This window comes from Narcine bancroftii, unplaced genomic scaffold (assembly GCF_036971445.1).
Source record: "Narcine bancroftii isolate sNarBan1 unplaced genomic scaffold, sNarBan1.hap1 Scaffold_163, whole genome shotgun sequence".
NCBI lineage: Eukaryota > Metazoa > Chordata > Chondrichthyes > Torpediniformes > Narcinidae > Narcine > Narcine bancroftii.
The window spans coordinates 37,378-109,466 of record NW_027211898.1 but is presented as its reverse complement, the minus strand read 5'-3'; the positions used below and the strand labels follow the sequence as shown (position 1 = coordinate 109,466).

The 72,089-nt window shown below is 42.5% G+C and overlaps 2 protein-coding genes across 5 annotated transcripts; both read right to left on the bottom strand.

Moving 5' to 3' along the window:
- Positions 1-23,108: 23,108 nt before the first annotated feature.
- On the bottom strand, positions 23,109-29,563 carry LOC138750524 (uncharacterized). 2 transcript variants are annotated; one of them, XM_069912604.1, is made up of 2 exons: positions 23,813-29,563; positions 23,109-23,707 (listed from the first exon to the last, which is right to left on the bottom strand). In XM_069912604.1, exon 1 carries the CDS (start codon positions 29,557-29,559, stop codon positions 28,633-28,635), a length of 927 nt encoding a protein of 308 aa, XP_069768705.1. In that variant the 5' UTR covers positions 29,560-29,563; the 3' UTR covers positions 23,109-23,707; positions 23,813-28,632. Both variants share the same exon structure in this region, with proteins under 2 accessions (XP_069768705.1, XP_069768706.1).
- Positions 29,564-37,052: 7,489 nt separating this feature from the next.
- LOC138750526 (microtubule-actin cross-linking factor 1-like) lies at positions 37,053-69,164 on the bottom strand. 3 transcript variants are annotated; one of them, XM_069912610.1, is made up of 8 exons: positions 68,956-69,164; positions 53,623-53,832; positions 49,215-49,443; positions 48,684-49,000; positions 47,656-47,823; positions 44,907-45,030; positions 43,306-43,401; positions 37,053-38,294 (listed from the first exon to the last, which is right to left on the bottom strand). In XM_069912610.1, the coding sequence occupies exons 1-8, from the start codon at positions 69,094-69,096 to the stop codon at positions 38,287-38,289; spliced, it is 1,293 nt and encodes a 430-aa protein (XP_069768711.1). In that variant the 5' UTR covers positions 69,097-69,164; the 3' UTR covers positions 37,053-38,286. The 3 variants fall into 3 exon arrangements, with proteins under 3 accessions (XP_069768711.1, XP_069768713.1, XP_069768712.1); XM_069912612.1 differs by lacking the exon at positions 68,956-69,164 and adding an exon at positions 59,287-59,772; XM_069912611.1 differs by lacking the exon at positions 43,306-43,401.
- Between the last annotated feature and the right edge of the window lie 2,925 nt (positions 69,165-72,089).

Genomic DNA, 72,089 nt, shown 5'->3' with positions numbered 1-72,089 from the left:
AATTCTAAGCGCAGGTGTATTTAAAGTGTATAAAGATCTTTGACACTCCTACAAGTTCACTGGTGTCTATCACCAAGCTCTGGTGCTTAAAAGTAAATGGTTGCCCCTCAGGAAGTCTCTTGTTGGTTTCAGAGAGGGTTCTTGCTCATTGGACACACAAAAACTGATTCCCTCTGATCAGCCACTTTGGTATCTTGCCAAAGAAACTTGCCCCATCAGGGTTTTCCAAATGATAACTACTTCTGCAGATCACCATTGAGTTCCTTTTATTTCCCTTATATCAGGTGAAACATAATTTCTAGCCAGCCATTTCCTCTTGAATGGACAACAAGGTTTTTCAACAGGCTGAACTGAGAACTCACAACCCGTTTTCAAAATGGGGTTTCAACAAGATGCCAGCTTGCCATCTCTCTGTCTCTCTGTCTGTCTGTCTCTCTCTCTCTCTCTCAAGCCTATTTGGTCTCTCCCCTCTGATTGCAAGACCACATGGCCTTCTTAGAACAGCAAACTGGAACCAGCCAGATTACTGCACCGCACCCAAACTTCTGAGTCCATTCATCTGTTGCTTTAAAAACAATAATTTCAAAAAACATCTGCTTTTGAAATTATTTTGCAAAACAGTCTCCTTGTTTTGCCTTTGCCAAGGGTCTTGGCGTCTGCATGACTCACTCTCAGCAATGCTCTTGCATTTTAATTAAAAGCTGTGTTGTGAAGTGTTTGTGTTTGTTTGTGACCGACACGACTCCTACAATCCATCTCTTTCAAAAACATATCAAAATACAATGTAAAATATATAGTCTGTCACAGGACAGATCGAGCAGAGGAGTTGTGATAAAATCAGTGGCGTCCTTGCAAAAATAAAGTGGGAAGAGATATAATCCAGGTAGGTCTGGTGAGTGGAGTTTGTAATAGTTTGAAACTTGAACCTCTCTCTCTATTTCAGGAGACAATTTACTGTCATGTAATGAAAAAGTGTCATTTCACACAAAATTGCTTTTTTCCTGCTGTGAGGCAGACAGATTCGCCATTGTAAGAAATTGCTTGAAATGCCTCTTGCACTCAGAGAAAGAAGCAAAAGAGAGTCGTGCTCTCCCCCCACCCACCCCCACCACCCTGAACCCTGGGCCAAGTCACTGAGGGTCTGTGGATTCTCTTTCAATGCTCACAGAACAATCCAAGTTATTGGCAATGCGAGCTCCAGTTTTGAACTTCTGACACAATTAGGAACTCTTTCGCACCCACTCGTATCCCAGGGCTGAAACCTGACACTCTTTTAGCCAGTTCAACCAATCTCTTGCAATCAACGGCCTGGTGTGAGTTCCTTGACTGCTTTCCCCAGAACCCCACAGCCTGCGTGTGTTACTCTCCTCAAGTCACGAACAGCTTGCCACCTATGTGGGTCCTTCAGCTGCAGAACGTCTCGCTGGTCTGCTTCCATGGTCACCGACCTGTGGATTGAATCCTCTGCTTCTCAGATGTTGGTGGGGTGTGGTCTTGTTTTCTGGTGCCCTGTGCCAGTCCTCCGCTTTCCCAGAGTTTGCGGTGGCGAGGAAATCTAACACATCTAAATAAAAATTTTACAACTTAAAGGAGAATCTCACATGACTAGAGGGATGGAAAAGACCTTATTACAAATTGAAGCCTTATATTTGAATATTCAGGTGACAAATTTGCAAAAGCATAGAGTATACATTTCTGAAGCTATATGTAATTTTTTTCTAAAGGAACAGAACTTTGAATTTTTGAATGTCATCTTGGCATCCCTAAAAATATATCTGATCTCCAAGTAAGTGCAATACGTCTCCTCATCACTACTAATATTAATTTAACAAATTTCAATTGATATATGAATAGTTTTAATTTGGGCCTTGTTCCTTCAATATTTCCTAATGAATAGAAAGTTGGATTTTTGCGGAAAAACAACTCCTGTAATTTGTTCTGTAATCTGTAATTCTCCTCAAAAAGATCTTGCATTAGGACAAAGCTAAGTTGAATGCAAGAAAGTTGCTACACCTTTACCACACCTAAAACATTGGTCTGATAATTCTGATTTTATTCTATTCATTTTCTCTTGTGTAAGAAGTAGCTGTAGAAGAAAAACTAGTTGTGAATTCCTTCCTCACTGCTGCAGTGTGGAACTCTGGTCAATAGTTCCAGACTTCTGAGTTGAAGTGAATGAATAAACTCCCCTGGATCACATGATCTCTATTGCCAAATCAGCTTCCTGTAGAGCTTTTCAAATCCAACTGCCTGAGTCACCTGACTCCAGGTGCTGCTTTCAGATAAAATCCTTGCTGACATCTGATATATGACTGATGTATAAAGAATTATACTGAACTAATTTATATCTTACATTGAGATCCTTATATGGATCTGCCCATATTAGCCTATCATATACAATATTCAGATCCATTTCCCACCTTTGTCTTGACTCATGAACTCCTCATTTAAAAGTTCCTAATTGTAATAAACAGGACATCATAGAAGTAATTTTTTTAACAATTCCTCAAGAAGGAATTTCTATTTCAGTACAACATGGTTGGTCCTAACTTATCCTTCAAATATGCTCTTTGTTGGAAATAGAAAAAAAGATTGCTAAGAGTTATACAATATTTATTTCTCAGTTGCTCAAATGACATTAATTGACCCCTTTCATAACAATCTTCCACATTTCTAATCCCCTTACGAAACCATCTATCCAGAAATTGATGATCCTTTGAAAAAGATACGATGATTTTGAATCAAAGCTATTCTGAGTGATGTACATCCACTTACACCAATTTCATCATTTATTTTATTCCATATATTAATTAAATGTTTCAACAATGGTGTATCTTTATCACCAACCATTAATTTCGATTCCCACTTGTATATAAATTCTTCTGCTTTTCACTCTCCTATTTTATTTGATTCTATTTTAACCCTTTCAAAAAAGAACCAAGAAATATCATTTGAGCTGCTCGATACTAATTTTTAAAATGAGGTAGCTGTAGTCCTGTCAATGTAGAATTTGCATTGAGAGAAACGCAGCGGTCTTTAGCGATCTTATTGAATTGGCTAAAATGGCATAACATGAGAGCAAACATTCCGGAGGAGTGTGGGCCACTTGTAACATGGGATTCAATTGGAAATGGGTTCACATAACATAAAACCATGATGCAGAAGAGGTTGTCTTGGTCTTCCGCAGGTTATAGATCACAAGATATAGGAGCAGAAGTAGGCCCATTTAGTCTGTTCCACCATTCTTCCACTCAGCCCCACTGCCCAGCTTTCTCCCCTTAACCCTTGATTACTTGATTAATCAAATACCTGTCAATTTCTGCCTTAAATAAACCCAATGACCTCAGTTCCACAGATTCACAACCCACTGACAAAATTTGTTTTAAATCAACACCCTTTTATCCTGAAATTATGCTCTCTTGTTCTAGAATCCCCTACCATGGGAAACATCGTTGCCATATGTACTCTGCCCAGGCCATCCAGCATTTGAAATGCCTCTGAGGTCCCCCTTATCCTTCTGTACTCCAACCAGTACAGTCAAAGAGTCGACAAATGTTCCTCATACACTAACCCTTTCATTCCTGATATCACACATCTATCACCAATGTACATAGTGTATATAGTTACTGTATCTAGACTGTGCTTACAGCGATTGGCTGAGAGCTAAGCCACACCTATTGTTTGGGCCTTAAAGGGTTGTGTCCCTAGCCAGGTCGGATCATTCCGGACTGGTCGGCCACCTGTGAAGAGCTCCGGTCTTTTGCTAATAAAAGCCTTGGTTTGGATCAACAAGTCTTTGGTTCTTTCGACGAGCTCTACAATTTTATTAGCAAAAGGAATTTTTTTTGAAAGGGATGGAGCGTTTAACTCGGCCAGAAAAACTTGATATCGACCCACAGTCAGCTACAGCCTTCAAAGCCTTTAACTTCTGGCTGCTGAACTTTGAAAACTTCCTGAGATTCATTCAGGTGGAGGAGGATAACCAGCGTCTAACAGCATTGCTGTCTATGGTGTCCTTGAGAGTCTACGAGAACATCCAGGATGAGACCACTTACACCGCAGCCATAAAGGTACTGAAAGGACTGTATGATCAACCGGTGAACAGAGTTCATGCCCGGCTCATGCTTGCGTCGAGGAAACAACAGCCCGGTGAGTCCAGCAGGGCATATTTACAAGTACTAAAGGCATTGGGCAAGGACTGTAACTGTGTGGACAAAACTGCTGCCGAGATCACTAGCGACCTCGTCCGGGATGCCTATGTGGCCGGGCTCCGATCGAACGAAGTGAGGCTGCGTTTGCTCGAACAAGGGGTAGAAAAACTAGAGGACGTGGCCCGGATTGCAATCACAATGGAGGATGCAGCCTTAAAGTCCACCGAGCTCTCTAGGGACTGGACCCCTCGTTCTGATGTGAGTAAAGTGCCCTTCTACCCTACCCCTGACGGCCTGTCGGCTGCTGCTACCCTGCCCCGTGCGAACCCGAAATGTTATTTCTGCGGGAGGGACAAGCACAGCAGGTCCCAGTGCCCAGCAAGAAAAGCCAGGTGCCAGAAGTGCCTTAAAAAGGGCCACTTTGCTGCAGTCTGTAGGTCTAAAATGGCCGCCAGCACACACAGTGCCTCGTGTGAAGCCCAATCGCCGCTATCCCATTCAAACTCTTCTTCCCCAGAGCTCTCGTCCAATGAGAGCGAGGGCTCCCCTGCACGGCAACGCCTGACGTCACGGAGACGCCGAACCCGGAAGGGGCAACCCACCGTCGCAACCATGGTGATGGCCTGCCTCTCGCCCGCCGCTGCTGCCGCTGCCACAGTCACCCCCGGGGCCGACGCTACCGCCGCTGCTGCCGCCGCCACGGACACCCCCGGGGCCGACGCTACCGCCGCTGCTGCCGCCGCCACGGACACCCCCGGGGCCGACGCTACCGCTGCTGCCGCCGCCGCCACAGACACCCCCGGGGCCGACGCTACCGCCGCTGCTGCCGCCGCCACGGACACCTCCGGGGCCGACGCTACAGCCGCTGCTGCCGCCGCCACGGACACCCCCGGGGCCGACGCTACCGCCGCTGCTGCTGCCGCCACAGACACCCCCGGGGCCGACGCTACCGCCGCCGCAGCCACCCCCGCGGCCAACCAGGTGCTCACCCTAGCGTCCATCGCTGACGACCGCCAGGGCCCGACCACCGATCACGAGCAACTACAAACCCCACTACTTACCATTCACCCGCCACAACAGCACTTCCGGGAGGTTCTCCAACCTGCTCCTCGAGCGTTGACTACGTCATCCCGTTGCGTGACGTCATCCCGTTGCGTGACGTCATCCCGTTGCGTGATGTCATCGCGCAAAACTCGCCTGTCAACTGCTTCAATAACATTAAACCAGCAATGCTCTCATCCCCTCACCAGAGCAATGGAACTGATTAAAGTGCATGGACACTACACCAATTGCTTATTTGACTCTGGGTCAACTGACAGTTTTATCCAGCCAGATCTGGCCCTCCGTTGGGGACTTGACATTATCCCCACTACCCAGAGGATCTCATTAGCGACGAGGTCGCACTCGACTGGGATAAAGGGGTATTGCATCGCTACGCTGGAAGTACAGGGCGTGACGGTCACCCACTTTAAATTATTCGTCCTTCCCCAATTGTGCGTCCCAGTGTTGCTGGGATTAGACTTCCAGTGTCAGTTCCAAACGGTGTCCCTACACTTTGGGGGACCCCACGCCCCCCTCTCGGTCTGCCATCGCCATCGCCCCACTCCCGAAGCACCCGAGCAACCTGCCCCCGTGCCCCGGGGCCAATCCTGCGGCCTTTCCACACTCCGGATTGCCCCGCCAGCACTCTTCGCAAACCTCACCCCTGGCTGGAAGCCTGTGGCCACCAAAAGTCGGCAATATAGTTACGAAAACAGGCAATTCATTAGGAGTGAGGTGCGTAGATTGCTGGATGAGGGCATCATCGAACCCAGTTCAAGCCCCTGGAGAGCCCAGGTGGTGGTTGTCAAGAATGGGGAAAAACTACGGATGGTGGTCGACTACAGCCAGACCATTAACCGCTTCACACTCCTAGATGCGTACCCCCTGCCACGCATCACGGATGTGGTGAACCAGATCGCCCAGTACCGCATTTTCTCCACTATTGACCTACGTTCGGCCTACCACCAGCTCCCGATCCGCTGCGAGGACCGACCATTCACGGCCTTTGAAGCGAATGGGCGGCTATATCAATTTCTCAGGGTACCATTCGGGGTCACAAATGGTGTCGCGGTCTTCCAGCGGGAAATGGACAGGATGGTGGACCAGAACGGGCTAACCGCTACCTTCCCGTATCTGGACAATATCACCATCTGCGGCCACGACATGCAGGACCATGACGCCAACCTAGACAAATTTCTTCAAACTGCCCGTCAGCTAAACCTGACTTACAATTTGGACAAGTGTGTTTTCCGGACCACACGACTCGCTATTCTAGGTTGTGTGGTGGAAAACGGGATAGTCATGCCAGATCCTGACCGCATGCGTCCCTTAATGGACTTACCCCCCCCCACATACCCAGAAAGCTCTCAAACGCTGCCTGGGCCTTTTCTCTTATTACGCACAATGGGTTCCAAACTACGCCGACAAGGCACGTCCTCTTATCAAGACCACCTCTTTTCCCCTCTCGACCGAAGCCACAGCGGCTTTCGATCGAATCAAATCTGACATCGCTGCTGCGACGCTGCACGCGATCGATGAGTCTGTCCCGTTTCAAGTCGAGAGCGATGCATCCGACTTCGCCCTGGCAGCCACCTTGAACCAGGCCGGTCGGCCTGTAGCCTTCTTCTCCAGAACCCTCCAGGGTCCGGAGAGTAGACACTCCTCGATCGAGAAGGAGGCCCAGGCCATAGTTGAAGCGGTACGTCGTTGGAGACATTACCTCGCTGGGAGGCGCTTTACACTGTTGACTGATCAACGCGCGGTCTCCTTCATGTTCAGCAACACCCAGCGTGGTAAGATAAAAAACGACAAAATCGCCAGATGGAGAATCGAACTCTCCACCTTTAACTATGACATCCTGTACCGGCCTGGTAAGCTCAACGACCCGCCTGACGCGCTCTCCAGGGGGACGTGCGCCAGCATACAGATGGACAGACTACGGAAACTCCATGAGGCGCTCTGTCATCCAGGGGTCACTAGGTTTGCTCACTTTGTCAAGGCGCGCAACTTACCCTACACAATTGAGGAGATCCGCTCCATGACCCGAGCCTGTTCGGTGTGCGCCGAATGCAAGCCCCACTTCTTCCGTCCGGATAACTCCCACGTCATCAAAGCCACCCGCCCCTTCGAGCGTCTTAGCGTAGACTTTAAGGGACCCCTACCGTCGACCAACCGTAATACCTACATCCTTACGGCCATCGACGAATACTCCCGCTTCCCATTCGCTGTGGCCTGCCCAGACACCACTGCCACCTCAGTGATACAGGCCCTTCACAGTATTTTCACCATCTTCGGGTACCCCAATTCCATCCACAGTGATAGGGGGTCCTCATTCATGAGTTCAGAGCTGCAACAGTACCTTCTGGAGTGTGGCATTGCTTCAAGCAGGACCACGAGCTATAACCCACGCGGTAATGGCCAGGTCGAGAGGGAGAATGCCACCATATGGAGAGCGGTTACACTGGCTCTCCGGTCTAAAGGTCTCCCCACCTCTCACTGGCAGGAGGTTCTCACTAGTGCCTTACACTCCATCCGCTCCCTCCTATGTACTGCAACAAATGCCACCCCCCACGAAAGGATGTTCCTTTTCCCGAGGAAATCCGAATCGGGAACCACTGTACCGGCATGGCTCACCGTCCCTGGCCCCGTCCTTTTGCGACGCCACGTCCGGCACTCAAAGAATGACCCCTTGGTCGACCGAGTGACTCTACTCCACGCGAACCCACATTACGCATACGTGGAGTTCCCAGACGGGCGGGAGGACACTGTTTCGGTGCGGGACCTAGCTCAGGACGCGGTAGACCCAGCAAACCCCCCAACTCCTTATGCTCCAGGCCCCGTGCCGCAACAGAAGGACCAACAGCACCCCAATGACTCGGGCCACCCTGCCGACAAAACGACTGGGGAATTGAGCGACGGAGCAGTCGCACCCGATGAGCCCGCTGGTGACACCACTCCAGCGACCCCAATCCCGGCACCACGGCGGTCACGCCGGATGGTCAGACCCCCTGACCGCTACAATCCTTGACCTACCCCTTTTCATTCTCTCCCTCGTTTTTGTTTTTTTTTCCCCGGGTCAATTCTCCAAGAAGGGGTGAATGTGATAGTACAGATCTATCACCAATGTACATAGTGTATATAGTTACTGTATCTAGACTGTGCTTACAGCGATTGGCTGAGAGCTAAGCCACACCTATTGTTTGGGCCTTAAAGGGTTGTGTCCCTAGCCAGGTCGGATCATTCCGGACTGGTCGGCCACCTGTGAAGAGCTCCGGTCTTTTGCTAATAAAAGCCTTGGTTTGGATCAACAAGTCTTTGGTTCTTTCGACGAGCTCTACAATACACTAACCCTTTCATTCCTGATATCATTCCAGTAAATCATCTCTGAACCGTCCCCAACAGGAGCACATCTTTTCTCAAATACGGCACTCAAAACTCTAAATCTGATTGAATGGAAAGGTAATTTTCCAACGACACATAAACAACAGTTAAATGATATTATGTCTGTTGAAATTTACAAAAAATTATTAAAGAGTCAAATAATAACTTTGCTTGAAGCAAGCAGTTCTATTGCAATTTTCCAGCTGTAGGATGAGGTGCAGTTGCTTGCAAGTTTAGCAAGTGGGGTTATGATGTGAAACTGCAAGTCACAGCGCCATTTTTGTTTTTGAAAATGCAAATATGAACATTTTAACTTTGGTCTCCTTGGTTTGCTTAAGTTTACAGAGGAGACGTTGGGTCAAGCTGAGAAGAGAGAGTTGGATGCCCATTTGGTGAAGCTGAACAGGCAAAAAAGAAAACACAAAACGAGGGACTGAAAAAATAATGAAGCAAACTGAAGAGCTGTTGCAACCAAACCCAAGTAAAGAATTTAATTTTGTGAGGCGTACTTTAGAGACCAAATGATTTGGGCTTTTAATGGTGACCTATTTAAATGAACAAAATCTGATTGGAATTGAAGTTTATGGAATGTTTAGAAGTTGCCACAAAAAGAAATGAGCATATAAATTAGATATTGTAATTAAGATAAATGAACAATACAATGAGCATGGTGTCACAGTATCTTCCTCACTCTACCATACATTACCGTTAAAAGTACTCCCCAATATGAACCGATGTCAAAGTATATACCAGAATTTATCGTACATCACTGTTAAACCTTCTCCCCATTGTGAATCTGGTGTCACAGTATCTGCCTCAGTCTTCCGTACATCACCATTAAACCTCTCCCCAATGTGAACCTGATGTCACTTTATCTCCCACAGTTTATTTTACATCACCATTAAAACTTCTTCTTACTGTGAACCATGTGTCACAGTATCTCCCACAGCTTATCGTACATCACTGATAAACCTTCTCCCCATTGTGAACCCGGTGTCACAATATCTTCCTCAGTCTTCCATACATCAGCATTAAACCTCTACCCACTGTGAATCTAGTGTCACTTTATCTGCCAAAGTTCATTTTTTTAATCACCATTAAACCATATTCCCACAGTAAACCTGGTTTCACAGTGTCTGCCGCAGTTTATTGTATATCATTTTTAAACCATCTCATTACTGAAAATGCGGAGTAACAGAATCTGACTCAGTCTACCGTACATCAATGTTAAACCTTATACCCACTGTGCACCTAGTGTCACAGTATCTGACACAGTTTATAGTATATCACTGTTAAACCTTCTCACTACTGTAAACTCGGTGTCACAGTATCTGCCAAAGTCTAATGTACATGACCAATAAATTTTCTCCCCACTGTGAACCTGGTGTCACAGTTTCTGACACAGTTTATCGGACATTACTGTTCAACGTTCTCACTGCTGTGAACCCAGTGTCACAATAAGTGTCTCACTCTCCCGTACATCATCTTTGCACCTTCTCCAACTGTGAACATGGTGTCACTGTATCTGCCTCAGTCTTCCGTACATGACCATTAAATTTTCTCCCAACTGTGAACCTGGTGTCACTGTATCTGCCTCAGCCCTACCTTACATCACTGTTAAACCTTCTACCTACTGTACACCTGGTGTCACATTATCTACCTCAACATACCATACATCACCGGTAAACCTTCTCCCCACTGTACACCTGGTGTCACATTATCTACCTCAACATACCATACATCACCGTTAAACCTTCTCCCCACTGTACTCCTGGTGTCACATTATCTACCTCAACATACCATACATCACCGTTAAACCTTATTCCCATGTGAACCTGGTGTTACAGTATCTGACACATTTCATAGTATATCACTGTTAAACCTTCCCACGAATGTGAATCCTATTATAAAATAATGCTCCCCTTCTAAATCTCACAGTATTCTAATCCCCACCTATTTAAAAGATTCCAAAAAAAAGAGAAAAATCAATCCCCAAACGAGCTACTCAAAAGTAGTAGCTCCTTAAAAATCTGGGTGTGGTAAAGTCCACAAGTGGCAGGTGACTAAAGGACTCAGTGTCAGCCACTCCCCCAGTCAGACTTTCACAAAGTATTGAAACAAAAACATTCAACCCAGTGATTCCAGTCCCAATGATTGTTCCGGATCTTCAATATGGAGAAGACTTTGCGTCAATTCAACTTTTTTCCCATTCTTTCCATATTTTCCAATAGATCATTTTTAAACCTTCTCACTACTGTAAACCCGGAGTCACAGAATCTGCCTTATTCTACCGTACATCTCTGTTAAACCTTCTCAGTACTGTGAACACGGTGTCACACTATCTACCAAAGTCTACCGTATATCACTGTTAAATATTCTCCCCATTGTGAACCTGGTGTCACAGAATCTGATACAGTTTATTGTACATTACTGTTAAACCCGCCGGATAAGCTCCAGATAGCGAAAGAGTAGTTCTCGCATCTGCAGGAACTGGGGATCATTCGACGCTCCGACAGTCCTTGGGCTTCACTGCTCCACCTGGTCACGAAAGCCTCCTGTGGCTGGCATCTCTGCAGAGATTATCAATGGCTTAATGACATGACAGTACCTGACCGTTACCCCATCCCTCACATTCAGGACTTTACAGCCAATCTGCATGACGCGAGGGTATTCATCAAGGTCGACCTGGTGCGCGTGTATCATCAAATCCCATTGCACCCAAGGACATCCCCAAAACGACCATCATCACCCCCTTCAGCTTGTTCAAATTCTATGCATCCCATTTGGGCTCAAGAAAACCGCCCAGAGCTTCCAGCACCTCATGGATATGGTGCGCAGGGATTTTAATTTTGTGTTCATTTATCTGGATGACATTCTTGACGCCAGCAGAGACTGGGCACAACACAAGTCTCACCTGCACACCCTCTTCTCCCAACTGCCAAATTCGGCCTAATGATCAACCCAGCCAAATGCTAGTTCGGAAAAGAGTCCATGCAGTTCCCGGGCCATACCATCACGACCGAAAGAGCTACACCAGCTGCTATGGTCACTGTAATCAGAGAGTTTCCACGCCCAAACAACCTCAAGGAGCTACAAGAGTTTGCAGGTATGGTCAACTTCTATAACCGATTCATTCCAGCCGCTGCACACATCATGCAGCCACTCTTCGCTCTTATCGCGGCCAAGAACAAGATACGCCTGGACTCCAGAGGCCACGAAAGTTGCCCTCGTGAAGGCTACCCTACTCGTGTCCCCACACACCGACCTTCCTATGTTGCTCTCCGTCGATGCCTCTGCCACCTCCGTTGGTGCCATCCTGCAGCAGCAGGTTAATGGACAGTGAAAACCACTGGAATTCTTTAGCCAACTTCATCGTCCGCCAGAACACGTATAGTGCTTTCAACCATGAGTTGCTGGGCATGTACCTTGCTGTGCCTCATTTGCACTATTTCTTGGAGAGGAGGCCTTTCACCATTTATACCCACCCCAAACCCCTCACTCAGGCTCTCGCTATGGCTAGAGATCCCTGGTCGGCCTGCCAACAGCATCACCTGTCCTTTGTGTTGGAGTTCACCATCAACATTTGGCACAAGGCGGAGAAAGACAATGTGGTCGCTGACACGCTGCCTAGACTATGACCAGCTTGCCCCGGATCAGTAGTCCGATGATGAGATGCAAGCCTTCAGGACGGCCATCACGGGCCAGCAGTTCCAGGTCCTCCCGATTCTTCTCGGTGATTATACCATCCTGTGCGATGTCTTCATGAGCACCCCATGACCAGTGGTTCCCCAGCAGTGGTGCAGGCATGTCTTCCACCATATCCACGACCTTTCCCACCGTTCCATCAGGTCCAAGGTTCATATGGTGGCAGAATGCTTCATTTGGCACGGGCTTCAAAAGCAGATTGCAGACTGGGCCAGAACCTGCATCCATTGCCAGCTTTCCAAGGTACACAGGAACACCAGAGTGCCCGTGCAGGATTTTGAACACGTCCGAGAATGGTTCAGCCACATACATGTGGACATTGTCAGCCCTTTACCCGTTTCCCGAAGTAACCGTTAACTTTTCACGGTGGTAGACTGCACCACTCATTGGCCTGAGGTTATCGAGAAGCCTCCACAGACTCCTGCTCCCGAGCACTTTTGACCGATTGTATTGCCTGGTTCGGCATGCTGACCCACCTCACCAGCAAACGTGGCACGCAGTTCACCTCTTCACTCTGGGCACAGCTCACCAACAGACTGGGACTGGTCGAGCGATTGCATTGCCACCTGAAGTCGGCACTTATGGCCCGCCTCACCGGCCCCAACTGGGTGCATGACCTGCCTTGGGTACTCCTGGGCATCTACTCGACACCCAAAAAGGTCTGCAGGCGTTATTGGCTGAGCTGGTCTATGGTGCACCACTAGCCCTGCCTGGTGAGTTTATCAATGCACCTCACAACTTGCAACAGGCACCGCATGGTTTACTTCCCATCTCCGGGCCCAGTTGGAGTCATTCACACCCCCACCACCGCCCAGACATGGCACACGCGCCTCTTACCAGCCCAGTGAGCTGTATTCCGCAGAGTATGTTTTTATCAGATGAGACCCTTCACAGCACCCCTTCAAAGACTGTATGAAGGGCTGTACAGAGTCATCCAGCATTCAGGATCCACCTTCACACCAGACATTAATGTAAGAGGGAACTGTTTACTGTGGACAGATTAAAGCCAGCACACCTCAACCCCAATGAGCCAGTGGTCGCGTCTCAACCCAAGAAGCGAGGCTGCCCGACAAAAAAGGCCATTGGCACCGGTTCTGGGGGGGCTGTGTGGCGGCATGCCATTAGGCATGTGATCCAGCCCCTCATGTCATGCATGCGGTGGGGCAGCCGTCCAAAATGGCACCGTCGCGGGTTTCTCCCCTACCTCGGCACCAGGCTCAGAAGCCCGTGAACTGCGGCCCACGTGACCCCCCGGTACGCTTCTCAGCCAAGTCTGGGCTGGGAGCATAAGACCAGCCATGCAAACCTGAATAAAGGAATTTTTGCTCACTGAACTCAACCTGTCTGGTTGTAGCTGCCGCTACAGTAGTATCTTAGTTTCTTTTCCTTTCTTTTCTTTTTTATATATTATCAACATATATTTGTAAGCTCTGTAACATTGTGATTTGATTTTAATTGTTATAACTTTCATATATATGTTGATTTAAATAAAATATTCAATGAAAGAAAATTCTTCAAGAATTTTGCAGAAGAAAATTTGGATGGGATGAAACTATCCCAGAATCCATCGCACAAGATTGGAGAAATTGGATTGAGTGTCTTCAAATACTTGGACGTTTGAAGTCAACAGACTTTGGATTGGCCACGTTTGCTGTTACACCATTTTGCTGATGTAGTGAAGGTGATTTTGATCCTGTCAGTTACTGAGTCCTGTGAAAACCAAGTGTGAGTACATGGTGGATTTGTAATGGGAAAAGCCAGAGTTACTCCATTAAAGTCAGTCACCAGACCTTGAATGGAATTGACTGCTGCTACTACGGTGAGCAAAATGGACACTATGTTAAGAAGAGAATTACAGATGGAGTTAGCAGATTCTGAGTTTTGGCCTGATAGTACATCAGTGCTTAAATATATTAATAATGAAATCATGAGGGTTCATATCTTTGTGACTTACAGAGAGAATGAAAACCTGGACAACAACAAATGTCAGATTTACCACAGGCCAGAGTTTCACCTGATTAATTCCCTTTTACATACGTGGAAGTTGATTATTTTGGTCCTTTTATATCACAAGATCTTCCCATGATCTTCCAGTTTAGAGTGTAGTGTTACCAATGAAATTGCTGGGTCTGTCAAACATATCAGGACATCATCTGCAAATAGATTAATCTCATCTTCTTCCTGGTTTATTTACCCACGATCCTTTAATGTCTGGATCTCAGTGAATATCTTCCACCAACGGTTCTCGAATCAAAACGAAGGGAGCTGGAGATAATGGGCATCCCTGCCCACTACACCTGGTTCATGGGAATGCTGAGGACATTTGTCCATTAGGTACAACCCTAACTTTGGGCTTATAATATAATACCCTGATCTAATTTATAAAATTGGACTATTGTCTGATTATTTTAAACCCTTTTCTGTTTATTTAATGAATACATAAAAGCCCTTCAGGTCTGTAATATTTCAATATTATCTATCTATTATAAAAGCCCTCTCTGCTCAGCAAGTTTCTGCCATTAAATACTGGGCCAAAATAACAAATTAAATCTTGCTTTGGATCCTGTTTTTATCGGTTCATTTGATCCAAGATAGACCTTTGCTCCAACTATGAACTTTACGGCCTGTGTGAAGAGGGGATAACAGAGCCAGTTCCTTGTTACTAGTTGTAATTCCCCAACTTCTGCTGGGAATGTAATAAATGGAAAGAGTATAGCATTTGGATCAGGCTTGCTTTAGATAATTTTGGAAAAATCAGTGAATCGCCCTTCATGGGCCATGACGGAATTACAGTTTTCCAAAAAAGTTCTACAATATTACCATTTTCCAAATTTGACACATAATCCATGATTGAAAAACTGATTGAGAATTTTGGCCAATTTAGGAACTGTTTTGGGCTAAATGGTTTTTAATTGGGCAACCCTATGATAGATAACCATCTTTTACCACCATCCTTGTTGGATGTAGATTTCAAGGATGTTATAGAATAGGTATTCAAAGTTTCAATTACCCCTTTATTTCAGTTAATTTTGCCACGTTCAAACAATTATCAACTAAATTTTGAACTTAGTAATCACTCTTTTTTGACATTGAAAAATTAGACATTTTCTTCAATCTAAGATTTTGGATTTTCCGTGAATTTCTAAGACTAATATTCTTCATCTATTTTTTTAAATTTACGGCTTTATGTTCATGGTGGATTAATAGCATGTATTTATAATAATGTATTGGGTTTAAAATCCAAGATTAAGAGCAGTTGTGAATGAGATTTAAATATAAAATTTCCAGAAGTAGCTGGGTATTCTATTCTCAATTGTATTAATGACTCTTCACTTTATGCTAGGCATTGATTTTTACAATTTAAGGTGGTACAGGAATACATATGTCCAAACTGAAACTATCTCGCTTGTATGCAGATGTTGATTCACTATGTGAGAAATTTAAAATTTTCCAAGTCTCTTTAATTCCTCTGTTTTGGGAATGCCCAAACTTAGAGAATTTCAGGAAAGGCATTTTTCAAACTTTATCAATGGTTCTTAAGATCAATTTTGAACTTGTCCGTTAAATTGCTCTGTTTGGTTTTTCTCGTGATCCAGATAAACCATCGTCGGCAGCTCAGAAAAAATTTTGAGCTTTTGCTACGTTAATAGCCAGATGAGCAATGTTATTGAAATGGAAAGATGATTCTTCCCCGACTCATACACTGTGATTACATGATGTAATGTCCTTTTAAGTTTAGAGACAATCATATCTTATATTAAAGATAGAAAGTTCCAATTGATGAAATAATGGGGCACATTCCTAGAATTTTTCTACAATTGGAGGAACTAAATGTGTGGTTTGGCCATTCATCGCCTGTTCTCTGGGGGCTACCAGTGGTTCTACACTATTCTTCTTTTCTTCATTACATAAGGTAACTTTGATTAGAGGGAGAGGTTGGATTAGACCTAATTTTTAGGTTTTTTTCATTTTAGCAGTTAATTTTTTTTCTTTTTTCCTTCTATTTAATTTATTTCAGTTAATGGGTTTGACGGTGTTCTATAGATTATTTCTGATCAATTGTTTTTGAGGTTAATGAAACAGTTTGCCATTGTGTTCAAGATGGTTAAAGGAGAGAAAGAGTAAACACTCTTTATTCTGAATAAGATGGCATCTAAAGGATGACATGGTTGGTGTGGAAATTAGCACAACACCTTTACAGCACCAATGGTTGGGACCGGACCTGGGTTCGGGTCCTGCACTGTCTATAAAGAGTTTGAAAGTCTTCCCTGTATCTGCGTGGGTTTTCCTCAGGGGCTCTGGTTTCCTCCATCCATTCAAAATGTGCAGGGGATATAGGTCAATGGGGTGTAAATTGGGCAGCATGGCTTCAGGGCATGAGATGTTCTGCTACCGTGCTGTATGTCTAAGTTAAAAATTAACCGAATATGCAATATAAACGTAACTCATTTTATGGCATCGCGCGCTCATGTGCCTTCTCATAACATTTACTGGGTGATCTCTAAAATTTCTTGATTGATCAAGAACAGTCTCTACTCCTTTCTGAAACCTCTCATGCCTGGGTTCATCCCGATATCCATGTGTGTGTCCTCTCACCAAATTGTTTAAGAATCAGTGACCATAACTAAATCTTTCAGGTTCACATCCTTCCTCCCAGTTTTGTAGTGGAGTCTAATTCTTTGAATGATATTGCCATTACATGTACAATATAGATGTTGTATTTAAAATATAAAACAATCCACATCAATCATCAAGCTGCCATTTACACCTACCTGAGGGATGTGAGAGGACATCAGTACCCAGAGGAAACCCATGGAGTCAAAATTGTAAGGTTTGGAGTAGAGTGGATGAAAAACCAGAAGGCAATTGATGTGTTATGTTGTCTTCTGTTCAATGGATGAGCCTGGCTCGACATTTATCTCGATGCAGTTTTTTTGGAAGTTTATTTAAGAATTTTACAGAACCAAGAAAAAATACAAAGTTTAATCTAAAACTACCCTCTACTACCTCCCACCTCCCTCCTCCCCCTTCTAATCTATCCCAGCCCCTATAACCCTCACCCCTACGAAGCTTATATTAAAAAACTCAATAGCATCGTCTCATAACAGACTGTTACGGTGTGACATCCATTTACATCTTGCAACACGTATAAGGCTTTTACTTAACATCTCAACCCATACATTCCAAATACCAACTTCACATCTTTATAAAAAAAGAATAATTATTTTGCAAATTATACGTTATTTTCTCTAAGTAAATACATGATTGAATTTCATTGTGTCATCTATAAATACTCAATTCGACATCATTTTTCCAAGTTGCAGCTATACATTTTCTAGCCACTGCTAATTCTAAACGAATATATGCAATTTGAGGTTTCTCCAAGCGTAAATTTGCCATAATTGTATTCATGTATCCCAGTAATCATACCCATGGATCCACATATAAATCTATTTGAAAAGAACTCGCAAAAATTTAATCACTTTTTACCAAAAGGGCTTCAACTTTAAACATTCCTTCGCTGAGTATAAAAAAAGTACCTGTCTGATCACCAAATCAAAAACACAAATCTGACCCACTAAATCCATATTTTGTCAGTTTTTCAGGAGTTCAATATAACTGATGCAGAAAGTTATAACTAACTAAACTATATCGTACATTAATTAATTTCATAACACTAACCAAACACATGTAAGACCACTCATCCACAGAAATAGGAACACATAAATCCTTCTCCCATTTATCCTTTATTTTAAATATATCTACCTTTTTCATCTTTTCTTGTAATAACATATCATTTCGGAAACAAATCCCTTCTTTCCCCTTATCAACAATTAATCTCTCAAATTTCATTTGACCAGATTATACTAAAATTTCTACCAAAGCATTCTAATAATAAATCTTGTACTTGATAGTAAGCAAATAAAGTATTTTGTGATATTCCAAATTTCTCTCTGTCTATTAAACCAAAGAAGTGAATCTACTTCAAAACAGTCCTCCAATAATATCACTTCTTTTGATTCCCAATCTTTCAAATAAGAATTATTCATAGAAAATGAAATTGTCTGATTCTGATATAATGGTGTCTTAGCTGAAATCTTACCTTTCGATCCTATAAACTGATTCCATTTATACCATTCTCCTATCAAATGTTTCAATACTGTCAGTTGATACTACTGCAAAAGCAGAGGATTCCATTTATATATAAAATAATGTATTGTTCTTTCTTGTATTTGATCCATCTCCACATTCACCCACATCGGAGGTTGGTCAATATCAAACAATCTATTCATAAACTTTAATTGTGCTACTTGATAATAATTTTGAAAATGTGGAATTGATGACCTCCCAAAACATACCTCCATGTCAACTTTTGCATAGAGACTCTAGACAACTTACCTTTCCATAGAAAGAAACAATCTGCTTTATTTAATTCCTGAAAGAACTTTCCCGGTATAACACTCAGAATAGATTGAAACAAATACTGAATGCGTGGATATATACTCATTTTAATACAATTTACCCGTGTTAACAGTGACTCCTTCCATCTATTTAAATCAAAGTTAATCTTATTTAATAATGGTACATAATTTAAGCTGTATAAATTTTGATACTCTTTATCCATTATTATGCCCAAATAATTTTATTTGACCATTTAAACTTCATAAGTTGTTTACAATCTGAATAATCTCCATCTGATATTAGTAATATCTCACTTTACTTTATAGCCTGACATTACCCCGTATCTTTTCAACAAATTTTGTAATGGTTCGAAAGAATTCTTAGGTTGAGACAAATATATCAACACATCATCTGCAAAGAGATTAATTTTATACTCTTGCCCACCAATTGTAATTCCCTTAATATTCATTTCTTGCCTAATTGCTTGGTTCTATAACTAATGCAAATAAGGCTAGTGACAGCGGACGACCCTGTCTAGTGGATCTAAACAAATTGAATGCCTGCAAAATCTGTCCATTTGTCACCACCCGAGCAGGAGTATTAGTATATAATGCCTTAACCCAACTGGTAAAGAGTGGTCCAAATTTATATTTTTCTAACACCTTAAATAAAAATTCCACTCCACACTGTGGAAAGCCGTTTCCACGTCTAGCGCTAATATCATTGTCTGGTTGAGTTGTCTTGAAGCATTAATTATTGTAATTAATTTAGTAATATTATCAGCTGAATACCTGTCCTTGATAAATCCTGCTTGATCCACATGTACTAATTGCGGTAAAAGGTTAGCCAATCTGTTTGCTAAAACCTTTGCTACAATTTTGTAATCTACATTCAATATTATTATTTATTAATATTAGTCTGTATGACACAACTTTTAATGGATCTCTGTCTTTCTTTGGGATGAGTGTTATTAATGCCCTTGAAAACGATTCTGGAAATAAACCTGTATCAGTGGCGAGCTTCAGTACATCAGAATATTCCGGAAATAACAAATCATAAAAATTTCTCTAAAATTCCAATGTAAATCCATCTTCTCCAGGTGATTTTCCACTTGGCATAGATTGTAACGCCTCCTTAAGTTCCAAATCAGTAAATGAACCATCCAAAGTCTTAATATCCTCTTCCTCTAATAAAGGTAAATTTAAATTCGACAAAAAACAATCAATCTGCTCCATATCCGAATTCCCTTCAGATAAAGTCCCGATGAAATGTACAAAATTCATCATTAATATCCTGTGGTTTATGTTATCTCTGAATTTCTCCTAACTGCATTCTAGGCACTTGTTCAGTTTCCAATTGCTAAGTTAAAACCGTATGTGCTCTGTCCCTCAACTCATAGTAGAGCTGTTTCCATCATTGAATTATTTTTTCACAATTGTATTATAACAAAGCTTCAATTTGGACAACTGTATTTTATTATCCTCAGTTGAATTTTTCTGAAATGTCTTCTCTAATGTTGCAATTTCTTTCTCTAAGTCCTGAATTTCTGCTATATATTGTTTCTTCACTTTTGCTGTGTAAGTAATAGTTTGACCTCGTAAATATCTTTTTTAAAGTATCCCATAACATAAAATTACTTTGAACTGATCCCTTATTCGTTTCTAAAAAAACCTAATCTGATCTCTTACAAGCGTAATAATTTCAGGTTTTTTTTAACAACATTTCATTAAATCACCAACAATAACAGGTTTCCACCATCTCTGCGATACTACGTGAAATTAACAATAATGAGTGATCTGACAGAATCCTACTCTTATACTCAGCCTGTCTGATTCGACCCTGCAAATGGGCTGATACCAAAAAAAACTATTCTTGAAACCGAATCATGACGTGAGAATAAAAGGAAAAATCCTTTTCGGTCGGATTCCTCTGTTCCCATATTTCCACTAAATTTAAATCCCCCATCAACTCAGTTATTCTTTTCGCCATTTTGTTTTTTTTTCACAATTTTTCGAGATTTAATCAACAACAGATCCAAACAACAATTAAAATCTCCTCCAACCATAATATTCTCATTGATTGATTCAAATATAAAAATGCATCAGGAACAAAGTGAACATCATCTTCATTCAGTCCGTACAAATTCATCCAAGTCCAAGCCTCTGAAAATAGTTTCCAATTAACCTTCAAAACCCTCTCTACATGAGCAGAAAAAGATTCTAAAAAGGCACCTTTTTATGTATCTCCCGATAGTTTTTACCTGGCCCACCAGGAGTCACTGTTTTCACTTTTGTACATGGTTTTTCATTGTTTGAGAAGATTTTATAATTTGCAATGTTTTCCCGGGAATTTTAACAGCTCTTGGCTAATATTGTGAACTCCGAGTTGCGCACATATTGAAATATGAAAATAAAGTATCTATTTTGAGGAACAGAAGGAAAGGACACTGCTGGTGACACATCTCAGAGAGCAAAGGTGCAGGAAGGGGGAACATTGCAGAGTGCGTCGAAAGAACCAAACACTTGTTGATCCAAACCAAGACTTTTATTAACTAAAAGACTGGAGCATATCATAAGTGGGTCGACCAGTCCAGAATGACCTGGTCTGGCTAGGAGAAATCCTTTAAGACCTGCCAGTAGGTGTGGCTACACTCTCAGCCAATCACAGTCATCCTACAGTACACTCTGGACAGATACACATTGGTGTTAGAATCTGTACTATCAGGGGGAACGACCAGAAGGCAATTGCTGTGTTATGTGGCTTTCTGCAGGTGTGCAGAAATGCTGGGAAACAATTCTGGGGGCCATCTCTTTTTCTTCACCCGTTTCAGAGCAGCAGGTAGCTGGGAGAAAACAGCAAGGCTGCAGAGAGACAGATAGATTAGGAGAATGGAAAAAGAAGAGGCCAGTGAATTCCAAAGTAGGAAAATGTCTGGTCATGAACTTTGGGAGAAGGAATAAAAGGGCAGATTATTATTGCATAGGGTGAACATTCAAAATTCTGGGGGAGACTGACCTTGGCATCGCCGTGCAGGATGCCCCATAGGTTAACTTCCATGTTGGTGGTCAATCAGCTGATTGGAATGTTGGTATTCATATCGCAAATAATAGGATATAAGAGCAGGGATGTGATGTTGAGGCTTAAGAAGGCACTGGCGAGGCAGCACCTGCAGTAGCGGAGAGAGTTTTGGGCTCCTTATTGAAGAAAGGATGTGCTGGCATTGCAGAAGATTCACAAGAATGATTCCTGGAATGAAAGGATTAATATATGAGGAAGGTTTGATGGATCTTGGACTATACTCCTTGGTGTTCAGAAGAATGATGAGTGGTAGGGGTCCTAAGAAGCACTTCGAATGTTGAGAAACCTGGATACAGTAGATGTGGTAAAATTATCTCCCATGTTAGAGGAGTCAAGGACAAGAGAGCACAACTTCAGGGTTGAAGGATTCCCACTAAAAACAGAGGTGCAGAGGGATTTCTTGACACACAGACTGCAGAACCTCTTGAATTTTTTAACTGGTGGCTGCAGTGACCAAATCATTGGGTGCATTTAATGCACTTCAACTCTGTCTGCTGCAACAGGGTGGATCTCCCAGTGGCCACCCATTTCAATGCTTACATGGCTGACCGTGGACTCAAGCACATTTAGATTCTGATGAAAACAATTCATTAAATCAGTAAAAGTTCAACCACAGCAACTGCTGGAATATAAGTTATACAAAACTGCTGGAAAAAGCAGGTCAGGAAGCAGAGAAACCAAGAACTGGAGAAGTAAGAAAACAAGTGTATTTGAATTGACAGGCTGGAGAAAACACAGAATAGGTGTTGGGAAATTTGCAAAGAAAGTCCTGGCCAAATAATGTAAGAAGCAGCCAAGTGGAACCACAAGATGCCCCTGTTATGCAATTTTCCCAGGTGGCACATTTTTGTGGCCTTGTCTTGAGATGTGCATCTATATGTGGTGCTTAAAAACCCACCGTTAAGCTGGAGGAGCTCAGCCCGGATTTTCAGTGTCCATAGGAGATCAAGATATATTCCCAACATTTCAGTCCTGAGCCCTTCTTCAAGGAATGAGCCAGATACAGGAACTCTTAGAAAAGGCACTTTCAGGTGGCCAAATGCCCCACTTGTAAAGCCGCATATAATGGCAATATGGGCTGCCGGAAGGCCACCTGAATGCGCAGGATGCGCCTGCCAAATGAACTTGGTAACCCTCCTCCGAGAGGGATAATCGGCACAACACAGAAATGCTGTGGTGCCGGGTGGAGGTGTTTGTTGAGTTTACCATTTTTGTTTTTGTTCTGCGGTGTTCAAGTGTGGAGGGTATTTGCAATGTGATTTGTCCGTTCCATGGTTTACATCTAGTTTAAACATAATGTGAAATGTTTACATTGCTATATGGAACTCAGATATTTATGAAGCAATAAGATTTCTCAAAAAATGTTTTTTATTACATTTTTGACAAGCACACAAGTCTCATTTATATGCAACCATTACTTCATGAGAACACATAACATGCCAGGCAGTAGGTTCATGTTGTCGCATTGGGTGGGGAGGGTGGAGAGGGGAACAAGTTGTGGAAATTAGGAGCTAGGTGGCAGGGTCATACCCTTACAGGATGGACAAAATGGCAGAATGGATGGCCTGGTGCCCATGGGCCTGCTGATTGCGACAATCTGTGCTAATGGGTGCAGGACCATCTGCTTCAACCAACGTCCACTCTGACAGAAAGTCTTCCTTGTTAATCTCACATATATTGTGCAGGACACAGCGAGCAAACACAACACCTGGGTCTGAGGTGGTAGAGATATCCAGACGGTTGGACAGGCACCACCGGCAGCCATTTAGACGGCAATATGCATGTTCCACCACTATCCTTGCAGAATTAAGGGCCTTGTTAAATCTTTGCTGATCCAGATCCAGTCCTTGGTGCTGTGTGAACCCCTTCATCAGCCAGTTTCGTAGTGGATATGCCAGATCACCCACAAGATGCGCTGGAACCTTTACTCCATTAACATTCTTGGACACCTGCAGGCACAACAATGGAGAATGTTGTTAATTCATACTCATGACCGTTGACACAATAAGCATACATAAGATTGACACATGAAGCTTTGTAGGGTGAACACTCACGTCAGGTGGGAAGTGGTATCCGCCCTGGTCCTCTTCCTTTCTATACAGAGGAGAGTTGGTAAGCACTCGGGCATCATGGGTACTGCCCGGCCAACAAACACATCTGAGAAGCTATAACGTGAATGGAAAGCACAGTGAAGTGATAGACATTGAGATGTGATGTGATAAAGACCAATAAAGGCTTAGCTCACCAGAATCTGTGGTCGACCACTGCTTGCAGAACCATTGAATGCCAGCCTTTGCGATTGTAGTAGGCTGCAGCATGCAAGCTGGGGGCAATAATGGGAATATGTGATCCATCAATGGCACCGGCACACATTGGGTATCCCCTTTGCACCAAGCTGTCATTGGTCTCCTGGAGACGTGTTCCAATGGGCAGGGACATGAGACGTTTACCGAGGAACTTCGTCAAGGCGGCCGTCACCACCTGCACCACCATGCACAAGGTGCTGATGCCTATTCCAAAGATGGGACTGATGGATCGATACTCACAAGGGGTGGCATACCAGCGCAGAGCCACAGCTAATCGAAATCCCGGCTCCATGGTTGCTGCGCCTGGTCTATGCGGCTTCAGGTGAGGTTCTTAGAGTTCCAGCACGAAGTGAAAGGTGCCATGCGACATACGAAAGTGTTTCCTCCATTCAGCAACATCAAATTTGGTGTGGTCATTTCTCCAGAACTCAGTGCCCTGGGATCAGTTCAACCTCCAGAGAGACCCATGTGTCACTGACAAGCATCATTCACCTTCGTCTGTGAACAATGGTGGGCGAAACCTCTGAGCAGAAACAATTTCAAGCTGGCACTGGAAGGTGTTGTTAAGGTTACTGAACGCTTACTGTAGCTTTTGACAATTCACATCTGATAGGTAATAGACTCAATCAGCTGTGTTTGGGCGGGAAACCAATATATGAATGGGCTGCCTTTTGGAGGTTGGGACCCTGTTGGGAAGAATTGATCATTGAACCCTGTCTGGAAGATTTGCTGGCCTAAAGACTTGTATTTTCTCACCCACTCTGGAAGCCTGTGAGTGAGTAAAACCTATACTGGTTGTATTTTCATCGGAATTTATAGCTATCCTATAAATACAAACTTCTCCATGTCCGCCACAAGAGCGGGGATCTCCCAGTGGCCACCTGCTTCAATTCCCCATCCATTCTCTTGCTGACAGCCTGTTCATGGTCTTGTCGTGACTGCAAAAGGTGGTGCTACTGAAATGAAGCACCTCCACACAGCATGAAGTGAACCAGTAACTGCCTTTATATGAACCTCTCGTGCTGCTTTTAGGGGACGACCTCATTCCTCTCTGGGGTGCGCTGGTCTAGGGGAGTGATGTCAGTGCGTTGCGGAGTTGCTGCAACCAGGATGTGGCGACATCTCCCAGGCAACATGTGTCACCAAATGCATGCTTCTCATGAGAAGGGAAGGGGGGCCTATGCCATCTTGTACCAACTGACTGGGACAGCGATTCGGCCCGCCTGACCACATGGTCGCTCGGCCTGCTATGAAAAACCTCATCCCTATCACATCCAATTAACACCTTTTGTTGGGCTGGATTTGTCCCCTAACCAGAATTCTGAGCCTTTCTGAGATTTCCTGCTTCTGGGTTATTCTGTTTATTCCTTGAAGAAGGGCTCAGGCCTGAATGCTGGAAAGAATAGCTGAGTTCCTTCAGCATGTCAGTGTGTTTGTAATTATAATCACAGCGTCTGCAGACTTCTGTGTTTCACTCATCTTTATTTGTAATACAAAGAACTGATGTTGGCAGTGGTGGTGGGGAGAGAGTGGGGGGTGGGGAACCATCTGATGGCATCCTCATTAGTACCTGGACCTACCACTTTGTGTCAGCCTATCCCAACAACTGGGAGCTACAACCCTGCGACAGTTCCCATAGAATTAGAGGACTAACAGTAGATCTGTGTGGAAAGAACAACCTTAGCTGCTTCTTGCCCTTTCGTGTAAGACTTTATTCGTAATAAATGATCGACCACAAAAAACCCTGTTCCAAGTCTCTTTCAGCCCTTAGTATCATGTCCATACATTCCCATCATTGAACATTTTACATGCGCTCTCTGTTTGCACTCGGATGGTGAGTGGGAGCAGTTCCTTTGGTGCTTCAACCTTCTCCCGACCCCTGCACAGAAGCTGTTCTTCATCCTGCTGATGCTGGTTCTGATCCTCCTTTCTCTTCCTTGATGGGAGCAGCTGAGAGATGCTGTGGGCAGGGTCAAAGGGCTTCTCCAGGATTTGGCATGGCCTCTTCAGACAAGGATCCTGCTAGATCACACTGATGGGGAAGAGGGAGACTCCAGTGATCCTCTCTGTTGCTCTGAGGGTCCTGTGGATTGACTCCAATCCATTTCTCTGCAAGGACCCTCTCATCCAGTTTAGTTTGTACTTGTGTGGTGTTTCAAGGTCCCTCGGCCTGACGGAGATTGCCGATTCTATCGCATCTGCTGATTCCAAACGACCTTAGTTCCTCCGTCCTGTCGGGTCAGTCCGATTTAATGTTTCTCATCTTTTGTTTGATTTTTTAAGATTGTGTAGTGGATGTGTGTGGGGTATAAGTGCATGGGTACTTGTGGGTGGGTATATGTGTGAGCGTGTGTAAGAAGGGGTGTGAGGGACAGTGTGTGTGTGTGTGTGTGTGTGTGTGTGTGTGTGTGTGTGTGTGTGTGTGTGTGTGTGTGTGAGGGAGTGGGAGTGTCTGTTGGCATTTGGGTGTGTGTGGTAGTGTGTGTGTGCGTGCATGTATGTGGGGGTTTTATTTACAGTGAAAATGTATATACAGAATATTTACAATATATACAGAATATATACAGAAGAGTGAACAAATATATACAAATATATCAACGATCAAATATATACAGAACATATGTACAAAGCACAACATCGACGTCAAATGAAAAGAACTCGACAAAATTATCTCACTTATCGAACACGTCCCTGATATAAAAGCACATCTACCAATTTGCCCCGAAATAGTTGGGGTTGTGTGTGGGATTTGGGATGTGTGTGTGGAGTTGTGTGGAATTGGGTGTGTGTTTGTGGACTGCATGTTCGGGTATTGGGGTGTTGGATGGAACGTGTGAGTGGATGTGTGTGGTGTGTGTGGGTGAGATTGTGCGGTGGATGTGTGTGGGTTATATGTGCATGGTTGCTTGTGGGTGGGAATGTGTGTGGGCGTGTGTAAGAAGGGGTGTGGGGGAGGGTGTGTGTGTGAGGGTGTGTGTGCAGATATGTGGGGCTTTTGTTTACAGTGAAAAAGTATATACAGAATATATACAATATATACAGAATATATACAGAACAGTGAACAAATATATACAAATATATCAACGCTCAAATATATACAGAACATTTGCACAAAGCACAACATCGACGTCAAATGGAAGGAACTCGACAAAATTAACTCACTTATGGAACACGTCCCTGATAGAAAAGCACATCTTCCAATTTGCCCCAAAATCATTGGGATGTGTGTCTGGAGTTTTGTGGGATTGGGGTGTGTGTTTGGGGTCTGCATGTGGGGTTATGGAGGGAATGGGTGAGGGGTTGTGTGTGGGGTGTGTGGGTAGGATTGTGTGGTGGATATGTGTGGAGTGTATGTGCTTGGGTCCTTTTGGGTAGGTATGTGTGTGGGCGTGTGTAAGAAGGGGTGTGAGGGAGGTTGTGTGTATGTATGTGTGCGTGTGGGAGGGTGTGGGAGTGGGTATGTGTGCGTGTGTGCATTTCCTTCTTTCCATTTTCCATAAGTGAACAAATATATGCAGACATTTGTACAAAGCACAACATCGACGTCAAATGGAAGGAACTCGACAACATTATCTCACTGATAGAACATGTCGCTGATATAAAAGAACATCTTCCAATTTGCCCCGAAATAATTGGGGGGACCTATCCTGAACGATTTTCAGAACCTTTCATTCTAAATCCCGACTTCCAGACCCATATTATATTCGTCTAGGAACAAAGTCTACTTTAAATACAAGAATCTGGTTCGGAGACGGGATTAAGGGGAGAGGGAGAAAAGAGATTCTATTGGAGTGTGGATGTGTGTGTGTGTGGGGTCACTGTGGGAGTTGTCTGAGTGTGTGGATTGAGTGTGTGGCAAGTGGATGTGAGAGGTTTGTGTGGGGTGAGTGTTTGGTAAGTGTGGGGATGTGGGGTGTGTGTGTAAGTGGGAGTGTGTGTGGGAAGTGTGTGTAAGTATGTGGGTGTGTGGGGTGTGTGTGGGAATTGTGTGTGGTCTGTGTGTAGTGTGGAGTCAGTGTGGAAGGTGTCTGAGTGTGTGGGAAGTGTGTTTGTGGGTGTGTGTGAGAGGTGTGTGTGGGGTGTGTGTAAGTGGGAGTGTGTGGGTTGTATGTGAGGATTAGTGTAGGGGGCTGTGTGGGGGTGTCTGAGTGTGTGGATGGGGGGTGAGAGTGTGTGGGATGGGTGGATGGGGGTGTGGAGGGGAGTGTGTTGTGGGGTATGTGTGTGGGAGTGTGTATGAGGGGTATGTGTGTGTGGGTTATGTGTGATGTGTGTTTGTGAGGGATGTGTGTTTGTGGGGGGTGGATGTGTAGGGAGTGCGGTGTGTGGGGGTGGGTGTGTGTAAGGTGTGTTAATGTGGTGTGTGTGTGTGAGGGATGGGTGTGTGTGGGAAGTGTGTGTAGATGTGTGTTTGTGAGAATATGTGTAGGGGGCAGTGTGGGGGTGTCTGAGTGTGTGGATGTGTGGGTGGGGGGTGAGAGTGTGTGGGATGGGTGGAGAGATGGTGTGGAGGGGTGTGTGTTGTGGGGCATGTGTGAGGGTGTGTGTATGAGGGGTGTGGGTGTGGGTTATGTGTGGTGTGTGTTTGTGAGGGATGTGTGTTTGTGGAGGGTGGATGTGTAGGGAGTGGGGTATGTGGGGGGTGGGTGTGTGTATAGTGTGTTAGTGTGGGGTGTGTGTGTGTGAGTGATGGGTGCGAGAGGGGTGTGTGTGGGAAATGTGTGTAGATGAGTGTTTGTGAAGATAAGTGTAGGGGCTGTGTGGGGGTGTCTGAGTGTGTGGGTGGGGGGTGAGAGTGTGTGTGAGATGGGTGGGTGGGTGTTGTGGAGGGGTGTGTGTTGTGGGGTATGTGTGTGGCAGTGTGTGTGGGTTATGTGTGGTGTGTGTTTGTGAGGGATGTGTGTTTGTGGGGAGTGGGTGTGTGGGGAGTGGGGTGTGTGGGGGTGGGTGTGTGTATGGTGTGTTAATGTGGTGTGTGTGTGAGGGATGGGTGTGTGTGGGAAGTGTGTGTAGATGTGTGTTTGTGAGAATATGTGTAGGGGGCAGTGTGGGGGTGTCTGAGTGTGTGGATGTGTGGGTGGGGGGTGAGAGCGTGTGGGATGGGTGGAGAGATGGTGTGGAGGGGTGTGTGTTGTGGGGCATGTGTGAGGGTGTGTGTATGAGGGGTGTGGGTGTGGGTTATGTGTGGTGTGTGTGAGGGGTGTGTGTGTGGTTGTGAGGGGTGTGAGTTTGTGGGGGATGGGTGTATGGGGAGTGTGTGAGGGGTGTGGGTTTGGGGTGTGTGTGGGGGTGTGTATGTGTGAGTGGGTGTGTGTGGCAGGGTGAGTGTGTGTGTCAGTGTCTGTGTGGGGCACCAACGTATATAGGACATGGCAAGCATTGCATGCGCCCCCACCCTGCTTGTCAGCGCTACTTCCATCCCCATACTTGTCAATGATGACGTCATCTTGCACCCCTTGACACATCAGCGATGGCACCAACCTCCCTCCCTCCATCAGCGATGGCACCAACCTCCCTCCCTCCATCAGCGATGGCACCACCCCCCTCCTTCCATCAGCGATGGCACCAACCTCCCTCCCTCCATCAGCGATGGCACCAACCTCCCTCCCTCCATCAGCGATGGCACCACCCCCCCTCCTTCCATCAGCGATGGCACCAACCTCCCTCCCTCCATCAGCGATGGCACCACCCCCCTCCCTCCATCAGCGATGGCACCAACCTCCCTCCCTCCATCAGCGATGGCACCAACCCCCCTCCCTCCATCAGCGATGGCACCAATCCACCTCCCTCCATCAGCGACGGCACCAACCCCCCTCCCTCCATCAGCGAAGGCACCACCCCCCTCCCTCCATCAGCGACAGCACCAACCCCCCTCCCTCCATCAGCGAAGGCACCACACCCCCTCCCTCCATCAGCGACGGCACCAACCCCCCTCCCTCCATCAGCGACGGCACCACCCCCTCCCTCCATCAGCGATGGCACCAATGCCCTCACCCACACCTCCCCATGGGTCAGCGACTGCACCAATGCCCTCACTTCCACCATGGGCGCTATTTTGGGGTTTGTGTGTGTGGGGAATTTGGGTAAGTCTCTGATGTTTGGGGATGTGAGTATGGTGTGTATGTGTGGTGGGTTAGTGTGTGTTGTGGGTTAGAGTGTGGGGTGGATTTGAGTGTGGGGGTTGTTTGTGTTTGGTGTTTTTGTGTGTGAGTTTGTGTGTGTTAGGGGTTTTGTGCTTGTGTGGTGTTTATGAGTGGGGTTTGTGTGTGTGTGGGATTTGAATATAGAGAGTGTGTGTGGGTATGGGATGTGTGGCTTGTGTGGGGTTTGCATATGGAGGGTTGGTGTGTGTGTGTGTGTGTGTGTGTGTGATATACGTGGAGGGAATGTGTGTGTGTCTGTGTGTGAGCGCATGAGTGTGGGGGAAATATGTGTGGGGTGGTGTGGGTGGGTGGATTTGCGGGTTTGTGTGTGAGGGGGTTGTATGAGGGAGTGTGTGTGTGGGCGTATTTATGGCTTGTGTGTGTGTGTAGGGGTATGTGGTTCGGGATGTGTGTGTAGGGCCATGTGAGTGGGAGTGCATGTGTGAGGGACTTGTGTGGGAAGGTGTTTGTGCAGGGTCGCATTAGTGCGTGTGCATGGTGGGATTTGTCTGGCAATGTTTGTGTCAAGGGTGTGAAGGGTGTGTGTGCGGAGAAATAAGTGTGGCAGTGCATGCGAGGGAGAGAGTGTGTAGGGGGAATGATTGGGAATGGGTTTGTGCGTGGGTTGTGTGTGCAGGGGTGTGAATGCGGTGGTGAATATGGAGGGGTGTCCATGTGCTGGGTGTGTATGTGGGGTATGTGTTTGGGGGATGGGTGGAGGTCTATGAATCGGTGTGTGTGTGGTTTGTGTTGGGTGTGTGTGGGACGGGTATGTTATTGTTTTTGTGGGGAAGTCTGTAGGGTTATGATTGTGTGGGGTGTGTATGTGGGGAGTGAGTGGGGGATGTCCATTGGGGCCATGTTTTTTGGGGCAGATGTGTAGGGTTGTATTGTGTGAGTGTGCGTGTATGTGTGTGTGTAGGTGGGTGTTGATTTTGTGTTGGTTGTGTGTGGGAGGTGGTCAAGTGTGAAGGTGTTTGTGTGTTTGGGGGTGTGTGTGAGAGGTATATGGGGTGTGGGTGGGTGTGTGTGGGGGGGACTGAGTGTGAGAGGATGTGTGTACGGGTATGTGTGTGGGAGGTTTATCTGTGTAGGGGTTGTATTGTGTGAGTGTGCGTGTATGTGTGGGATGTGTGGCTGGGAGTTGATTTTGTGCGTTGTGTGTGGGAGGTGGTCATGTGTGAAAGTGTGTGTGAGGGGTGTATGTGGGCGGTGTTTCTGGGTTGTGCGTCGGGGTATATGTGTAGGTGTGGTGTGTGGGAAGGGGATTGTGGGTGCATTGGGTGTTTGTGGAGTGAGGGTGTGGAAGGTGTGTATGAGTGTCGAAGGGTGTTTGTGTATATCTCTCAGAGGTTGTGTGTGGGGGAGTATGTGTATGGGGGATATGTGTGTGTGTGTGCGCAGAGTGTATGTGTGGGAGTTTGTGAGCGTGAGGGTGTGTTCCTGGGATGTGTATGTGTGTGTGGGGTGTGCAGGTGGGAGGTGTGTGATTGTGGGGGGTGTGAGTCGGGGCTTGTATGTGTGGAATGTGTGTCTGGGGATGTGTGTTGGGGGTTGTGTGTAGGGTGTGTGTGTGGGAGGTGTGTGATTGTTGGGGTATGTGTCTGGGGTATGTGTCTCGAGTGTGTTGCAGTTTTTTCAGGGGGGTGTCTAGTGTTTTTTATTGTTGGTTGAGGGTTTTTGTTTAAGTTAATTGTGAAAGATTGGGTGCCATTGTGTAAGTTGTAATAAGTAATTTAAGTTTTACAATTGTTAATGTTAAGGGTTTAAATCACCCAATAAAAAGGCAATGTGTGATAGATTATATTAAGAAGCTAAAAGTAGGGATCGTGGCAAGATAGCGTGGAGTCTAGACATGTAATCTCGACCTCTCTGGCCAGATTTTTAAATACCTGTTTTTTAACCCTTTGTTTTCAAGTTTAAACTTTTTAAATTTTAGTTTAAAGTATCAAGCAATTATTATGGCCACTAATGGTAAAAAGATTAAACCTCAAGTTCATAAGAATATCCATTTTCGAAGTGCTGAGGATCTGGGGACTAGACGACCTGAAACAGCCCCTGGCTCAATTTCTTCATTGCCTAGACCCCAAAGATTTCCTGTGCGGGCTGAAAAAAAATCTATTGCTACCAAATGAAGGATGGCGCTGGAATTACCCATTCCCCGGAAGAAGGTGCGTGTTCCCAAGAAGTAGAAAGCCTTTTGATTTCAATGGAGGGAGCACACAGGAAAATGTCTCCATTGTTGGAAATGCATCAGGTCGACGTCGATTCAATCCAGTTAAAGAAGTTTTGTGACATAAAGGTTATAAGTCTACTTTTCGTTACCCTGCAGTGTTGAAGGTGTTTTACGGAGTCTGTCAATTTTGGTTTTTTGAAACTGATTGTGAAGCAATGATTTTTGCTGACTCATGGCCAGATATAAGAGGACAAAGACATAGTCCAGCATTATCTCCTAAAGAAAACTTTGGTAGCTCTGGAAAAGGAAGAAATGGCAAAAATGGGAAAAAAACAGGAATGGACAGAGTCCAACTTCTGAAATGGGATTTTCAAGATTGGAGTCTTTTGGGTTAAAAGAATTTTCTTATTCTATTTTTTCTTTTGTTCTTATAATATTTTGATGTTACTGACTGTTTGGCTGGGCAAGGAGAGATTTGGACTTTCTTTACTAGTCATCAGCCACTGGTGGGTGACCCACACCCAATTTTTGTTTAGGGGATTACTACCTTTTGGTAGTTTTTTTTTTGGGGGGGGGGGTTTCTTTTTTTTTCCTTTTTCTTTATTTTTAAATTTTTTTTATTTTTAATTTTTTTTTAGTTTTTAATTTGTGATTTTTTTATTGGAGGGCCTATATACATTAATTTGAGTTTTTATATAAAGATATTATTGGTATTTAGTAATAATAGTAGATATGTCAAAGTTGAGGTTTGCTACTTTTAATGTTCGAGGATTAAATAGTTAGGTTAAACGTAAGCGGGTCTTGGCATATATTAAGAAAATGAAAATTGATATTGCTTTTTTACAAGAAACACATTTGAATGTGAAGGAAAGCGTGAAATTAAAAAGGAACTGGGTTGGGCATGTATATTCTTCATTTAATTCTAAGGCTAAAGATGTAGCTATTTTGATACGTAAAAATGTATCTTTTGAATTACAATCAAAGGAGAAAAAGGCAGAAAAAATAAAAATTTAAAGAAGCTAAAAGTAGATATTGTATTTTTGCAAAGGACTCATTTGACAGAAAAAGAACATTTGAAGTTGAAGAGAGATTGGTCAGGACATGTAATTTTTTCTTCATTAAACTCTAAAACTAGAGGCGTGGTGATATTAGTTAATAAAAAAAAACTTTTTGCTGTGGATTTTTTTTTGATAATGTTGGAAGAGTACTGATTGTTAATTGGAAGATTTTTTTCTGAAAGTTGGACTTTAATGTATGTTTATGCACCAAATGAAGATGATCAGACATTTCTTTCAGGGACATTTTTAAATTCGAATCAGGCATATGGGAATGTGTTAGTCGGAGTAGATTTTAACTGTTGTTTGGATCCCTTGTTGGACAAATCTCCAAAAATTGTTGAAAGAACTAAAATGGCAAAAAGACTGTTTAAGATGATGGAGGATTTAAATTTAGTGGAAATTTGGAGGAAATTAAATCCAACTGAGAAAGATTATTCACTTTATTCAGCTCGGCATAATTCTTTCTCTAGAATAAATGTATTTTTGATTTCTGTGCATTTACAAGTAGATTTAATTTTGCAGAATATAAAAGTAGGTTATTCTCATATCCTTCATTAAATGTTTAGGGACTGAATTAACTGAGACAGCTTATCGATGGAGGTTTAATGAAAAGTTATTGAAGAGACAAGATTTCATTTAGTAGATGAGAGATCAAATTATTTTTTATTTACAAATGAAAGAAAATTCAGTTCAAAGTAAATTTATTTTGTGGGATGCTTTAAAAGCATATTTGAGGGGACAAATTATTAGCTATACAACTAAGAGAGAAAAAAACTATTTATTCGTAAGTTTAAATTTGGAAAAGGAAATCGAAGGCTTGGAGAAAAAAATTTAAAAAAATTATACAGAGGATGAAAGGATAAATTTATCTAAAGTGAAATTACGTTATAATTTACAAACGTATAAATATGAGAAAATGATGTTGGAGTCTAAACAATGTTATTATCAATTGGGAGAAAGAGTGCATATGGTTTGGCATGGCAACATAAAACTGAGCAAGTATCAAGGACAATTAATGCTATTAGGAAGAATGGAGAAATTACATAAATGAATACTGATGAATTTTTAAAATTTAATGAAAATTTATATATGTCAGAGGGTTATCAAAAAATGGATCAAATTGATTTATTTTTATCTAGTTTAAATTTGCCAGTGTTGAATGAATTTGAGGTAAAGAATTTAGATATTTTATTTACTGAATTAGAATTGAGAGAAGCTTTGCAATCGATGCCTGATGGGAAATCTCCTGGAGAGGATGGATTTAAGGTGGTGTTTTATAAAAAAATTAATGATTTATTATTTCCATTATATAAAGATGTTTTGAAACAAGCAACTAAAATGGATGTATTTCCAGAATCTTTCTCAAAAGCATTGATTACAGTTATACCTAAAAAAAGAAAGGAACTCTTTAAAAGTGTCACCTTACAGACCGATATCATTATTAAATGTTGATTATAGATTGGTGTCAAAAGTTTCAGATAATAGGTTAGTGAATTATTTGCCAAATTTTTTCACGTAACAATCAGGTAGGGTTTGTCAAAGACAATGTAGTTAAATTGTCATCAGATAATATAGTTAAATTGATTTCATTAATTAATGCTAAAAACAACAAGATAATCAACCAACGGATATATCTTTGGATGCTGAGAAGGCATTTGATCGAGTTGAGTGGAAGTTTTTGTTTAAAGTATTGGAAAAATTTAATTTTGTTCCATTTTTTAGGGGTTGTGTTAGGGCTTTATATGCAGAACTTACGACAAGGGTAATAACGAATGGTGAGATTTCAAAATCTTTTAATTTATCTTGTTCTACAAGACAGGGTTTTCCTCTTTCACCTGCTTTACTTGCTTTGGTGACAGAACCTTTACCTCAGGCTGTTTGACATGATTTTGGTGTTAGAGGACTTAAAGTGAGAGAAAATGAAAATAAAATTAGCTTATTTACACATGATGTTTTTGTATATTTAACTAATCCAAAAACTTCACTAAAATTATCACAGGACTTGTTGAATAAGTATGGTAAATTATCGGGATATGAGATTAATTGGGAAAAGAGTGAGGTTTTACCAATAGCAGAAGAAGATTTTATGGATTGTAGACAAATTACTAAATTTAGATGGTCAAATAAAATTAAATATTTAGGAATAGTTGTAAATAAAAATGATCATGAATTATTTATTTTGCATTATGTACCTTTATTAAATAAGGTTAAAATTGATTTAGATAAGTGGAAAGATTTACCACTGACCTTAATAGGAAGAGTGAATTGCATAAAGATGAACATTTATGCTCGAGTACAATACTTTTTTCAATCTATTCCTTGCATAGTTGGGTTATTCTTATGGAAAGGTAAATTATCGAGGGTTTCTTTCCAAAAATGGACTTGGCATTATAAATTGGGTGGTTTGCAATTACATTGTTTTTATAATTATTATGAGGTGGCACCGATGAAGTTTATTAATTGGTTATTTGATAATCAACAATCTCCTAGGTGGGCAAAGATAAAGATGGCTCAGATTTTGGAAAATAATATTAATCATTTCATTTATAAATGGAATCCTTTATTGTTACAAGAATTTAAATTATCCGTTTTTCGACATATAATGAATATTTGGTAAAATCACAATTTAATTCTTGATTCTATCGGAATAGTTTCGATAAGATCACCATTATATCAGAATAAATTAATTCCCTTTTCATGATAGAATCCTTACTTAAAAGATTGGGAAATTAAAGGATTAGTGAATGTAATAGATTGTTTTGAAGCAGGGAGGTTTTGTTCATTTAAAAGGTTGCAGGAAAGATATGGTATTGCATCAAATTCTTTGTTTATTACCAACTTTGAGATTATTTAAAGAAGAATTATGGGAAGGAAATAAATTTACCAGGTCAAAAGAAATTTGAATTATTAATTGCAGATAAAGGTGAAAAATGCTTTATTTCTGATATGTATAGGTTGTTGCAGGAGAAAATGGAAAAAGACAAATGGGAAAGAATTAAATATTATTTTGACATGGGAGGAATGGTCAAAACTGTGTGTTGACGGTGTTACCAAGTTAATTAATGTGAGGTATACTATGGTCAATTAGAATTTTTTGCATCAATTATATTCAACCCCTGAGAAATTGAAGAGATATGGATTCAGTTTAACAGATTTCTGTTTTAGATGTAGAGAGCAGAAAGTTACTTTTGTACATTCAGTTTGGTCGTGAAAGAAAATTAAGCATTTTTGGGAGGAAATTATAAAATTTTTGAGGGATTTGTTTCAAAGGGATATTTAATGGATCCAAAAATATGTTTGTTGGGTTATGTTAATGTTCCATTTGTTGATTCAAAATGCCTAAACCATATTTGGCTTTGTTAAGATTTGGGTTAGCAGTAGCGAGAAAATATATAGCTGTCACATGGAAGAATATAAACTTGCAAAGATGGCATAACGGATTGCACTCTTGTCTATATTTAGAAAAATTAACATATAATGTAAGTAATTATTCTTTTTTATTTATATGTGGTGTTTATATTTGAAACACATGGCTATAGAAATTAAATCAATGTTGTAATGTTGGCAGACCAATCAGGGAATATTTGATACATTTCTCTAAGGTTTTGGGGGAGGAGAGGTTGTTTTTTTTTTCTTTATTTTGGTTATTTTTTTCTTTTTTTGGTTTTTATTGTATTAGTAAGGGGGAGGGGATGTAGTTTACAGTTATTTTATGTGTATTTGATTTTCTTTATGTAATTTGAGAATATTAAATAAAATCTTTCAAAGAATCGAGTGTGTATGTGTGTGTGTGTGTGGGGCGTGTGCGTCAGGGTTTGTGTGTGTGGGGGTGTGGTAGGAACTGCCGCTGATCCCCGAGTCCTCCCCACTGCCGCCGCTGATCCCCGACCCCTCCCCACTGCTGCCTGACACATCGATTCCTCCAGACGCTCGAGATTCCAGCCGGCTTCTCTGAGCAGGGTGTCACGGTTGATGTAGTGGTTAGGGCAATGCCTTTACATGGCCAGTGGTCAGGACTGGACCTCAGTTTGAATTCTGCGCTGTCTGTCAGAAAGTTCTCCTCCTCGTTGCTATCAAGTGGCTTCTGTGTTCAATCTTGCCTTTGAAAGTTCTTCTGCATTCAGGACAGGTTGTTCCAGATGGCAGATCAGGCTTGGGTTGGTACGGCCTCTCCTCTCATCTTCTTCTATTTCTGCACATCTGCTGGCTTCAAAGGTTGCTGTTCCCTCTCAGATGATGGTTTGCCAGACCTTTCTGTCCATGGTTCATCCACCCTTTGACAGGTCTTGTTTTTCATCCTGCAGGGTGTCTAGCCACCCTCCTCACCAGGCAAGCCTGATGGGGGAGCCGGTTTAGTCGCCGACCACTCGACCATGCGACAGGTAGTACTGGGTTACATGGTACCAGTAGCACTCAGGCGAGTGACCTGACACAGATCCTTGTTTACTCTTCACTTCATGCAAAAAGGCTCCCAAGTACTCATGTTGACCATGACTGTGGCCAATATGCCTTTGTTGAAGAGCCTCAGGATCCGTACTTCCATTTCAGTTCATCTAATACTAGAAGGGGTGTCCTATAGTTGTTTCCTTGATGCAGAGTTAAAGGCTTTGGTGTGGGTGATGAATGACGTGTACAAAGGTTGGATCTGTTCACTACATTTTTTTGGAGTTGTCGAATTTTTAGGTGTTGGCAGAAATCTCCTTGAACTTTGTTGAGATCCTCCAGGACTGGATGTAGAAATACCTGAACATGTTGATTGTGTTTCCAAGTGTGGCTGCCTTATTGACAGTTGGTCCTGCTACCAGCTCGACTTCCAGCACAAGTTGTTGTCCTCCCTTCTGCGCTTCACGAATCTACAAGCAGTGGAAACAAAAGTCATTCAAGGGAAGAGATGAACAGAGTTGAGGAAGATCACGCGAAGACGACCAATGGTCTTCAGCTCAAAATCATCTTCACTTTTTCGTAAAGATTCAGAGACAATAGAAACCCATTAATCCCCTATCCCTCTATCCCTCCCCCTTCGTCGACAACTCTTCCTCCCTCTCCCTCCCTCTCCTTCCCCTCTAACTCTCTCTCTACGAATATCCCTCCCCATCCTCAAAAACTCTCCTTTCCTCTCCCTCTCCTTTTCCCCTCACCCTCTCCCTCTATCACTCCCCTTTCCTCAACAACTCTCCCTCCCTCTACTTTCCTCTCCCTCTCCCCCTCACCCTCTCCCAAAATCCCTCCCCTCAAAAAATTTCCCTCCCTTTCCTCCTCTTTCCCCTCTCCCTCTCCTTCCCCTCTCCCTCTCCTCCTGCCCTCACTCTCTCCCTATATCCCTCCCATTCCTCAAAAACTCTCCTCTCCTTTCCTCTCCCTCTCCTCCTCTTCCCCTCACCCTCTCCCAAAATCCCTATCCCTTCCTCAACAACTCTCCCTCCCTCTCCCTTTCCCCCTCCTTCCCCTCCCTCTCCTTCCCCTCCTCACCCTCACCCCATTACTCCCCCTTCCTCGAAAACTCTCCCTCACTCTCCTTTCCTCTCCCTCTCCTTTCCCTCTCCTCCTCTTCCCCTCACCCTCAGCCTATATCGCTCCCCCTTCCTCACCAACTCTCCCTCTCTCCTTTCCTCTCCCTCTCCATCTCTTATCGCTCTCCTTCTCCTCTTACCCTCACACTCTTCCCTATATCCTTCCCCATTCCTCGACAAGTTTCCCTCCCTCTCCATCTCCTTCCTCTCTCCCTCTCTTTCTTCTCACCCTCCCACTATCCCTCCCCTTCCTCGACAACTCTCCCTCCCTCTCCCATTCCTTCCACTTTCCATCTTCTTCTCCTCCCCCACTCTCTCCCTATATCCCTCCCCCTTCCTCGATAACTCTCCCTCCCTCCCTCTCCTTCCCTTCCCCTCACAATCTCCCTATAACCCTCTGCCTTCCTTGACAACTATCCCTCATCCTCTTTCCCTTCTCCTTCTCCTTCCCCTCACCCTCTCCCTATATTCCTTACCCTTCCTCGACAACTCTCCCTCCCTCTTCTTTCCTCTTCCTCTCTTTCCCCTATCCATCGACTTCTCCTCTTCCACTTCCCCTATCCCTTCCCTTCTTTGACAACTCTCCCTGCCTCTCCCTCTCCTCTTCCCCTCTAACCCACCCCCTTCTTCGACAAGTCTACCTCCCACTCCATTCTTCTCTCTCTCCTTCCCCTCTCTTATGCCCCTCACCCTCTCCCTATATTCCTCCCCCTTCCTTTACAACTCTTCCTCCCTATCCTTTTCTCTCCCTCTCCTTCTCCACTTCCTCTCCTTCTCCTCAAACTCTCCCTGTATCCTTCCCCCCTTCCTCGACATTTCTTCCTCTCTCCTTCCCCTTTCCCTCTCCTCCTCTTCCACTCACCCTCTCTCCCTCTATCCCACCGCCTTCCTTGACAACTCTCCCTCCCTCTCCTTCCCCACTCTCTCTCTTTTTCCTCTTCCCTTCACCCTCTCACTATATCCCTCCCCCTTCCTCGACAACACTCCCTCCCTCTCTTTTCCTCTCCCTCTCCTTCCCCTCTCCCTCCTCTTCCCCTCTCCCTCCCCTGAGTGAGGTGCTGGATTTGGGAGGGGGGGAGGTCAAATGCAAGGGAAAGTCTACAATATATCCTTTCTAGCATTGATGGAGAGAAGGATTTTGAGCTGAACGCTCTCTGCACCCTGAAAGAGACAACATGGTGGAGAGGATGGTAAAAAAACATCCAGCCTGCTGGACTTCATGATTTGGGGAACTGAGTGTAAAAGTTGGTGAGTCAAGTTACAGCTGTATAAAATTTTGGTTCGCCGCATTTGGAATATTACGTAGTGTTCTGGTCCCTGAATTCACGGGAGGATGTCGAAGATCTTGTAGACCTCTATCAAGTCTCCTCTAATCCTTCTACACTCCAGCTCTGTGAACCTTGCCTCATGAGAATTGTTTCCCAATCCAGGCAGCATCCTGGTAAATCTCCTCTGTCCCCTCTCCTTCCTATAATGAGGTGACCAGAACTGAACATAATATTCTAAGTGAGTCATACCAAAGATTTATAGATTTGCAACATGACAACTCTACTCCTGAATTCAAACCACCTATGAAGGAATCTCAGCACACCATAATCCTTCTTCACTCTCCTATCAAACTGTGCGGCAACCTTGAGAAATGTGTAGATTTGCAACCCAAGGTTCCTCTGTTCATCCACACTCTTAAGTAACTGACCATTAACTCTGGACTCAGCCTTCTGGTTTGTCCTTCCAAAATGCATCAACTCTCAGTTATCTGGATTGAAATCCATCCACCACTTTTCTGCCTAACTCTGCATCCCACCTTCATCATTTTGTAACCTTTAACAGCCTTCATCTCCATCCACAACTCCTCCAAACCAACCTCCGTGACATCCGCAAACTTACTGACCTATCCATCCGCCTCTTCATCCAGGTGACATGAAAATCACAAAGAGCACGGGTCGCAGAACAGATCCCTGCGGCACCAACCTCCAGGCAGAATACTTTCATTCCACTACGACACTCTGCTTTCTTCCGACATGACAGCTTTTATTTCATGCAGGTAATTTTTCGCTCATCCCATGACTCAGGACTTTCCGAAGGAGTCTCCTGTGACCGACCTTCTCAGACGCCTTGCTAAAATCCTCGTAGACCTCATCTATCACCGTACCCTCATTAATTTCTTTTGTAACCTCCTCCAAAGACTGAGTTAGATTTGTGAGGCCCAAGCTTGCCTTCACAAAGACATGCTGACTATCCTTGAGTAGAGTGTATTTCTCCAGATCTTCATAGATCCCATCCTTAAGAATCCCTTCCATTAGTTTACTCACCAATAATGTAAGACTAACCCTAATTCCCAAGATTCTCCCTATTACCTTTTTTAAACAAGGGGACTCTATTTACCATTCTCCAATCCACCCGAGTCGCGCTGCCGTCTATCTCCCTCCTTGCCCACGTGAGTGGTGCTGCTGTCTCACCCCCCCCCCCACACATCTGGGTCACGCTGCTGCCTCTCCAACCCACCCCCCCACCCCTTCACCAAGGGTCGATATCGACCACTTTGGAGACCCCTAATATGTTATTTAAAGTAACTTAATGTCACTTTATTCGATTCAGCAAAGAGTGGGGCAGGGAGGCAAGGTTAGGGGGGCTTTACTAAAGCTCAGCCTGGAGTGGTAGTTAATCCGCCACAGTTGACATGGCGTTGCAGTCGTGCTCCAATCTTCAAATATGCCTGGATGCAGCAGGCATGGATAATTGCCGATGATTTGCCACAACCCATTTTTTATACACTTGTGGATGCATGAAACTATGCACCAGCTTTGATCTTTTTCAAACTTCGAACATGCGAGGCAGAAGCTTTAATAGTAAGAACCCATTTACTTGTTTCAGATGGTGAAGAGAAGCAACATCCACGTCATTCTGTGCATTTCTAAATGGCACATTGGGGAAGTAGTGAAATCAAATTGCATGAGTGGATGCAATTGCTTTGGATGAGACCTTAAACCACATCCTATATGGTTTTTAAAGAACATACAAGATTCTATCGTACAATAAATTCTGTTCTTTACCCGGCCTCGGGCCTAGTCGGTTCGAGCAGTGAGTCGGAGGAGGCGGAGACCAGAGTTTGGGCAGTGTTCGGAGGTGGAGCGAGTTGAGAGTGACAGGTTTAATTGGTCAAGGCCGATAAAAGGAGGGAAACGCAAAGGAGAGGCCAGCGAGGAGTGGCCCAGTGAGTAGTGGCCTGGTGAAAGAGTGGGGTTTCGAGGCTTTGGCTCGAGAGGGTTCAGCGAGTTGAGAGTGACAGGTTTAATTGGTCAAGGCCGATAAAAGGAGGGAAACGCAAAGGAGAGGCCAGCGAGGAGTGGCCCAGTGAGTAGTGGCCTGGTGAAAGAGTGGGGTTTCGAGGCTTTGGCTCGAGAGGGTTCAGCGAGTAGAGGCTGAGGTCGAGTGTATCTAGATTAAGGTAAGACTATATTTTTTTTGTTATTTTCTCTTTCTAAGGTGAGGGGGAAGAGAGAAGGGTTGAGTGTGAGAGCAGTTTGCTCTTTTCAGTGTCAGATGTGAAAGGTCCTGGAGTCTTCGACCTCCTGGACATCCACGATTGCACTAGGTGTACTGAGCTGCAGCATCTCAGGGACCGTGTTAGGGAATTGGAGCTGCAGCTCAATGACCTCGACCTGGTCAGTGAGAGTGAGGCCATCATAGATAGGAGCTATAGCCAGGTGGTCTCAACAGGGCCACAGGAGGAGGATCAGTGGGTTCCAGTTAGGAGAGGGGAAAGGGAAGAGACAGATACAGGAGGGGGCACCTGTGACTGAAGCACTCAACAAATGGTACACCTCCTTGAGGAGCATTCAGGCTGGGGAAGGAATCAGTGGCTGTATCTCTGGCACAAGGTCAACCTCTGTTGCCCAAAAGGGTAGGGAAAGGAAGAGGAGGGTAATAGTTATAGGGGATTCGATGGTCAGGATGACAAATTGTGGATTCTGTGGATACGATTAAGGAAACAGATTGGTGCCAGGGTCTGGGATGTAACTTCCTGTGTCATTTCAGAACAAGTTGGATAGCTGCCTGGATGTGAGGGGATTGGAGGGTTATGGACAGGGAGTGGGTAAGTGGGGCTAGAGTAGCCCACTTAAATCGGTGTGGACTCGAGGGGCCGAGATGTCCTGTATCTGGACTGTAATTGTCTCAGCCAAGATTTATCTTGCAATCAACATCATCTGGTCAATCCTGCATTGCTATTAGGGACCAGTTATGTGTGCAAAATAGCAATGTTTCTCAACTAGGTCAACGATCCTGCTTCATCAATCCAGAAATAAAACATTTCCAAAATCGCAGTGGTGAGAAGTGCCAGGTAAAAGTAAACCTTCAAGATCTTCCACTTGGACATTTGTCCGTTCCAACGTCCTCTTCTGCTCTGATGTTTCCTGACGCAAACGCTGGAATCTCTGTTCGATGGTAGCTAAAATGAACACAAGGTTCTGTTACACATACATTTAAAAATGTCTTCAAAGATTTACCATGTTTCCGGTGTTTTCTTCCCAACAAACACATTTTTTTGGTTTGGAGAGAGAACTGTGGGTTTAGTAATATTTAAAGCAATGCAGAACAGAAGATGACGAGAGAAAAGGTGAGCAAGGAATGAAAAAAGTTTGGAGGGAATCAACGTGAAATAGCAGACAAGTGAAATGAAGAACAGTGAAAAGGAAGGGACATTTGCAAAAGAAAATGGAGAGAGAAAGAGAGGGACAGTTGTGCAACTCTGTTGAAAACATGTTGACTTCAAGGCCTTTTACTCATCGAGAGGAGCAGGTGAAGTGGGGGGGAGCTGGGGCCGGGGAGGAGCAGGAACAACAAAGAATACCCTGCTGAATAGAGAAGACTCTGAGAGCAGCTGCAACCGTTCTCACCAGAACTGTATCCCGCCCTTCAGGTGCTCAGATGCATGGATCTTCAGTGCCCTCCCAGCACAGCATGAGAAATCCCCTCTCATTGGGGGGTCTTTGAGACATCACAGCCCTAAACACTTCCTTGGCTGCATGTTTGCCAGATGTTCACACTTGGTAAATGGCCGCTGCTTAACCTTCTACCATTTCTACATATCCTCTATTTCTATTAATAACTGATCAACAAGACAAATGGAAAATATAGAATTTCTGAGGTTTAGGAAAGGAAACAAAAATGTATAAAAATAAATGAGCTGATAGAGCATCTGGAAAAAAGAAAAGCAACATTAACATTTCGATGGAGCTCGTGACTTCACCGCCTTGCTGGCATATTTTAACATATGTTTCCTATTTCCAGTCTTGTTTCTATGATTGGAAGTTGTCTGGTTTCCAATCATTCAATCTTCTCTTTAATTGATGAGCCACGGACAAGTATGCATGACTGGAGCCTGGCTGCTTTATTAAATAATCGCAGAGCATCACTTTCAACGAATTCACTGCAAGAATTCCCATTTGCCGCCATTTTCATTTCCAACGCTCCAAATATGGTTCTCAATTCAGTACCTTTAATGCAACAATTTTATAAGACCCAACACTTCTAAGATGCACCACTCGAGCAGAAATTTCATTCAATAAACACACATTTTGCAATACTATTGCGATTCTGGCCTACGAGTCTGAATCACTGACCACAATTCAGTGGAGAAAGTTCGATTGAACTTTCTTAAATACTGCATTTTATTCAAACATTGAAGTGTGCACAGTTCTTTAGTAAATGGTCATTTTCAGAGCTGTTTATGAAATGATAGCCTATTTATGACGTGCTAGGTAAAGATGATTCAACATTTGAAATCCAATCAATTGCAAGAAATATTTTAGAATGGTTCAAAGAGGTTGGTGGGTCCCCACTGGTAATTTGCACAATTTGAAAATGTCTAATTTACCAGCTGGAAGCATCACTTGTATTTGTTGGAATTAGAGAACCACCTTTTGATCTAAACATCAAATGTTGAAATGGTACCTGTGGTCTTTCGAAGCTGGACTATATTTGGAACAACGTCATTGCTCAAATTCAGCAGGCACTTTGCTGCCTCCTGTAACTTTTCGACACCATCTTCATGTTCAGAAATTTCTCCCTGAAGAACCTGTGATTTCAAAATGACACAATGACTCATTCACAATAAAATTAATATTTATTTCTGTATATCTTAGATTTGCCAATGCCTTGGTTAATTTCGATATTGTCTTTGGGTCAAGGAGATAAACAGCCTGTGAAGGCGATTCTATAAATTATCATAAATACCAACAACTCTCTGGCCTGCTTTGGGGTGAGGAGGCGAACATTTTCAAGGACCCAATAACCACAGGATATTGGAATTTTCTCAAACAACCAGATCAAACTTTCTATTGATCATTACTCATTACTCATTAATGCTTCGAGGTATTTAATACGCCTGATGTTTGAGCATTTTCTGATGCTGTTGAGCTCATCATCTTTATCTTGTCTACATCTCTTGACCGGCCCTGAAGTCCCCTTGCAAACCATCAAGGTCACAAGAAAATATTTAAAAATGTTCTGATGCTTAGATTTACATCAGCATTGATAAAATAATGCTGAAGAACTCATTTGGCTTTTCACCACTAATGGACATAGATTTGGCTGCAGAGGGTTATTCTGCATTAGCGTTTTTCTCCCTGTCTACTTTTACTCCAGATGACCCCTCTCCCCAATCCATCATCCTTCAAAGGTAAATATGTGTTCTCCCTCAGCAATCTGACCCGTTTGCAACTCCTATTCTCTCGAGCACTTAATGGCCCACAGCTTTTCTCCATGACCATCAATCCCAGGCCATTATTGCAATAAATGGTCCGATTTTTCTCTGACTGCAAGACCAGAAATGCCCTCCACCTCAATAAAGCAAAACTTTCTGATTTGTCTTTCTGATGCAAATTCCAATTCCTCAAACATCAACTCCAGTCAACATGATGCCATTAGTTTTGTTAATGATAGAAAAGGATAGGTCTGGGACTCGGGTTGAGATTTTAAATTGGAGAAAGGCCAATTTGAGGAAATTAGAAAGGAATGAGAAGGTGTTGACCTGGAAAAGTATGTGCGGGGTGAGTGGAAGACCTACAAAGGTGAAATTTGGAGAGTACAGACTTTGCATGTTCCTGTCAAGATTAGCAGGCTTAGGAATCTGGTTTGGAAGAAGAGAGGTGTGCAGCAGGTATAGACATCACAGAGCAAATGAGGTGCTTGAAGAGTATAGAAAATGCAAGAAAAAACCTCAAGAAAGAAACCAGGAAGGCTATGTGGATGATAATGGGGTAAATTGGATGAGTAAGCTTGCAGGTGTTGTGGACACTAAAGAAGGTTTTCAAAGCTTGAAGAGGGATCAGGACCAGCTGGAAACATGGGCTGACAAATGGAATTTAATGCAGATGAGTGTGAGGTGTTGCATTTTGGAAGGACAAGCCAAGAAAGGACATACATGGTAACCAGTCGGGCAGTGAGGAGTATGATAGAACAGACGGATCTGGGAATACAGACACCTCATTCTCTGAAAATGGTGTCACATGTGGATAGGGTTGCAAAGAGAACTTTTGGCACATTGACCTTGATCAATCAAAGGATAAAGTATAATTTTCATTGGTGAGACACAATTTGGATTATTGTGTGCAGTTTGGATCACCTAACTGCAGGAAGGATGGCAATTGTGCAGAGATTGACTTGGATGTGGCCTGGACGTCAGGAGCAGAGTTGTAGGAAAAGGTTAAACAGGTTATGATTTTATTCCCTGGAGTGTAGAATGAGGGAAGAATTGAGAGAGAGATTTAAAATGATGTGGAGGACAGAGTAAATATAGGTAGGCTTGTTCCACTGAGAGCAAGTGAAATACAAACCAGAGGACATGGGATAAGGGTGAAGGGGATAAATTTAGGGGGAACATGAGGGAGAACGTCTTCACACAGAGTGAAGAGGTGGGAGAGTGGAACAAGCTGTCCGTTGAAGTGGTGACTGTGGGCTCAATTTTTAATTTGAAAAGAATTTGGACTGGTACATGGATGGGAGAGGTATGGAGGGCTATGGACTAGGTGCGTCAGAGGGCCTCGGCAGAAAAAGGGTTCGGAACAGACAAGAAGGGCCAAAGGGGCCTGTTTCTGTTCTGTAATATTGTAAGGTTCTATGGTTCGAATACTTCTTTGGAATAAATCAATCTCTGCCACTTTGCAAACAAATCTTACCTCCAAATGTGCTCCAAATCACCACTTTCCTCCCACCCCCCTTCACCTGTTCCTGAAACCCCCATCTATGGAGTTATCGTCTCTGCACCTGATGATCCCATTAATGATTTGCTGAGATTTTTTGCTCTGCTGTTATAATCTTGGAGGTCGTCCAAAATTCTGCCACCATTTTCTTAGGCCCCCATTAAACATGGATAAGGTCTGAGGAAACCCATACTGAAAATAGACACACAATGAGAGCAGAACTGTTTGGCTTCTTTGTTACAGTTTCCAATCTCGCCCCCACCATCTGGAAACAAATTGGCTGTTGGATCTTCATCAGGCTCCCATTAAAACCTGATCAAGTTGGAATGAATGGAGCTCAACTTCCTATTTCAGGTGCCAAACTTACAACCTCCCATGTGGCCTTAACCACTGTTATTGGATGTGCACATTATCATTATTTCAAAGCATTCATCATTCTACTCGTAAATTAGAATAAGCAACATTACACAGTGATTTATGAAATAACAACTTTAATTTACCATGATATTTTCAAGTTCTTGCTGCAAGATTTCTGGATTAGGGATGGCCTCCAGCTGAACCATTCGTCTTTCTCTTTCTACTCTCTCTAGCCACAAACGCAGCTCATCTGCCTTCTCTTGCCATTGTTCAAATACCTTGGTGCTAAGACGGATTCCAAGTCCAATGCACTATAGAGTGAAAGAAATGAATGAGTATGTGGATTTTTAAAATGTACGATTTTGTGATGCGATCAAATATCGAGTGTCCAATCGATCCAAAATGGGTCAAGCGATACATTACTGGTCCATTACTTATGCCAACTATCATTTTTTTGTTCCCTGCATCAAGTTTTTTGAGGGTCACAGACAAAAAGGCAATGTTCACTCCTCACCAAAGGTGAAATGCCTGTTACCCTGCCGTACTGTTCCATTTTCTTGTTATGTCAATAAATCTTTTAATTAATATTTTGAGTTTGCTTTCAAAATAAACTGATGGTCAGGAATATATCAGAAGCATTGAAAACCTTCACAAATTTAGTGTGTCAGTGAAGATTAGACAGAAATTCTTTTGGGGCTGGGCTTGTTCCAGCCGAACACTCTGCATTTCTGTTATGCCATTCAAGCCTAACCCTTGGGTTTAGGACATACTGAGCCAGCGAGGTGACCTTTGTGGATTGGACACATTACACCGTGTTCAGTGACAAATGCACGTGGGAGGCCAGTCTGGAAAATCTTCACCAATTATGATCTGTTCGACATTTGATTTTATTAAAAGGAAATGAGTTCATGACTTATTTTCTGCAGTGGTCTCTGTCCAACTCGAGTGAGTTTGGCCACCAAGAGAGCTCCACAATACTGGAAAGATTTGATCATTGTTCCTGTTCTTCATGGGTATTATTAATCACAGCCGCAAACCTTTTCCAGAGCCACTCTTATAAGACTAAAACTTACACAAGTTGCTCAGTCTATCAAAATGCTCTCATGTTACTGATCTAAAGTAAAATTGGAGTTTAAATGCTATTAGTCAAAAAAAAGGAGATATGTCATACTTCTGATCGAAGTGCGTTGAAGCGAGCATCGGCGCTTTCAACCGTCTCCTCCACACGTTGGCTTATGGCATCAGGATCAATTGGGATCTTGTAGCTTTCAATTGCATTCCTGATTTCAAAGAGAAAGGCAGCATCGAAGAGACTTTTCCAAGATCGTCTGAGGTATCTTAGATCCCCTTTGAGAAACTGAAGATCATTGAAGAGGAATTTCTGCTTCTTAAGTTTGAATGTCAATGACGTGGAGTCAAATTCCTCAGCTTTTATTTTTTGTAGTTCCTTTTCTGAATGAATCATTAATGTTTCAAATTCATCATTATCTGTTTAAAGGAATATAATGGTGAAATAATCAAAATGATCAAATAATACCAGATTATATAGACTTTGACACATTGACAGGATCCTGTAATAATTACAAGTTGGGGTTATTCCAAACCACATGTAGCTTTCAGTTGTCTTACTTAGAATTCTTTTTAACTCTCAGTAAATAGTATTTTATAGTAATCTGGAAAATAAATGAATACTTTCCCTCACCTTTTCGGAACTTCTGCAGTTCTAGATGCAGATCCTCAATCACGTTTAATTGAGAATCTGCACTTGATAAAGCGGATTCGTACTCCTCCATCAAGACATTCAAGTTCTCCTGCAGTGCAACTTCCTCGTCTCGCAAAGGGTCCTGGACATTTTGTTCCAGGAAAGTCTGAGCTGCCTCTATGGCCAAAACCAACTCTTGCTCTTTCTGGGACAACTTTTGGCGATGTTCCTAGAAAAGAAACAATCCTAGGTTCATTTTTATTGCTCCAAGTTGTCTTGGGGGAGGTAAGGTTTCTATTTATTGCATTTGCAATTGAAATAAAATATTCAGGTTTCCCAATTTATTAAAAATCAGGGTACCAAAACACCCTTAAATACACACAGGAAACGTACTTCAAGTCCAGAAATCTAAATAGTTTTATGCTTTCGGAGGTTTAATCAACTACCTTGATCTACAATTCTTTGCTTGTGTCAAAGGATGAATCCTGCTGAGATGGAGTAGAATATATTCCATATTTAATTTGACTGACAAGAAAATAAATCCTCTCCTTCAGTATTTGTACACAGTCCCTTCCCTGTCAAACAGACTTACTTTTATTTAAACTTAAGCACATTAAACTTTTGTCATTTGAATGATCTCATCCTTAACTTTCAATTCAGGGATTTAATATTCTTTCATGATGTAAAAGAGAACACGTGAAATCTAACGAGAGGTGACTGTGATCTAGTCAGGAGAATGTGAACTAGTTTGTAACTGTGTAAGAATGCACCCTTCTCACTGAAGTAACTGTGGGGTGGATGTCTATGTATATGAGTGTGTCAACATTTTTAAGAGATGGTGGATCTTCTTGTCTTTTTTCTTCACTGGTATCACTGTTTCCTTCACGCCAGACTTGCACATCTTCGCCCAGTGGTTTGCTATGCCGTAGGCTCCACATTCAGAACCGTATGCGGGGCAATCATTTTGGTCACGGAGGGGTGTTGTCCGCTGCCCTTCCTACAGGTCCTGGGGGTGGCACTTTTCTGATTGTATTTTTTATAGCATCAACCCTTCCTTCTCTTTGCTGTGGGTGGGTCTGCATTGATAGGGATTTCATTTGCGTCCTCGTGGCTTTGAAGACTCTGGCTGTGTCAGAGTCTTTGGCCAATTTCAAGCTATCCTTCCCTAGAAGAGACTTTTGCACTTCAGGATGGGCATATTAGTGGATCAGCTAATCTTTCCTCTATATCCTTCCATCTGCATTTTGCAGCATTAATTTTTGGTGTAGTAAGGAAGTTAGTAACAGTCTCATCAGTCTCTTACACAAAACCTTGAAATTCATTGCATTCAAGTCTAGGATTAGAGCTGAGTTCAAGGTGAGAAACAACCTTTGCAAATATCTGCTCTGGATCATTTTTCTCCACCCCGTAAGCTCTCAGCTATTAAATAAGTCACGGCCTGGCTCCCCTGTCCAGACATGTATAGAACTAACCTTCTCCTCGCTGTTGCATTTTTAAAATAGCTTTTCACTGCTAAATTGTACATCTGCTGAAACGTTTTAAACGATTCAACCATGTCTTCAGCCTCCCGTCCATCACTGGGTGAACTGCTGTTGCACCAGCCATTCATTTCCAGGTGTACTTTTTCTCTTCTTCCCCTTCAGATTTCAGTCACTTCCAATCCATTTTATAGTTTTATTCTTGTTCTCTCAGACCGACCACTGCCAACATGTTCTGTCTCCGTGTTACCTGGGAGGATTCTTAAATAACTTAAAGATGCAAGATTCAAATAACAGAAGGGAGTTTACTTACTGATGCCTTCCACCATCTCAGGAAACTGTTCACACTCATACTCATGTATAGGTGCCCCCCAGTAGTGCACGACGGTTACCACAGTGAGAAGGGTGTATTCCTAGGAAGTTACAAAAGAGTTCACATGATCCTGACGAGATAACACACCCGTCTCACTGTCGTAAATGTCGTGCACCAATGTGGGGTGCATGTCTATGTGAGTATGAACATTTCCTGGCATGGTGGAAGGCATCAATAAGTAAAATCTCTTCTGCTATTTGAATCTTGCATCTCTAAGAAGATGCAAGATTCAAATAGCAGAAGAGATTTTACTTCTGCTATTTAAGAAGCCTCCCACACAGAGACATAACGGTGACTTTATTGTATTTATCTTTACCATTTGGTTCAACATCCTTTGGACTTGACAAGACTTTATTCAAGTCGCCTTATTCCAAAACAAACCAGGCTGTCAAGCACACACAGGGCAATAATTTGCATACATGTTAAGCAATGCTTTACGAAAAGAAGATAACATCAATTGGTAAATGTTTAAAGATCTTTGCTCTTTTTTAACGATGAAAATCTGACTTGAGCACTGCATATTAAGGAATGACAAACGTGAAAATCTATCCCCATTTGAGTGAAAACATTCTGGGTAATTATCATTTTCACATTAGTGCTTCAAGATGCAGGTGTCCCTGCCAGGGCCCAAACTGAACGAACGGCAATATCTTTCCCAGTTAGAAGGGAGAGGAGTGTGGAGGGGAATCAGCAGGTAGTAATGTTCCTACGGACCTAATGCACGTCCCTCTCCATGTCAGAAGGCTCCTCTTTGGACATATTCTTGGAGTCGAGTAGATGTCGTTCACTCCGTTGATAGAATACAGGACTACCTCAGTGGAGAGAATGAATGGAGGGCTAATCAAGCCAACTGCTTTGCTCTGCTGTTGAGGTCCTTGGGCCCTTTGGGAATTGTGCTCATCCAGTCAAGTGCGGAGCAAAGGTTCGCCACCTACTGCTTGACAGGTAGCCTCTGATCTGTTTTAGTTATCACAGTACTCAAAGTGGCTGGTCCATGTTAGGACCACAGTGAGAAGGAGACCTGGAGTCATGTGACAAAACCCAATTGAAGTACCATTATGCAGGTTATTGGTGAACAATGCCACTTTATGTCACAGTGTGTGCGACACACTTTCCATCGGGCAGCTGATTAAATAAAGTATGGCTTTGTCCTGCTTTTGGTAGATGGACCAGATACCTGAAGAATTTGTCACTTTGTCAGAAGGATGTCAGTGGATCAACTGTGACAAGAGGTGCAAAAAAATCTAGACTGAACTTCTCCAGTACTTCGAATGTGATGGAGTCTGGTCCTATTTGTCTGCTGCACTTGGTGTTCCTAAGTAAATCAAATAGGGTGAAAGTGATTTCTGTGATGGTGTCGGAAGAACCTGATGGAACATGCTAGAAAGTGTCTTAACCCCAACATTGTTATTCAGAAGCTGAGGCCTACCACCACTGAGAATGAGGAGACCGTTGGTCCCTCTTTTCCTGTTTACTGTTCATGACCCAGCCGGAAGGACGACAGAGCTCAAATTTCATCAGCGGTTAATTCTGTCTTTGGAATGTTATTTTTTTTTCTGCATTGCCTGCCCACTGTCCAGTGTTGTAAGATTATCAGTCTGGCACCTCATGTGCATCTGCATTCCCTATTAAACCATGGTGATGACTTGTCTTGGTTGTAATGGGAGAACTAACGATGGTAAGTAACACTTTCCTGCTGCAAATGTTAAAGGCCCATCGTACCTTTTGGCCACTGTGATTCCAGCTGTCAATTTATTCTGAATCTATCCCATTTAGCACAATGGTGCTACCACACATCAGAATTGAGGGAGCCCCTGGAGAAACATGGGATGAGTCTTTCTGCTCCTGCTGTCACCAACAATTGCCTCAACAACAGGAAAATTGTGGTAGTGAGGGGGTGTAGCCTTACTCACTCTCTTTTCCAAACCAATCCCTAGATCTGCACAAGGATCTGGCCTGGTTGAGTGGACGAACAGTGACGTTGCTACGCCAGAATTCATTCCGGTGGTGTATGCTTCCTCAACCCTTTTTGGTTGTGAATAGCTTGCATTCAATGGGTTATAAAGAGTTAATCACATGAGTGGGTGCTGGAGTTATCAAAATAGGGGAGGAGGTTCTTCCCTTTACAACATCAAGATCCACATTATCTGAGAATACAGCATTACTGAGGTGAAGAGTTTTTGTTAAGAAGCTGCCATGGTGAGATTGTTAGTGAAGGGCCTCTGTGACCATCGTCAATCACTGCCCCTTCATTAGTGAGTTAATCATATTCCCGTCATCTCTCATCACTTGCGTGACTGGGCCAGAGCAAAGAACAGAAAGTAGGACTGAGTTAGAAAGAGGATCTGCTAGATCTTTGAATAGGATTGGGAGAAGATCGTCAAAATTCAATTCAACCTTATTTGGAAATTGTGTTAGTCATTATTTAAGTGAAATTTAGTCAGTCGCCTTTCATCAAATCTGTACTGATCAGAGGTTCTGATGAAAAGTCCAATCCAAAATATTTTTACAATTGTTCGAATATACACTTATCCAAAACACCTGGAAGTGTTCATACCTTCAGGCCTTGCTGGTGGTCATTCAGTCTTTCGCCCATCTCAGCAAATGACCCCATCGCATCGTCCTCTTCCTCCATCTGGAAACCATCACCTAATGCGTAGAATTCGTCTTCGGTGATATGAACTCCATAGTGACCCTCGACTGCCAACCATTTCAGAAGATCACCTACTGTCTTCTTATGTTTTTGTAGGTGATCTTCTGTTGTTTCCTACAAATTGCAAAATCCTGTTAGTTTGAAGACGTGTTGTACTTTCCTGGCAGCAATTCCATATTCCCTCACCTATTTGCAAACCCTTGGGATTGAGGAGGATGTGAAACCACTTGAGTGGAAGATGCCTGTTTATAAACAGGGGCCATTCCACACCATTTCATCGGAATATGCACATGGGCAACACGTGGTCTTGCCCAGTCTTGGATCAATACGAAAAGGATGGAAAATACTAAAGACCAGCCTCCTATACACACACACGGGCATCGACGGAATTCCGCTTCATCATTTCCCTGCTCATGTCTCCCTAACACTGCCTTCATTTCTCGGGCCCCTTCGTCTAATCCCTCCCCTTTCATTTCAAAGGCCTTCTCTGCGTCTAAAGCAACTGCTACTGTTGGCGCTTTACTCCCTTCTACTGCATGAATTAAGTTAATAAATTTACAAATATTGTCTGTTGTGCGTCTTTTTTTAATAAATCCAGTTTGGTCTAGATTTACCATTTTAGGTACATAATCTGCTAATCTGTTTGCTAATAGTTTAGCTATTATCTTATAATCTGTGTTAAGTAATGATATTGGTCGATATGATGCTGGTGCGAGTGGATCTTTCCCTTGCTTTGGTATTACTGTAATTATTGCTGTTTTACATGAATCTGGTAAGCTTTGTGTTTTGTCAATCTGGTTGATTACTTCCAGGAGGGGAGGAATTAATAAATCTTTAAATGTTTTATAGAATTCTATTGGGAATTCATCCTCTCCTGGTGTTTTATTATTTGGTAGTTTTTTTTTATTATCTCTTGTATTTCTACTATTTCAAATGGTTCTGTTAATTTATTTTATTCCTCTATTTGTGATTTTGGTAGTTCAATTTTAGTTAAAAATTCATCTATTTTGCCTTCTTTCCCTTCGTTTTTAGTTTGGTATAATTGTTCATAGAATTCTCTAAAGTTTTCATTGATCTCCGTTGGATTATATGTGATTTGTTTGTCTTTTTTCCTTGATGCCAATACAATTTTCTTAGCTTGTTCTGTCTTAAGCTGCTATGCTAGGATTTTGTGCGTTTTTTCCCTTAGTTCATAATATTTCTGTTTTGTCTTCATTATGTTCTTCTCCACCTTATATGTTTGTAGTGTTTCATATTTTATTTTTTGATCTGCCAATTCTCTTCTTTTAGTTGTATCTTCCTTCATTGCTAATTCTTTTTCTATATTTACTATTTCCCTTTCCAACTGCTCTGTTTCCTGATTATAGTCCTTCTTCATCTTGGCTACATAACTTATTATTTGCCCTCTAATGAATGCTTTCATTGCATCCCATAGTATAAACTTATCTTTCACTGATTCCGTATTTATTTCAAAGTACATTTTAATTTGTCTTTCAATGAATTCTCTAAAATCCTGCCTTTTAAGTAGCATGGAGTTTAATTTCCATCTATACATTCTTGGAGGGATGTCCTCTAACTCTGTTGTCAATATCAAGGGTGAATGGTCCGATAATATTCTAGCTTTATATTCTGTTTTTCTTACTCTATCTTGCTTACGAGCTGATAACAGAAATAGGTCTATTCTTGAGTATGTTTTATGTCTACCCGAATAATATGAATATTCCTTTTCCTTTGGGTGTTGTTTCCTCCATATATCCAAAAGTTGCATTTCTTGCATCGATTTAATTATAAATTTGGTTACTTTGTTCTTTCTGTTAATTTTTTTCCCAGTTTTATCCATATTTGAATCCAAATTAAGGTTGAAATCCCCTCCTATTAATATGTTCCCTTGCGTATCTGCTATCTTCAAAAAAATATCTTGCATAAACTTTTGATCTTCTTCGTTAGGTGAATATACATTGAGTAGATACCAAAACTCCAAATATATCTGACATTTTATCATTACATATCTCCCTGCTGGATCTATTATTTCCTCTTCTATTTTAATTGGTACATTTTTACTGATTAATATAGCTACTCCTCTTGCTTTTAAATTATACGACGCTGCTGTTACATGTCCTACCCAATCTCTCTTTAATTTCTTGTGCTCCAATTCAGTTAAATGTGTTTCTTGCACAAATGTTATATCAATTTTTTCTTTTTTCAGTAAATTTAGCAGTTTCTTCCTTTTGATTTGGTTATGTATTCCGTTAATATTTAAAGTCATATAGTTCAACGTAGCCATTTCAAACTTTGTTTATCTTCCCTTTCCATTTCTCCATCATCACCTTTCCTTCTTATCCATTTCTGTTTTCTTGTTTTGAACACTTTATAAGACAACATTTCTAAAACATCAAACATTTTCCTTATTCTCCTATTTAAAACTTCTTTAACCCCATTCTCCCCTCCCCCTCCTGAGTTGCCCTTTATCTCTTGTTGGGCAAACACATCTCCCCTCTCCATTTGGATTTGCGAATTCACTCGCAAATGTCAACTGATTTTGCAGTGACCGTAACTCATCCCCACCCAGCCCCCCACCGGAAAAGATTTCAATTTTCATATGTAACAAAGGTCACTCTTTTAATTCCCTCCTTATTCCCTCTATTCCCTTTCATTCCCTTATTAATTCTTATCTATACTCTATATATTTTCCTCTAAATACGTATACATTCATGTATACACACACATACATACACATCTACATATATATATATATATATATATATATATATATATTTATATATATAATATATACATACATATACCCATATACACACATACATATAGTTCGTGGTCATTTTTACTCTCATTACATGTCTTCATCTCTCTGCTTGTTTTGTAGTTGTTCTGCAAATTTTCGTGCTTCCTCTGGATCCGAGAATAGTCTGTTTTGTTGCCCTGGAATAACTATTTTAAGTACCGCTGGGTACTTTAACTTAAATTTATATCCTTTTTTCCATAAGATCGTTTTTGCTGTATTGAACTCCTTCCTCTTCTTCAGGAGATCAAAACTTATGTCTGGATAGAAAAAAAATTTTTGACCTTTGTATTCCAGTGGCTTTTTGTCTTCTCTTATTTTCTTCATTGCTTTCTCCAATATATTTTCTCTTGTTGTATATCTTAAAAATTTTACTAAAATGGATCTTGGTTTTTGCTGCGGTTGTGGTTTCGGGGCTAATGTTCTATGTGCCCTCTCTATTTCCATTTCTTCCTGTAATTCTGGTCTTCCTAGGACCCTGGGGATCCAATCTTTTATAAATTCTCTCATATTCTTGCCTTCTTCATCTTCCTTAAGGCCCACTATCTTTATATTATTTCTTCTAATGTAGTTTTCCATTATATCTGTCTTCTGAGCTTACAGCTCATGTGCCTCTTTAACTTTTTTATTAGATTCTTCTAATTTCTCTTTTGTCCTCTACTTCCATTTCTACGATTATTTCTCGTTCTTCCACATTCTCCACTCTTTTTCCTATCTCTGATATGACCATTTCTATTTTATTCATTTTGTCTTCTGCATTCTTAATTCTTCTTTTTATCTCATTAAATTCTTGTAATTGCCATTCTTTCACTGATTCCATATATTCTTTGAAAAAAGATACATCCATTGTCTTGCCTTTCTCTTCTTCTTCCACTTCTTTCTGTTCTTCTTCTTCTTCTTCCTCTGGATTGACCATCTGTTGTTTCCTTCTTTTCTTTTTACCTTCTTCTTTCTTGTTGTCGTTATTGTCTCTGTTCTGCACCAGCTGCTGTGCTGCAGGTGTCTCTCTCAGCTGTGGAGATCGACTCCGCAGCTGTTTCCCCCTCCCGTCAGTGTGTTTTTTTTCTTGCGCGGTTGCGCACTTTTACTCGGCTCTGCGAGCCATTTTTGTAGTCCCGAGCCTGGGACTTCCACTGACCTGAGGGAGCGGGCTTCTCTCTCCGCGGCGGGCCTCCTCGGACAGGTAAGGCCTTCACCTTCTTCTTCCGACGTTTTTTCTTCTTCTCTTCTTCCCGTTGTTTTCGACTTTTCTCTCTTCGCTGCCATTTTCTTCTCACCTTTATTTTTACTTTGTTTTAAATTTTAATCTTGTACCTTTGTGTTTTGTGCGTTTTTTAACTTTTCCGGAGAGGGCTGGAATTCCCTGACCGGCCACTACTCCATCACGTGACTCCCCCCATCTGGATCATCTTCAGCTGTCATCATTTTCTTAGTCACAGACCTAGTTACCGCACATGCAGGATATATCTCACCATCCTCTCTAACCACATCCTTACTAGGCCAATTTGTCAATCTTAAAACTGACCCAACTTTATTCTCTGACAAATCATTCCCCAGCAAAAACGAGACACCTTGCATGGGTAACTCCTACTACAACAGTTCCTTTGACTAATTCTGAATTTAGCACAACCTTGTGAAGCAATATTGACCCTACCTCATCTCCAACACCTTTAATCAAAGTTGTCTCCTCTGTGTCTGTCCTTTGATCCACAGTTAAAACGGTTTCTAACAACAATGACTGAGCAGCCTCAGTATCTCTAAGAATGTTAACTGGAACCTGTGGTTCTCCCTCCTTTATTGAGACAAAGCCCTCTGACACAAAAGGCTTGAAAACATCCATGACCTACTGATCAGGTTATGCACCTCTGCTCTCCTTAAATTCCACTGTTTCTGTATACATGGTTCTGGTTAAACCTGTTTTTACCTTTTCTGTTTCAAGACTAGACAGTCACACGACCAGCTTTCTTACACAAATGGCATATAAATACAGAAGTTCTGTCCTTTCCTACCTTTCCTTCATCTTTTTTCTGAACATTTTCTCCAGACTTTATTTCAGCCCTACTATCCTGCTCCATCCTAACCTTATGAACAGGTTTATTAATCTGGTGCACATGAGCTCTCTGAAAATGCCTATTATTCTGGAATGTCCTTTTGTGAGTCTTCCTCAACAAATTTTCCTTCACATGTAATATTTCACTATTATAATCCTCTACGTTTGTACTTTTCTCATCCAATGTTTAACTTCAACAATTTTCAATGCCTCAGAAATAGCCATCACTTCCTATTTTCTCACCTTCTGCAGTTCTGCAGGTGATGGTTGTAACAAAAATGTATCAACATCCATTGCTGCAGTTTTTCCAGACACAAGCTTTCTGTAAGCTTGTAAAAATAGCCTGCAAAAACATCCCAATCAACTAATAAATCATGAAACTGCAATGTTCAAATCCTAAAGGATGAGCCCCCATAAAATGTTACGGAGTCCAGATGACCCCAAAAACCAGTAGCAATAGATATGCACGACAACACAGGGTTATTTAAACAAAAGTAGTTTAGAATTTTATTTGAACATGAAAACAGAATTGAACTTTAACTTATTACTTAACCTACCCTCAAATACTAAGTGCAGGTGAGTGTAATGTGTATTGAAGATTAGAAAAGTTCTTTGGATCACAGTCCAATCTCACTGGTTGCAGGCAATTCTTGCAACAGTGCTCATACATTAGCATTAACAAAGTTCACCAAGCTTTGGTGTTTAACAGACATATGGTTACCACTCAGAAGGGCTCTTGCTGGTTTTCAGAGAGAGAGATTCCATTTCCAGAGCATCTGCAACTGATTTCTTCTTAATTCTGTCTTTCTGACAGAACTTGCCCCCTTCAGGGTTCTCCGGATGATCCTTTTTCTTTCAGGTCATCTTTCAGACCATCAGTCTTCTCCTTTGACCAGGCAGCCTTCCAAAGTTTGGCAGCTTGTCCCTCTGGAACAGATTTCTCTGACTCCTTCTCTCTCACTCCCTCCCTCTCTGAGAGCAAAGCTGTTCTAACTCTGCCTGCTAACGCCACATGCTCTCCTAGGCAAGCTGTATGTGGATACTTTGTTGCTCCTTTGCAAAAAGCAGGATGCAATAATCCTGCTAAAATTCTGGCTTTTCAAATGTGTGTGTGTGGAAGCTGCTCGAGTAATTCATTCCAAGCTACCTCTAAAACTCTTGTCACACTGCACATTCAGAGATCTGAGAAGAACCCTTGGCCGAGCCAACTTTGCTTGAAAGTAAACAACAATCACTAGCGATCTGTGGTCGTCTCAGCCTTCCTTAAGATAGGTTGCAGACACCACCTTATCAATTAGTGCATTGGATCAGGTAGTGCCGGAAATACACAGAGAAGCCGCTGTGTGGAGATTTCACAGAAATACAGTTTAGAAGCAGGAAAGGATCAGATGTTATTGAACAACAATGAAAGGAACTATTAGCATGTGGTCTACAAAGTAACCTTCTTTTTGTATACTTTATTTAAAATCAAATTCAAAATCCATAATAAAACACATCATATTAACATACAAAAATTTCCCCCATATATACCCCCCTCCCACCCCCTCTCTTAGCTCCCTCCCATCCTCTAAAACCTCAAACTAAAGAAACAAACCATCATAGTCGGGTTTGATGTCACCAATCAACCATGACATATTTAGACCCATACATTTCACAGAGGGACCCGCACATTAACAAAAATGGTAGACGCATGGCGTAAATTGTAAGTTATCTTTTCCAATGGAATACATGATTGCAAGTCCATGTGTGATATAGAGAATTTAGGTTAAAAAGACTTAAGTTAAAATGTGATGATTAATCATAAACAGGGAAGCCAGAACGGACAGAGAGTTTACTAGCAGTCAAGGACAGAAGGAGCTGCTGAATATGTTTTTTTAAACCTATCTTTTCATGGTCATAATGAGAGACATGCAGGAGACAAAGGATTGATAAGAAGTGTGAGAAACAGAATTCAGTGAATGTAGAGTTCACAGCGTACGTAACGAACGTGATAATTAATAATGCAGTTATACTCAGAATGTTTTTGTAATACTAACCAATTAAAACAGTATTAATAAGAAGGGGAAGGGCAAATAATAAAGGTATAAAAATCAATGCACTGTATGTATCGGGGCTTAACTGGTGAGAAACCAGTTGAGTCCAACTCTGCAGACTTGTAAATAAAGCTTGTCGTGTCATCAGTTTTAAAGAGACTCATGTGTGAGAAGTTTTATTTCTGACAAATGGGGGCTCGTCCGGGATCCACACTCCGGCCGTGAGGGGAGGCGAGAAGAGGGACATCGGAGGCGGTGCACCCCGCTGAGTTCAGCGGCTCCTAGTCCCTTGCTCGTCGCTTCGGGCGGCTTGAGCGAGTGGTATCCGGACAGGGTGACACGACAAGACGGAGAGGAGAAGGGTGACGGTTCAATCCCCGGGAAGACACCGGTAAGTGACGACTTACGATTGTGGTGTGGGGATTGGGTAACAGGTGTAACGGGATACACCTGTTTGGATAAAAACCTAACGGAATAGATTAAGTATAGATCTTTTGTCGTTGTGTGAGGACCCTGTCGCGGGACTCTAGGATAGACCCCAGGGAAACCTCGGCGGTAACCGAAGGAGGAACAGCACCTCCGACGAAGTGCCGAGAAGAGAGGGGTCAACCCCAGGAAAACCTCAGCGGTAACCGAAGGAGGGACAGCACCTCCGACGAGGCGTCTGAGAGGAAGGGAGTAGGGTCCAGAGCGAGAGGGTCCTCAGCAACGATAAACAGATCTAGGTGGGAAAATGGGAGGATCAAAATCTAAGGGCTCGTCTGAAAATTCAGGACAATTCCTGGGAGTACCCCTTGACAGCCCTTTGGGGAGAATGTTTGAAAATTGGGATAGTAAAAGATATCGGGACAAAAACAAGAAAAAGATGGTCCAATATTGTCTCCTTTGGTCAAAACAACCTATTAAAGGTTCCTCGGTCTGGTGGCCGAAATTTGGATCTGATGAGGATTGGGTTAGACAAGCATTAAACATATATGTAAATTCGAGACCAAAGGTGAATCAAGAAGAGTCAGCATATGCATTTTGTTGGGTTCCCTGGCCAGGATCCTTAACAGAATGTTTTAAATTGAGAGTGGCAGGAGAAAAGAAATGGGAACCTCTGGACAACCTTCCCCCTCCTTATATTCCCCCGGTGCCTACTGCGCCCGAGGAAAGCTTATTACCGGAGGGGAAAGGTGATGAATCTGATTGCCCCGAAGGGGGCCGGGATAAAAAGGATGAATTAAGGGAGTCGGACCCTAAACTTCCACCGGTAAACCGACCCTGGACAAGATCCCAGACTGGTCCAGGACCATCAAAGTTTTCAATAAACCTAAATCCCCTGAGAGAAGTTCCTATGGGAGGACCGGGAGGGGGAACGGGATATGTGAATGTTCCCCTAACTAGTACAGAGGTGCGGGGATTTAAGAAAGAAATGAAAAAGTTATTGGAAGATCCTATAGGACTGGCTGAACAGCTTGACCAATTCTTGGGACCAAACACATATACGTGGGAAGAGATGCAGGCAATAATGGGAACATTATTTTCACCCCAGGAGAGGCAGATGATTCGACGGGCTGCCCTCCTCATGTGGGAATATGAACAACCTGGGGACCCTAGACCCCATGAACAAAAATATCCCTTAAATGAACCCAGGTGGGACAAACGAACACCCGAGGGATTGGCAAGTATGAGACAATATAGAGAGTGGACAATTAAAGGGATACGGGAGGCTGTGCCAAAGGGTCACAATTTTACCAAGGCATTTGGGAACCACCAGGGGAAAGATGAATCCCCTACTGATTTTTTGGAGAAGGTGAGAAAGAATGTCCAACAGTATGCTGGTGTGGACCCTAGTACACCAATGGGTGAACAGCTTATTCGAATTGAATTTGTTTCCAAATCATGGCAAGACATTAGAAAGAAACTAGAAAAGGAGGAGGACTGGAGTGAAAAACCCCTAAGTGAACTGTTAAAAAAGGCACAAAAAGTATATGTGCAGAGAGAAGAAGAAGATCAAAAGAAGGCGACAAAGGTTATGGTACAGACTATCCGACAGATGAATGCTGAATCCAGAGGGGAAAGAAAACAAAACCTTCCTCTAAACAATCCAAAATATCCAAGAGAGGGAAGACCCCGGAGGTTCGTTAAGTGCTATTACTGCAATGAGGAAGGACACTTTAAGAGGGAATGCCCCCGATACAAGAGGGAATTGCGTGCCCTCGAACTTATGGAAGAAGATTAGGGGTGTCAGGGGTTCCAAATGTTAGGGACCAAATATAAGAGGGAACCCCTGGTAAAACTAAAAATTGGTCCCAAGGGAGAAGAGGTGGTGTTTATGGTGGACACAGGAGCGGAACGAAGTAGTGTAATAACTGTGCCAATCGGAACTGAGCCTATAAAAAGTAATTTGACAATTTCTGGGATAGAAGGGGCTCCCAGAATGGTATCAATAATTCCCCAAGTAACAGTGAAACTGGAAGAAAGAGAAGGGGTACAAGACCTCTTGTTATTACCTTCGGCTGGATTTAACCTCCTAGGAAGGGACTTACAGGCTCTCCTAGGTTTGGGTGCTCTCCCTGTGGACGGAGAAGTGCGAGTCCACCTCTGCGCTTTAAAGGAAGAGGATGAACGGCAGATTGACGAGAGAGTCTGGTATAAGGAGGGAAATCGAGGAGGTCTGGACATCCCACCTTTACATGTCACATTAATACCAGGTCATCAGCCGGTAAGGAAACGTCAGTATCCTATTTCTTTGGAAGGGAGAAAAGGGCTACAGCCGGTAATTGAGACTTTAATACGAGACGGACTATTAGAAGAATGCATGTCACCTTATAACACCCCTATACTCCCAGTAAAAAAGTCAGATGGATCCTATCGCCTAGTTCAGGATCTAAGAAGTTTGAATGCTATTGTTCAGACCCGCCACCCAGTGGTGCCTAATCCCTATACTATTATGAGTCGGATTCCCCAGACCATGAGTGGTTTAGTGTTATCGACTTGAAGGATGCCTTCTGGACTTGTCCGTTAGAAGAAGAAAGTAGAGATATGTTTGCGTTTGAATTGGAAAATCCATGGACAGGTAGACGGAGACAGTTTCGGTGGACTGTATTGCCCCAAGGGTTCACTGAATCTCCAAACCTGTTTGGACAAATGCTAGAACAAATCCTGATGGACTATCCACAATCTGATGATTCCCAACTAATGCAGTATGTGGATGATTTACTATTATCAGGACCCAAGGAACAAGAAATGAGGGGAGAGACCATTAGACTCTTGAATTATCTGGGGAAAAAGGGTCTACGGGTGTCCAGAAACAAGTTACAGTTTGTTGAGAAAACTGTGATATATCTGGGACACCAGATAAGTAAAGGACAGAAACGAATTACCCCTGAACGAATTGCGGGAATCACTAGAATGCCTTTACCCCGTAATAAGAAGGAAATAAGACAATTCCTGGGACTCTTAGGATACTGTAGGTTATGGATAGAGGACTACTCAGCTTTGGTGAAGTTTATGTATGATAAACTGACAAATGAAAATGACTATCCATTGAAATGGACCCAGGAGGAGGAGGGATGGTTCGAGGACTTGAAACATCGCCTAACACGAGCCCCAGTGCTCACTCTGCCCTCTTTAAAACAGCCCTTCCAGCTATTTGTCACTCATAACCAAGGAACAGCTGTGGGAGTTTTAACACAGGAAAAAGGCGGTCAGCGACACCCAGTAGCTTTCCTTTCCAAAATGATGGACCCAGTGTCTCGCGGATGGCCGACGTGTATCCAGGGAGTAGCGGCTGCTGCTCTGTTGGTAGAGGAAGCACGTAAACTTACTTTTGGAGGAAAGATGACTGTGTACACCTCCCATTCTGTGAGTGTTTTATTAACACAAACTGCCCATCGATGGCTGACTGATTCTCGCATATTAAAGTATGAAACCATTTTAATGGTTGGAGAAGATTTACAGTTTGCAAAAATTAATAGCTGCAACCCAGCTCAATTTTTATACGGCAGTGAAACAGAGAAAGAGGTGGAGCATGACTGTGTCGAGTTGACAGATCTTCAGACCAAGACCCGAGAAGACCTTTGCGATACTCCGCTGGGAGAAGGATATGAATTCTACATTGACGGCTCCGCCAGATGTGTTGACGGAATGAGAAGAAATGGGTATGCTATAATAGAAGGAAATACTTGGAAAGTAGTAGAATCCACGAGACTACCCGGAAGCTGGTCAGCACAATCCTGTGAACTATATGCCTTGCAGAGAGCCCTCAGAATACTGGCAAAGAAAATTGGAACGATTTACACAGATTCCAAATACGCATACGGGGTAGTGCATACCTTTGGTAAGATCTGGAAGGAGCGTGGTCTAATTACATCAAGAGGAAAGGAATTGGCACACGAACAGATGATTACTCTGACTTTAGAAGCCTTAACATTACCCCAAGAAATAGCAGTGGTCTACATACCAAGCCATCAGAGGGGAGATACCCCGACAGCAATTGGAAACAGACTGGCTGATGAAGAAGCCAAAAGAGCAGCCATGCAACAAGAAGTCCGTTTGCTGACTTTAATCCCAATAAGACAAGGCATAAAGACAGCTCCCATTTTCACTGCTAAGGAAGAAAAGAACATGGATCAGCTGGGCGCAAGCCAGTTACCTGATGGAACATGGAAAACACCAGATGGAAGAATTGTTCTAAATAAAGAAATAACTCGCAATATTTTAAAACACCTGCATCAACAGAGCCACTGGGGCACCCAAGCCTTATGTGACACAGTGCTTCGAGAATATGTGTGTAAGGGAATCTACACCTTGGCCCAACAAGAGGTGCAAAATTGTTACCTATGCACAAAAATTAATAAAAAGATAATGAGGACAGGGACCATGGGAGGTCAACCATTAGCCATACGCCCTTTTCAACATATCCAGATCGACTTCACAGAGTTACCTCAAGTTCAAAGATGGAAATATCTGTTGGTGATAATAGATCACTTTACCCGATGGGTAGAAGCCTTCCCAACAATAAATACTACAGCCTCTACAGTAGCTCGTCTCCTCCTAGAGCAGATAATCCCCAGATATGGTATAATGGATTCTATAGACTCAGACAGGGGTCCACATTTTTCTTCAAAAATCCAGCAATTGATTTGTGATGCATTACAGGACTCTTGGAAATTACATACCCCTTGGCATCCACAAAGCTCAGGGAAGGTCGAACGTATGAATGGAACACTAAAAATCCAATTGACAAAGTTAATGGTGGAAACTAAAATGCCTTGGATAAAGTGTCTGCCCCTAGCCTTATTAAGAATTCGTACTGCCCCACGAAAAGATGTAGGGCTGTCCCCTTATGAAATGATGTTTGGGCTTCCCTTCTGGAGTACAGTTGAGGGGTGTCCCACCTTGGGGGAAGGGGATATATTTGTTAGGAACTATTTACAGGCACTGTCACGCTCTCTTACAGATTTACGAAAGAGAGGACTATTGGCACAAACACCGCCTCTAGACTTTTCTTTACACAAAGTGGAACCAGGAGACTGGATTCTTATCAAGACCTGGAAGACTGAAAAGCTCCAGCCCCAGTGGGAAGGTCCATACCAAGTTCTCTTAACTACAGAAGCTGCAGCACAAACAAGAGAGAAGGGGTGGACACACGCATCCAGATTTAAGGGACCTGTAGAGGCGCCACAGGACCCTGATACGAACTCAGATTGGACTTGTATTCCTGGAGAAAAACCTCTTACCTTACGATTTCGCAAAAAGACTTAATTCACAATGTTATTGTTATGTTCTTTGATTTTTCTTAGTTTGCCTATGTCTTTATCAGGTGTGAAATGTAAGAAATGCAGAGATACAGTGGTCCTATTTCAGGACCACATTTGGGGAAGAAAGGAAGGTAATTTCATTTCCCATACCTCAGTTCCTGAGAAATGCTGGGCAGAAAATACCACCCAACATCCATATACCCCTTGTGTGGAAAAAGAAGGAAATAATATGGGTCATTATATACAGATTCCTAATACAACTCCTTTCCCTCTTAACGGTTGGAAATGTGACTCAAGCCCACCATGCCCTGATGGACTCTGGTTTTGCATACACCAACGTACTGTTCCAATGAAAAGTTACACTCCACACTTGAAATTGCCTGTCCCTTTAAGACAGCCGGACTTAGTTAGAGTCCATCCAAATAACCATGTAAGTTTCGGTAATGCAATTGGAGGAGATAACCTTTTTGTAGATCTGGCAACTAAAATTGCAGGAACTTTTAATGTAACTAATTGTTGGGTCTGCGGGGGTCCACGGATGTCAGAACAATGGCCTTGGTGGGGAGAACCTCTCAATTCATTGACCATGATTTCCCGCATTTGGACAACTAACCGAACGAGATCAAGAGAAACCTGGTCTCTCTCTAACGTCCCCTCTGGTTTTTATTGTCTCTCACGAGCCGGCAAATACCCAGTAGGAGAAAGTCCCTGCAAGGCTGTATGGATTCGCATTTCACCTGGTGTTTTCACTTGGTTTCCTAAACCTCAGACTTGGTTCTTATCCACTGTTTTTAAAACTAATTGCCTACCCCTGTCTAATAGCAGTATTCAGTTTTGGAATTGTACCACTTCCACCATCACAGGACCATACCAATCAAATCCTGTTCTTAAAAGAGTTTGGGAAAGGGGGTATGGAGTATCCCCAAATGGATTATTCTGGGTATGTGGTAATAAAGCTTATACTCGTCTTCCCTCACAGTGGAGTGGAACTTGTTTCCTAGGAATAATCCGCCCAGAATTTTTCCTTCTACCCCATGATCACGGTCATAAATTAGGCGTGAAGGTCTTTGATACATTACATCGTGAACCCCGCTCTACCACGGTACATTTGGGAGAATGGAGAGATGATTGGCCTCCAGAGCGCATAATTCAATATTATGGTCCCGCTACATGGGCTCAAGATGGATCTTGGGGTTATCGTACTCCTATATATATGTTAAATCGCATAATTCGCTTACAAGCAGTGCTTGAAATTGTTACAAATCAAACAGCTATAGCCCTGCAATTACTTGCATCCCAGCAAGGTCAGATGCGCTCTGCTATATATCAGAACCGTCTAGCCCTAGACTATCTCCTAGCCACGGAAGGAGGTGTATGTGGCAAACTTAATTTGACTAACTGCTGCTTACAGATTGATGATAATGGAAAAGCTGTTCGTAAAATCGCTGATAATATTCGTACATTGTCCCATGTACCGGTTCAAACCTGGCATCCTTTCCCACAATTTAATTGGATGGACAAATGGTTTGGAGGAACCTGGTGGCGTACCTTCTTGTGGGTCATCGGAGGTATTTTATTCCTCCTACTTATTTTGCCCTGTATTATTCCCTGTCTACGCAGCCTGGTGATTTCCATGGTCGAACAAGCTATGCAACCGGGGGGGATGGGAGACCCTGTAAGACTTTTATTTCAGCGTGAGATTAATGTATCATAAAACATTTATCTTCCCTAGCTTAGAATCCCCATTCATATCTATACATATATTCAACACATTTTAAAGAGAGAAAGGGGTGGATTGTGATATAGAGAATTTAGGTTAAAAAGACTTAAGTTAAAATGTGATGATTAATCATAAACAGGGAAGCCAGAATGGACAGAGAGTTTACTAGCAGTCAAGGACAGAAGGAGCTGCTGAATATGTTTTTTTAAACCTATCTTTTCATGGTCATAATGAGAGACATGCAGGAGACAAAGGATTGATAAGAAGTGTGAGAAACAGAATTCAGTGAATGTAGAGTTCACAGCGTACGTAACGAACGTGATAATTAATAATGCAGTTATACTCAGAATGTTTTTGTAATACTAACCAATTAAAACAGTATTAATAAGAAGGGGAAGGGCAAATAATAAAGGTATAAAAATCAATGCACTGTATGTATCGGGGCTTAACTGGTGAGAAACCAGTTGAGTCCAACTCTGCAGACTTGTAAATAAAGCTTGTCGTGTCATCAGTTTTAAAGAGACTCATGTGTGAGAAGTTTTATTTCTGACACATGTGCCATCTCTGAATACTTAATTCAATTTAATCTTTCCAGGTTATAGCTTTACATTTTCTCGCTACTGCCTATTCCAACTGAATAAATGCAATTTGAAATGTATCCAATTTCATTTCCAAACTCCATTTTACTTCATATGTCCCAATAAAAATTCCATAATTCCATTCAGAAAGGGTTTCACCTGATCACCTAACCATACTGAATGTAAAAAAGACCCTATCTATTCCCCACATTGAAAACACATATCCAAAGAGATAAATCTATACCTCTTCAACTTCTCAGGTGTTAAGTAAAGTTGATGAATAAAATTATAATGAACGAATCTTTATCTTACGTTTACTGGCTTAGTCACACTGTCCTCACATAATGTCATCCAATCATCCTGAGAAATTAAAACCGACAGATCCTTCTTCCTTTTACTTCTCACTTTATAAATATCCGACTTAGGCATCTTATTTTGTAATAAAGCATACATTTGTGTAATCAATCCCCTTTCCCCTCCTTCAATAATTGAACATTCAAATCTCTTCCTTCGAGGTAATCTCAAACTGTGTCCAAAATTATCTAGTAACAAAGTTACTAAGCATGGACCTGATCCATTTTTTCATTCTATCACTGATATGAAACAAACTTTCCAGCTTCATAACAATCTTCGGCCAAGATAATACCTTTCTTTTCCCAAATATTCAGGAATACGTGATTTATTTTTATACAAAGCTTATTTTAATACAAAGGGTTTTAGCCGAAATTTTGCCCTCAGCACCAATAGCAACGTTGGTCCGATACCATATTTCCATGAAATGTTTTAACACCGGTAAAGGATAATTTTGGAAAAGTTGAGCATTCCATTTATAAATAAACTGTTGCATTCTTTGTTCATGAAGCTGAGCCATTTGGATTTTAGCCCAACGTAAAGATTGTTGTGATCCAACCATTCTATTAATAAACTTGAATTGTGCCGCTTCATAATAATCCTGAAAATGTGGTAATTATAAAACTCCAAGTCAATTTTTGTATAGATACTCTTGCCAATTTACCTTTTCATAATAAAGATCTTCCCAGCACATGGAAATCCTTAAAACCTTTTAGGAATCCCACATGTAATTGATTGACAAAAATACTGAATACGGGGGAAAACATTCATTTTAAAACACTGTCGTGATGGACACAACCAAGAAAGACTCAGCCACCACATTGAAAGCCATTAATGACGTTTTTATTCAAATTCAGCCCGCGCCCGCTTAAGGGCAGCCTAAGCTCAGTCACCTCGTGCATTGTGATATCAGAATCGCTGCCCCAGGCGTGCGCTGGGCAGGTGACTTGAGGCAGGGAGAAAACCTTGACAGCGCCATCTTCCCATGGCTGCTCTGCCATGTGGCGTTATACACCATGGGAGACTGCGCCGCCACATCGCCCTATTAAAGTTATCAGTAAATCTTTCCACCTATTTAAATCTAATTTAATTTTATGCTATAATAGTCTATAATTCAACTCATATAAATGATTATAATTATCATCTACATTTATCCCAAAATACTTAATTTTATCCAACCGCTTAAATGTAACAATATCTGCAGTTTGCATAATCCATTCTTGTCAAAGGCATCATTTCACTCTTATCCCAATTAACCTTATATCCTGATAATGCACCACACTGTTCCAACCTTGCATGTAACCTTCCTAACGACTGCGTAGGATTTGTTAAATATATCAAAGCATCATCGGCAAATAAATTCATTTTATACTCTTCCTCATTTGCCTTAATATCTTTAATATCACCATCTTGTCTAATCATTCGCGCTAACGGTTCAATAACCAAAGCAAATAAAGCCGGTGACAAAGGACACCCTGTCAAGTTGATCTAGATAATATAAACGAAGAAGATACTTGTCCATTTGTCACCACTCTAGCCAATGGATTTTTATATAAGGCCTTCACCCAACCAATAAAGAGTGGCCCAAATTTAAATTTTTCCAATACCTTAAACAAAAATCCCCATTTTACTCTGTCTGCAAGGTAACCTTGATTAGAGAGAGGCATTAGATTAGATGTATTTTTTAGATTTAATTTTTCGAGTTGTTTTCTTTTTCTTTTTATTCTTTTGTTTTGTACAATTTATTTCAATAAATGGGTTCACCATATAGATTATTTCTTATTACATTACAACTTCGATTATCTGAAAGGGCTGCTGCCGAGAGGCCGCTCTCCTGGATGACGGCAGGACAAGGGATTCTTCCAACCACTTGCTGGGAGTGAGTGGTGTGCAGTTTGATGGGAGAGTTGGAGAGAAAAGTCAATAGGGGAAGGTAAAGAAGGAATAGAAAAAGAGAGGGGAGGGAGTTACCTGAAACGAGAACAATCGATGTTCTAATTTCACGTGCAATAATTTTTTTTTCAACCTGAGAGGTTAGTTTGTCTCTGAAAAATATTTCAGATAAATGCAGATTCCTGATTTGTTTTGGATATCTTCATTTATTTGAATTTTTGTAAACTTTTGGATAAATGAGGATTTCAGCGAATCTGATTTTGGATGATTGGAGTTGGAGTGTAATTGTTTTGGATGTTAACAAGTCATCCTGAATGTAGTTTCATTAACTTTGTTTTCTTCGTGTGTCCTTACTCGTAATGGAATGAATTGTCACGTGGTTTTCAGATTTCTGTATGTATGCTTATATGTTAAACTCAATAAAAACATTTTACCAAGAACAAGCATGTGGTCTGGAAGGTAAAAGTCACAGTTAAAACTTAATGACTATTTTCAAATCCACTGCAAAGCATTATCTTCATCATGTGAACCATGGCAGTGAACAGAACAAAAGTATCTGGAAAAAGCAAGGCAAAACACCTTTCAGGATTGGCCCAATGAACATTGGTTCAAGGGTTGCTGAAGGCATTGCAACTGAACACATGGCACAGGGTCAATCCCCAGAGACATTCAGATTTTACACCTATACACTCAAGGCTGAGGTTTCTGACTTGAATTTGATGAAAGGCAAACCACAGATTCTTGGTGCATCTTTACGAAGAACACTCTTGTTTTGATTTCAGCTAGAAAACCAGGACTCCAGTCTTTCATCAGTCTTTCTTCCAGGGCAGAAACCAAAGGAAAGGGCACATTCTTCTGGGGGTCCTTGGTTAATATTTACTCTTAAATCACCATGGCAGAAACACAGAACATAGAACACTGCAGCATAGTACAGGCCCTTCAGCCCTTGATGTTGTGCCAACCCATATATTCCTTCCTAAAAAAAGCACTAAACTCTCCCTACTCCAAAACAATAAAGAGAATTTAATTCCTGCCTTTGACAGCCAATTGTTCCCAGAAGAAATATTAAAAATAATTATACTTCAAATGTAACAACAGAAAATGTTGGAAATAGTCAGCAGGTTGGTCACCTCCTGACTTGCTGGGAGTTTCCAGCCTTTTCTGTTCTTATTGAAATATCCAGTAATTCCAGTTTTATCATT

Excerpts from the sequence above, each read along its gene's own strand:
- LOC138750524 (XM_069912604.1), bottom strand. The coding sequence starts at position 29,559 with ATGGAGGGAGGGAGGTTGGTGCCATCGCTGATGTGTCAAGGGGTGCAA.
- LOC138750526 (XM_069912610.1), bottom strand. The coding sequence starts at position 69,096 with ATGTATGCTTTATTACAAAATAAGATGCCTAAGTCGGATATTTATAAA. Across the intron at positions 49,001-49,214 it reads ACTGCAGAAGTTCCGAAAAG|ATAATGATGAATTTGAAACA; the intron begins GTGAGGGAAAGT and ends TCCTTTAAACAG. Across the intron at positions 47,824-48,683 it reads TCAACGCACTTCGATCAGAA|TGCATTGGACTTGGAATCCG; the intron begins GTATGACATATC and ends TTCACTCTATAG.